Here is a 72,089-nt window from a genome sequence, read left to right as displayed (position 1 = left end):
ATTTCAACAAATGATATAGATATGTATATATTTTTTGTTTTTTGTATATATATATTTAAAGAGATAGCTGATTCATCAGTTAAGTGATGCATAATCTCTCAGGAATGTGGAGATCCAGGTGCACAATCCTTTCTTTGTGCCTTACCTTCATCAAATACATGTGCAAACAGAGGTGTATTCAGAAATACAGGTACAAAAGTGAGCAACAGAAATCTAGTATTATGTTTGTTATTAAGGCATTGCTTGCAAGTCTCTTATGAAGGATAGTCATTTTCAAGAACCATGGATGATCTAAAGATTTAAATTGCTGTCATATTAAAGGGTGGCATTTCCTTCCCTATCACCTCCTATCCTTTCAACTCATACCATTTACCAACACAGGAGGACTCCCATGCATTGATATTTCCATTTGTCACCATCTCTCTCCTCCTTGACAAGCCCTCTTCTTTCCTATCCAGTGTATATTCTGATCATTAATTATAATAACTCCCTTCTAATATCATCATGTCTCTTTCCCTGTCTCACATTGTTGTACTTGCTTGGCAAAATCTCAGTTTTAAATCCAATTCTTAGGCTACCCTGGCTCTGTACTCATGCAGCTAAGTATGAACACATAAAAACCACCCACACTCTTACTGTTCTCCTTTTAATTGCATTATTGTGAACTTCAAATGGACACTTAATATTACCTAGTCACCATATTCCATTTCTATATCTCATTATTTTATCTACTTTCCTTATAAACTCTTTTACTCTCATCTCTTTCAAAAACCTCCATCACATCTTCCTCTATTCTCACTTTCAAGAGACAACTTTGTTTCCTACTTAACTGAGAAGATTAAACAGAAGATGTCCAGACATGCCTACCTACTACCATTTCTACCCTCATTCTAACATCAATATTCCCACTGTTCAAAAGTGCTCTTCTCATATTCTCGAACATTTTAATTCATAGCGACTTCATGCTTGCAGTTGCTCAGGCTGAAATTCCTGGTATCACATAAGAGGGCCCTTTCTCATTCCCATCTTACAATTACATCTGTTTGTTGACTCTACCTTCAAAACATACACAGAGTCTGGCTACTGTTTACTACAGATTATTTACAGGTATTTGATGCTATTTTTCCTCTCTAGTAGTTTAGAGGTAGTTTAGATAGCTTCTATTTCTAGTAACTCATCATCTCAGCGTATTACTGAGATAACTTCCTAGTGTGTCTCCACATGTCTGTCCTTGTTCGATTTATTGTATTCTCAACATTGTCATAATAGACATTCTGACATAAACCTTCCTTGGATTTAATGAGTTAATTCAATTTCTTTCAAATAAATTCTTCCTATACTCATTCTTTGTTTCTTTTGTTACCTTTGAACAAGTTTATTTTACTTCCAAACAACTATCTTACCTGAATCTTTTAGTGTTTTGTCATGTGCTTTTAATTATTTTTCTTTCTCTATTTCTATTTCCACTGCATTCATTCCTTGAAAGAAGTATTTTGTTGTATGTTCACAACATCACATTTTTATCATTAACTCCTCATTAATTTTTTTCTTCATTAAATAATAATGGTGTTTCCAAAATAATAAATGTTGGAGAGGCTGCAGAGAGATTGGAACTCTTATACACTGCTCGTGGGAATGTAAAATGGTACAACCACTTTGGAAATCTATCTGGCGTTTTCTTAAACAGTTAGACATAGAACTACCATACAACCCAGAAATCCCACTCCTCGGAATATACCCTAGAGAAATAAGAGCCATCACACGAACAGATATATGCACACCCATGTTTATTGCAGCTCTGTTTACAACAGCAAAAAGCTGGAAGCAACCAAGGTGTCCATCAATGAATGAATGGTTAAATAAATTGTGATATATTCACACAACGGAATACTAACCATCGATAAAGAACAGTGACGAATCTGTGAAACATTTCATAACGTGGAGGAACCTGGAAGGCATTATGCTGAGTGAAATGAGTCAGAGGCAAAAGGACAAATATTGTATAAGACCACTATTATAAGATCTTGAGAAATAGTATAAACTGAGAAGAACACACACTTTTGTGGTTAGGAGATGGGGAGGGAGGGTGAGAGAGGGTTTTTTACTGATTAGTTAGTAGATAAGAACTGCTTTAGGTGAAGGGAAGGACAATACTCAATACATGGAAAGTCAGCTCAACTGGACTGGACCAAAAGCAAAGAAGTTTCCGGGATAAACTGAATGCTTCAAAGGTCAGCGGAGCAATGGCGGGGGTTTGGGGACCATGGTTTAAGGGGGCTTCTAAGTCAATTGGCAAAATAATTCTATTATGAAAACATTCTGCATCCCACTTTGAAATGTGGCGTCTGGGGTCTTAAATGCTAACAAGCGGCCATCTAAGATGCATCAATTGGTCTCAACCCACCTGGAGCAAAGGAGAATGAAGAACACCAAGGTCACACGATAACTAAGAGCCCAAGAGACAGAAAGGGCCACATGAAACAGAGACCTACATCATCCTGAGACCAGAAGAACTAGTTGGTGCCCGGCCACAACCAATGACTGCCCTGACAGGGAGCACAACAGAGAACCCCTGAGGGAGCAGGAGAACAGTGGGATGCAGACCCCAAATTGTCATAAAAAGACCATACTTAATGTTCTGACTGAGACTAGAGGAATCCTGGCGGTCATGGTCCTCAAACCTTCTGTTGGCCCAGGACAGGAACCATTCCCGAAGAGAACTCATCAGACATGAAAGGGACTGGACAGTGGGTAGGAGAGAGATGCTGATGAAGAGTGAGCTAATTATATCAGGTGGACACTTGAGACTCTGTTGGCATCTCCTGTCTGGAGGGGGGATGGGAGGATAGAGAGAGTTGGAAGCTGGCAAAATTGTCACGAAAGGAGAGACTGGAAGGGCTGACTCATTAGGGGGAGAGCAAGTGGGAGTACGGAGTAAGGTGTATATAAACTTATATGTGACAGTCTGACTTGATTTGTAAACGTTCACTTGAAGCTCAATAAAAGTTAATAAAAAATAATAGTAATAATAATGGTGTTTCATTTCCAATATCATGTAGAAATTGTATACAAATCAGAACCTCTTCTGGATATTAAATGTCATAAAATAAGACAAATATTTATTTTTTTAATTACTAAATTTTAACTGAATAGCTGGCATGTGCCAGTATTGTGCTACATGCCAGCAATATATTGGTTTTCAGATAGCTGTTCCTGATCTCAGAAAAGTTGTATGACAAAGACAGATATACTAATAGTTACAGAAAAGTATACATAATAAGCATTAAAATGCATGTATTTTAATGGAGGTAATAATGTAGCGCCCTGGTGGTACAGTGGTTAAGAGCTCTGCTGCTAACCAAGAGGTCAGCAGTTCTAATCCATCACCCACTCCTTGAAAACCCTATGTTGTTGTTAGGTGGCACCTAGTTGGTTCTGACTCATAGTGACCCCAAGTACAGCAGAAGGAAACATGCCTGGTCCTGCATCATCCTCACAATCGTTGTTATGCTTAAACCCATTGTTGTAGCCACTGTGTCAATCCATCTCATTGAGTGTCTTCCTCTTTTTCACTGACCTTTTTTTTTCTCTACTTTACTAAGATTGATGTCCGTCTTCTGGGACTGAGCCCTCCTGACAATATGTCCAAAGTATGTGAGATGCAGTCTCACCATCCTTGCTCTACTTCTTCCAAGACAGATTTGTTCTTTCTTTAGCAGTCCATGGTATACTCAATATTCCTCTCCAACACCACAATTCAGATGAGGCGTCAACTTTAATTCGGTCTTCCTTATTCAACGACCAGCTTTCACATGCATAGGAGGCGATTGAAAACACCATGGCTTGGATCGGGTGCACCTTAGTCTTCAAGGTAACATCTTTGCTTTTCAATGCTTTAAAGAGGTCTGTTGTAGCAGATTTTACAACGCAATGCATCTTTTGATTTCTCTACTGCTGCTACCATGGGTGTTGATTGTAGATCCAAGTAACATTGAAACCTTGACAACTTCAATCTTTTCCCCATTTATCACGATGTTGCTTATTGGTCCAGTTGTGAGGATTTTGTTTTCTTTATGTTGAGGTGTAATCCATACTGAAGGCTGTGGTCTTTGATCTTCATCAGTAAGTGCTTCAAGTTCTCTTTATTTTCAGCAAGCAAGGTTGTGTCACGTGCTAACACGGGTTGTTAATGAGTCTTGCTCCAATCTGGATGTCCTAGTCTTCATATAGTACAACTTCTCAGATTATTTGCTCAGCATACAGATTGCATCGGTATGGTGAAAGTATACAACCCTGAGGCACATGTTTCCTGACTTTAAACAACGCAGTATTCCCTTTTTCTGTTCGAATGACTGACTCTTGATCAACGTACAAGTTCCTCATAAGCCCAATTAAGTGACCTGGAATTCCCATTCTTTGCAATGTTATCTATTATATGTTATGATCCACACAGTCAGATGCCTTAGCAAAGTCAATAAGCACAGGTAAACATCTTTCTGGTATTCTCTGCTTTCAACCAGGATCCATCTGACATCAGCAATGATATCCCCGGTTCTGTGTCCTCTTCTGAATTGGGCTTGAGTTTCTGGCAGTTCCCTGTCTATACGCTGTAGCAGTTGAGTTTGAAAGATCTTCAGCAAAATTTTACCTGCATGTGATATAAATAATATTGTTTGGTCATTTCCACACTCGGTTGTATCACCTTTGTTGGGAATAGGCATAAATATGGGTCTCTTCCAGTTGGTTAGCTAGGTAGCTGTCTTCTAATTTTTTTGGCATAGACAAGTACTTCCAGTGCTGCATCCACCTGTTGAAACATCTCAATTGGTATTCCATCAATTCTTGAGCCTAGTTTTTTGCCAATGCCTTCAAAAATTTTTTTTTTTTTTTTTTCAGTGCAGCTTGGACTTCTTCCTTTAGTATCATTGGTTTCTGCTCATATGGTACCTCCTGCAATGCTTGACTGTCGACCAATTCTTTTTGGTATAGTGACTCTGTGTATTCTTTCCATCTTCTTTTGATGCTTTCTGAGTCATTTAATATTTTCCCCATAATCCTTCACTACTGCAACTCGAGGCTTGAATTTTTTTCTTCTTCAGTTTTTTCAGCTTGAGAAATGCAGAGCATGTTCTTCCTTTTTGACTTTCCATTTCCAGGTCTTTGCACATGTCATTATAATACTTTACTTTGTCTTCACAAGGCACCCTTTGAAATCTTGTATTCAACTCTTTTACTTCATCATTTCTTCTGTTTGCTTTAGCTACTCAACATTGAATAGCAACTTCCGGAGTCTTTTCTGACATCCATTTTTGTCTTTTCTTTGTTTCCTGCCTTTTAATGACCTCTTGTTTTCTTCATGTATGATGTCCTTGTTGTCATTCCACAACTTGCCTGGTCTTTGGTCATTAGTGTTCAATGTGTCCAATCTATTCTTGAGATGGTCTCTAAATTCAGGTGGGATATACTCAAGGTCATACTTTGGCTCTTGTCGACTTGTTCTAATTTTCTTCAGTTTTAATCTGAACTCACGTATGAGCAATTGATGGTCCGTTCCACAGTTGGCCCCTGACCGCATTCTGACTGATAATATTGAGCTTTTCCATTGTCTCTTTCCACAGATGTAGTCAATTTGATTCCCATGCATTCCATCTGGCAGGTCCACATATATATTCGCTGTTTATGTTGATGAAAAAGGTATTTGCAATGAAGAAGTCATTGATCTTGCAAAATTCTGTCATGCCATCTCTGACATTTTTTCTATCACCAAGGCCATATTTTCCGACTACTAATCCTTCTTCTTTGTTTCAAACTTTTGTATTCCAATCTCTAGTAATTATCAATGCATTCTGATTGCATGTTCTAGCAATTTCAAAACGTAGAATCTGTGAAAAATCTTCAATCTCTTCTTCTTTGGCCTTAGAGGTTGGTGCATAAATCTGAATAATAGTCATATTAACTGGTCTTCCTTTTACGTGTATGGATATTTTCCTATCACAGACAGTGTTGTACTTCAGAATAGATCTTAAAATGTTCTTTTCGATGACGAATGCAACTCCATTCCTCTTCAAGTTGTCATTCCCTACATAGTAGACTCTTTGATTATCAGAGTCAAAATGGCCTATACCAGTCCTTTTCAGCTCACTAATGCCTACGATATTGATGTTTATGCATTCCATTTCAGTTTTGATGATTTCCAATTTTCCTAGATTTATACTTTGTACCTTTCAGGTTCTGATTATTAATGAATGTTTGCAGCTGTTTCTTCTAATTTTGAGTCATGCCACATCAGGAAATGAAGGTCCCAAAACTTGACTCCATCCACGTCATTAATATAGACTCTATTTTGAGGAGGCAGCTCTTCCTCAGTCATCTTTAGAGGGCATTCCAACCTGAAGGGGTCATCTTCCAGCACTGTATCAAATAATGTTTCACTGCTATTCATAAGGTTTTCACTGGCTTAATCTTTTCAGAAGTAGTCTGCTGGGTGCTTCCTCCTAGTTTGTCTTAGTCTGGAAGCTCAGATGTTACCTGTCCACCATGGGAGACCCTGCTGGTGTTTGGATATTGGTGGCTTAGCTTCCAGCATTACAGCAACAAACAAGCCCCCACAGTAGGACAAACTGACAGACACGTGGGGGGAACTCTATAGGTCAGTTCTACTCTTTCCTATAGGGTGGCTATGAACTGGAATCAACTTGACTGCAACTAGTTTGGAATGAAGTAGAATGTTATGGAAATTTGTAAATAAAATGTCTTTTAAATTCCACTCTAAAAAATGAATAGAACATTGTTGGACAGATAGAGAAGAAGAGAAGGAAAGACATTGTGGACAGGCAACAAACAAATGATACTGGTTGGAGAGATGACACAAGGGGATGAGATGTAAGAGGAAGGCTATTCTAGCTCATATCTCTTCTCTAGCAGCCAACCGAGATGGAGTAGAATAATGAAAATTCTTCTTTCAGTGTTTCCTATCTAATTTCTTTGTTGTTTTCAGAGATAATAACCTGAATTTCTTCTCTGTGAACATTTTTTTGGTTATCTATTTTATGTTACATTCATTTCATATTGCAACTTTAATGTAGCAGTTTTCTGCATTCACAATGAAACGCATTGTCCTTCTCAGACTCTTTACTGCTAGTGCTCATAATGAGTCATTTTCTCCTTCATGCAATCACCAAATACTAGCATGTAATGACTGCAAAAGTAGTGCACACAAATAGTACAAACCAAAAGAAAAAAGTTGTACACCACAGCAATTTTTACTCATGAAAAGAGATCCAAGACAGCAATCCTTATTAGTAACTTTCATTCTTCACATATCATTGTATTCATTTATTATCATTCACTCAACAGATTAATAGCTACAGTTACATTTTATCATATCTGCATTACAGGATATTTTGTCATATCATGCTATACGAGCCTATAGGACAGGGTAGAACTGCCCTACAGGGTTTCCAAGGCTGTAATCTTTACAGAAGCAGACTGCCATGTCTCTCTCCCACAAAGCAGCTGGTGAGTTCCAAGCACCAACCTTTTGTTTAACAGTCTAGCACTCCTGGCATATCACCAAAACTAAACCAAACTCGCTGTCATTGAGTCAATTCCAAATCACAACAACCCTGTGGAACATAGTAGGACTGCCTCATAAGGTTTCCAAGGTTGTAAATCTTTATGGAAGCAGACTGCCACGTATTTCTCCTGCAAGGTGGCTGGTGGATTCCAATTGTCAACCTTTTGGTTAGCAGACAAGTGTTTAACCATTGCACCACCAGGGTTCTCTATTATCATAAAAAATCTCTACTTAGCATCTGAGAAAGTAAAACTACCGTTTCCTCCCATAAAATAAATCCCTAGAATGGACAATTGTATCAAATAATTTGTTTTTTCTGTTACATATCTCCTGAAATGTGAGCTTCATATAAATGTAATCTTCTTATAAAAATTGTACACCAAGAAAAGGAACAAGTGTTAATTGGAATCTTACCAAAATCTTAGATTCAATTCTCGGCTCCACCCCTGATTATATGTCTAATCTTTGACAAGTTGCTTAACATTTATAAATATGTTTTGAAACAGTAGAAAAATAATAATAACCTTTTACATTATTTTATGTAATCTACATTTAATTTGCGGCACCCATTATTTCCCCTCCAATTGTCTGGTCCATTTCTACTTTCATTTACTCATTCCTTTTTTCACCAAAACAATTTGATGGAATCTAGGTCAATCAGTCCAAATATACCAATTAAAATTTTCAAGGAAACTGGAATTTAAAAAAAAGTTGCTGTTGAGTCTATTCTGATTCATGACCATCCCACATTCTACAGAATAAAACTGGTGCATAGGGTTTTCTTAGCTGTAATATTTACAGGGAAACCCTGGTAGCGTAGTGACTAAGTGCTATGGCTACCAACCAAGAGGTTGGCAGTTCAAATCTGCCAGGTGTTTCTTGGAAATTCTATCAGACAGTTCTACTCTGTCCTATAGGGTCGCTATGAGTTGGAATCAACCCGACCACAGTGGGTAATGTTTACAGAATCAGATCACCAGGCTACCTTCTGTGGCACTGTGAGTGGGTTCAAATCATTTTTGCTACCCAAGGATATCAAATTCTGGATTAAAAAATAGAAAACTTGCTTTAGTGGCGTGGATCCCGATTCACAGGGGCCCTATAGGACAGATTAGAACTGCCCAATAGGGTTTCCAAGGAGCAGTTAGTGGATTCAAACTGCCAACCTTTTGGTTAGCAGCCGTAGCTCTTAACCATCACAGTAACATTTATTTATATCCAAAAATTTAATGTCAATTATTATTTCTCTAAGAAGACCTGGTGGCCCAGTGATTAAAGGGCTCGGCTGCTAACTGAATGGACGGCTGTTCAAACCTACCAGCCTTTCTCTAAGAAAGATGTGGCAGTCAGCTTAAAGATTTCCAGCCTTGGAAACCCTAAGTGGCCATTCTACTCCACCCTATAAGGTTGCTATGAGTCAGAATTGACTCTACAGCAGTGGGTTTGGTTTTTGGTTTTGGGTAATTTATCTTAGAGATAAATGAATATAATTGCATATTTTTCTTTGAACTATACATTCTGACATATATACTTTCTCATTCAGAACATCTATACCGATAAGATAACCTTTACCCCTCCCCCCCCCAAAAAAATTATCATCCAGTCCATTCCAGCTCATAATGATTATGTAGGACAGAATAGAACTGCCCCATTGGGCCTCCAAGGAGAGACTCGTAGATTTGAACTGCTGACATTTTGATTAACATCTGAGCTCTTAACCATGGTGTCACCAGGCTCTATTGATGGAGTAAATATCACCGTAATAAACTGTAGATTCTGACAAAGAAAAACGTATATTGGAAATAATAATTTGCTTGGAATTGTAAATCTAGTTATATGAAAGAAAAAAATTAAAGATTAACAAAAGAAAAAGACAATTTGATATTTAATTTGATTCATTTCATACAGAGTGTTATTTCTTAAGGTAAGTACTACATTTCTGATGAAATAATTTGATTATGGTAGCTAAGTAGTGCTTTTTTGTTTTTTTTTTTTGCATCTTACATAAAGAATAGTCCCTGCATCACACAAAGGGGAATGTACTTGAGCCAAAAGATGGGCCGTTACAACTCATCAGAGGCACCTTGGAAGACAGGTCTGGCAATCTGCTTCTGAAAGGTCAAAACCTAGAAAACCCTATGGAACGGTTCTCCTCTGCACACATGGGATCGCCACGAGTTGGAATGAACTCAACAACAACTAAGAACGATAATGTAAAGGACACTTTTGTTTATCATGTTACATATTCTCAGAATTTTGTCACACATCCTGCATGCCAAGAATCCTGTTTGTCTTAGTACAATCTAGAGTACGTTTGGTAATGTTTGTATTCCAGGGTTAATTTTTCTTTCACAGGAACCTGTGTTTAATGTATTCTGATTATGAATTATATTAAAAACTTGGCATACCACTGGAGTGATGAAAAACAGCATTAAGAAGTGACAAATGCAGCTTAGACACCTTTAAACACCACCTGTAAAAATAATTATTTCATTAGCTACATTAACTGATTAACATACTTAAAAGGAAATGTATGGAAAAAAGTAAGAAAAATATTAGAATATATATATAATTGACTCGTCAGTTTGAGTCATACAGAGCCCAATTTTACCTACACTTATAAACAAGGTAGGAAATTGTTATTAAAACTATTAGTTTGAGGCCCATTCAACTGCATAATTAACATTCCTCATCCTTTTCATCTTGTTTGCTGAAATAACATACTTCTGCTAATATTTGAAAGTATGTTTATTTAAAGTCCTGTTATATAATGTAAAACTGACAAAAAAATAAACAAATGAAAAGCAAAGTTTTCCTGTTGTATTACAAACTGTGGTAGGTGTCCCAAAGCATGACTACTTTTCACCTAATATTTTATAAAGTTTTAGTAAAATGATGCTTACTTAGTATTTTCTTTCCCAATGACTGGTCTTCCACCACATCGTTTTTAGGATTCCTACATAAATCCAGTAAGAAGTAGGCTTGAAATTGTACTTGACAGAGAAGTACCATTATAACCTTGCAATTGCTCTTCTCTCCTGGTAGTGCAGTGGTTAAGTGCTTGGCTGCTAACCAACAGGTCTGCAGTTTGAATCCACCAGACTCTCCTTGGAAACCCTATGGGGCAGTTTTACTCTGTTGTATGGGGCCGCTACGAATCGGCATCATCTTGAAGGCAACGGGGTTTTTTTGGTTTTTTTTGTTTTGTTTTGTTTTAGACAGCACTGAGTGTTCTCGAATCAGGCCAAATCAATCATGTTTGGCCCCGCTTTCCCTTGGTTTCAATCTTCAAAGGAGAGATTTCATCCCTCTTGCACATGAACATTAAGTGCACCCCATACGTTTTTTTTTTTTTTAATTAAACAGGTGTAAAAGCATCAGACTGTCAAATAGTTCTTGGATGAGACTACTAAAATAATATGATTAATGGTGTGGGAATGATTCTATGTATCTCTGCTATATCTCTTGATGCATGAATATTCACTCACGTCAATTTTTATGTATTTGTAAATGTAATCAGTATAAACATAACTAAATTGCATGCTTTTTAAAATCAATTGCACCTTAGATAAAACAGTTAAATTTGGAAATGATTCATATAATCCCTAGCTTGTAGATTGGTTGGCTCTTGATTTGAATGAAACCAACTTTAGTTATCAAATGTCATAGTTATCTGAATATTCATATTTTTATCAGACTTTTAAAATATTACTAACTTTTCACATAACTGAGACTAATCAGTTGTAATAAATTTTGTTTGAAAAGCACTGTATTTCCTACTTCTAAAAGAGAATGTAAATTGCTTACAATGTTATTTAGTACCATAAATTAATTGTATTGGTTTAAAAAAAATTAGAAAATTGTAATTAAAACATTAATATTAGACCATAAAATGATTCTTGCTGTTTATAATGAAGATTTTACTACCTTCCTAATTAATCTTTATTTTTAACACAGACATACAGTCTGAAGTGTAAAACAATTAATAACGAATACATTCTGGGACCTTTATCTCTTCTGCGGACTTTAAAAATGTATTGACTTTTCTCAAGGGATGATTAGAGATAATTTTCCATTAAGTTACCCTACAAGAATTAATTGAGAATCAAATTCTTGTTACAGGAAACATTTCCTCTGGAATTATCTAACTTCAAAGAACCCATCTCTATTTATATTTACAGAAAATACATTGGATTTTTATCAAATTTAAGAAAATAATTCAGCAGCAGTTAACTGAGTGACATAAGAAGGCATGAAGTAAAAATATGGCGCCTTTATTTTGTTGTACAATAAAATAAATAAATATGTAATTTTTATAAGTAGAATTATTTGTGTGCCAACTTGGAATTTATTTTCTTAAGAGTATACAGACAGGAGGGCGGAACCAAGATGGCGGAATAGACAGACGCTTCTGTCGAGCTCTCTTTACAACAAAGGCCCCCCAAAAAGTGAAACAAGTATATTTGTGACAAGGTGGGGGCCCTGAGCATCGAAGGCAAGCTTAGACAATGAACTGAGGGGCAGGGGAAGGAAGAGACCGTTCAGAAGCAGAGAGGAGTTGCCTGACCTGAATCGCGGGGAGCTCTCAGGCACCATTCCCAGAGCAGCTATGGCAGCAGCAGTGGCAGCGGAGGGCTGGTCCTAGCGCTCAGCTGCAGTTTCCTCAGGGAGAAGCAGCCAGCCACACAGCCCACTCATACCTCCAGGACCTGAGGAGAAGGGCGCTCTCAGCAAAAGCTAAGTACTTGTGTATATTTTACAGCGCCCCCACCCCACCCCCCAACCCAGCTCAGCAGCTGAATCCCTAGGCCTGAGGTAGACCCTGGTGAGCACCTGGAGTCGTCCTCCTGGACTTGGGGAAGGAAAAAAATTCCAACTGGGGGGAAAAGATAATTGGCTAGCTCCATTAACTGGGAGAGCTCAGGACAGAAGCGACTCCTGTCCAGGCATAAACTATCCATGGACCTTGAGCACCTTTCCCTTCTGCATGGACCTGTGTGGGCCTATTTCAGGAGAATAGGCCCTTGTTGGCAAACTCCAACCATTTCAGCAGTGCAGTGGAGAGGTGGGTGTTTGACTTTTGACATTGGTTTGCCTATTAAACAAGGTCCTCACCTACCCACAACAGGGATCTAAGGACTGGAGACTCCACTTGGGTCGCCCAGCCACCCTCGACAGGGGCCCAGGGATAACTGATACCTCCCAGTCCTTACAAAAAAATCTTTGGGTGTCCATGGTCCCTCTGCAGAGCCCACCCACCAGCACACTCTAGGGAACAGAGACACATTTTCCTCAGAGACACTTGGGGGCTGGTTCTCAGCCCCCTGCCTTGTTCAGAGTGTGACCCCCTGCTGCAATCAGATACGGGTATATATGCCAATCATCCCTGCGCCTCTAAGACTGTAGGACAGAGCCTGTACCACACACTTGATGATCAGCTACCTGGAAACTTGAGCTGAATTCATACAATAAAACTGAATGGACTCCTAGACTGATATACTTGATCACAGCTCTAGCCAGCTGGGGACAGGACACCAGAGCTCCTAAGGTTAAAATAATCAAGTTAGCTCACTCAAGCAACCCATAGGGGGATACCAAAACAAAACAAAGCAAGCAGCTACGACACAGTAAGCAAGCATAAACTAATACAATAACTTATAGATGGCTCGGAGACCGTAGTCAATATCAAGTCACATAAAGAAACAGGCCATGATCACTTCAACAGCCTCTTAAAACAAAGAATCCAGGGATCTTTTAGATGAAAGTGCATTCCTGGATTTACCAGATGCAGAATACAAAAGTTTAATATACAGAACCCTTCAAGACATCAGGAAGGAAATGAGGCAATATGCAGAACAAGCCAAGGAACACACAGATAAAGCAACTGAAGAACTCAGAAAGATTATTCAGGAACAAACTGAAAAGTTTAATAAGCTGGAAAAATCCATAGACAGACAACAATCAGAAATTTAGAAGATTAACAATAAAATTACAGAATTAGATAACTCAACAGAAAGTCAGAGGAGCAGAATTGAGCAAGTAGAAGCTAGAATTTCTGAACTCGAAGATAAATCATTTGGCACTAATACATTTGAAGAAAAATCAGATAAAAGAATTTAAAAAAATGAAGAAACCTTAAGAATCATGTGGGACTCTATCAAGAGAAATAACCTATGAGTGATTGGAGTACCAGAACAGGGAGGAATAACAGAAAATACACAGAAAATTGTTGAGGATTTGTTGGCAGAAAACTTCCCTGATATTGTGAAAGATGAGAAGATATCTATCCAAGATGCTCATTAACTCCATATAAGGTAGATCTTAAAAGAAAGTCACCAAGACATATTATAATCAAGCTTGCCAAAACCAAAGATAAGGAGACAATTATAAGAGCAGCAAGGGATAAAAGAAAAGTCACCTACAAGGGAGAGCTAATAAGAATAAACTCAGACTACTCGGCAGAAACCATGCAGGCAAGAAGGCAATGGGATGACATATTTAAAAAAATTGAAGGAAAAAAAATTGCCTGCCCAGAATCATATATCCATCAAAAGTGTCTCTTAAATATGAAGGTGAAATTAAGACATTTCCAGATAAACGCAAGTTGAGGGAATTTGTAAAAACCAAACCAAAACTACAAGAAATACTAAAGGGAGTTCTTTGGTTAGAAAATCAATAATATCAGGTATCGACCCAAGACTAGAACACTGGGCAGAGCAACCAGAAGTCAAACCAGACAGGGAAATCCAAAAAAAAAAAAAAACAAAGCAAGATTAAAAAAAAAAAAAAGTCCAAAACAGGGTAACGGTGATGTTATTATATAAAAGACGACAACATTAAAATAATAAAGAGGGACTAAGAAGTGTAATCATACACCTTCCATATGGAGAGGAAGATATGGCAATACAAAGAAATAAAAGTAAGTTATAAATTTAGAAAAATAAGGGTAAATAACAAGGTAACCACAAAGGAGACAGACTATCCTGCTCATCAAAATAAAATACAAGGGAAAAATAGACTCAGCAGAAAAAAAATCGACAACAACAAATATGAGGAAAGGACAATATGTAAAGAAAATCTACTCGTCACATAAAATCAAGTGGGAAAAAGAAGCTGTCAACACACAAAAAAAGACATCAAAATGATAGCACTAAATTCATAAAAAAAAAAAAAATACCTACCCGTAATTACCCTGAATGTAAATGGACTAAAAGCACCAATAAAGAGAAAGAGAGTGGCAGAATGGATTAAAAAACAAGATCCGTCTATATGCTGCCTACAAGAGACACACCTAAGACTTAGAGACACAAACAATCTAAAACTCAAAGAATGGAAAATAATATATCAAGCAAACAACAATCAAAAAAGAGCAGGAGTGGCAATATTAATTTCTAACAAAATAGACTTTAAAGTTAAATCCATCAGAAAGGATAAGGAAGGACACTATATAATGATTAAAGGAACAATACACCAAGAAGATATAACCATATTAAATATTTATGCACCCAATGATAGGGCTGCAAGATACATAAAACAAACTCTATCAGCATTGAAAAGTGAAATAGACAGCTCCACAATAATAGTAGGAGACTTCAACACACCACTTTCGGTGAAGGACAGGACATCCAGAAAGAAGCTCAAAAAAGACACAGAAGATCTAAATGCCACAATCAACCAACCTGACCTCGTAGACATATACAGAACACTCCAGGCAACAGCAACCAAGTATACTTTCTTTTCTAGTGCACATGGAACATTCTCTAAAATAGACCACATATTAGGTCATAAAGCAAGCCTTAGCAGAATCCAAAACATTGAAATATTACAAGCATCTTCTCTGATCATAAGGCCAAAGAAGTGGAATCAATAACAGGAAAAGCAGGGAAAAGAAATCAAACACTTGGAAACTGAACAATACCCTTCTCAAAAAAGGCTGGATTATAGAAGACATTAAGGATAGAATAAAGAAATTCATAGAATCCAATGAGAATGAAAACACTTTCTATCAGAACCTTTAGGACACAGCAAAAGCAGTGCTCAGAGGCCAATTTATATCGGTAAATGCACACATCCAAAAAGAAGAAAGGGCCAAAATCAAAGAATTATCCCTATAACTTGAACAAATAGAGAGCAAAAAAAGAAACCCACAGGCACCAGAAGAAAACAAATAATGAAAATTAGAGCTGAACTAAATGAAATAGAAAACAGAAAAACAATTGAAAATTAACAAGACCAAAAGCTGGTTTTTTGAAAAAATCAACAAAATTGATAAACTGTTGGCCAAACTGACAAAAGAAAAGCAGGAGAGGAAACAAATAACCCGAATAAGAAATGAGATGGGAGATATTACAACAGACCCAACTGAAATTAAAAGAGTCATATCAGATTACTAGGAAATAGTATACTCAAACAAATTTGAAAACCTAGAAGAAATGGGTGATTTCCTAGAAACACACTACCTACTTAAACTAACACAAACAGAGGTAGAAAAACTAAATAGACCCACAACAAAAGAAGAGATTGAAAAGGTAATCAAAAAACTCCCAACAAAAAAAGCCCTGATCCGGATGGCTTCACTGCAGAGTTCTACCAAATCTTCAGAGAAGAGTTAACACCACTACTACTAAAGGTATTTCAGAGCATAGAAAAGGATGGAATACTACCAAATTCATTCTATGAAGCTATCATATCCCTGATTCCAAAACCAGGTAAAGACACCACAGGAAAAGAAAATTATAGACCTATATCCCTCATGAATGTAGATGCGAAAATCCTCAACAAAATTCTAGCCAGTAGAATTCAACAACGTATCAAAAAAATAATTCACCATGACCAAGTGGGATTCATACCAGGTAAGCAGGGATGGTTCAACATTAGAAAAACAATTAACATAATTCACCACATAAATAAAACAAAAGACAAGCATCACATGATTTTATCAATTGATGCAGAAAAGGCATTTGAGAAAGTTCAACACTCATTCATGATAAAAACTCTCAGCAAAATAGGAATAGAAGGAAAATTTCTCAACATAATAAAGGGCATTTATACAGAGCCAACAGCCAACATCACCCTAAATGGAGAGAGCCTGAAAACATTCCCACTGAGATCGGGAACCAGACAAGGATGCCCTCTATCACCACTATTATTCAACATTGTGCTGGGAGTCCTAGCCAGAGCAATTACGCTAGATAAAGAAATAAAGGGCATCCAGTTTGGCAAGAAAGAAGTCAAAGTATCTCTATTTGCAGATGACATGATCTTATACACAGAAAACCCTAGGGAATCCTCCAGAAAACTACTGAAACTAATAGAAGAGTTCGGCAGAGTATCGGGATGCAAGATAAACATACAAAAATCAGTTGGATTCCTCTACACCGACAAAAAGAACATCGAAGAGGAAATCATCAAATCAATGCCATTTACATTAGCCCCCAAAAAGATAAAATACTTAGGAATAAATCTTACCAGAGCTGTAAAAGACTTAAACAGAGAAAACTACAGTACACTTTTGTAAGAAACCAAAAGACACATACTTAAGTGGAAGAACATACCTTGCTCATGGATAGAAAGGTTTAACATTATAAAAATGTCTATTCTACCAAAAGCGATCTATACATTTAACGCAATTCCGATCCAAATCCCAACGCCCTTCTACAATGAGATAGAGAAATAAATCACCAATTCCATATGGAAGGGACAGAGGCCCCGGATAAATAAGGCATTACTGAAAAAGAAGAACAAAGTAGGAGGCCTTACTTTACCTGATTTTAGAACCTATTATACCGCCACAGTAGTCAAAATAGCCTGGTAATGGTACAACAACAGATACATAGACCAGTGGAACAGAATTGAGAATCCAGACATAAATCCATCCACATATGAAAGTAATGGAATTGACAAAGGCCCCAAAACAGTTAAATGGGGAAAAGAAAGTCTTTTTAACAAATGGTGCTGGCATAACTAGATATCCATCTGCAAAAAAATGAAACAAGACCCGTACCTCACTCCATGCACAAAAACTAACTCACAATGGATCAAAGACCTAAATATAAAATCTAAAATGATAAAGATCATGGAAGAAAAAATAGGGAGAACATTAGGAGCTCTAATACATGGCATAAACAGTATAGAAAACATTATAAAGAATATAGAAGAAAACTAGATAACTGGGAGCTCCTAAAAATCAAACACTTATGCTCATCCACAGACTTCACCAAAAGAGTAAAAAGACTACCTACTGACTGGGAAAAAGTTTTTAGCTATGACATTTCTTATCAGCGCCTGATCTGTAAAATCTACATAATACTGCAAAAACTCAACTGCAAAAAGAGAAATAACCCAATTAAAAAATGTGCAAAAGATATGAATAGACACTTCACTAAAGAAGACATTCAGACAGCTAACAGATATATGAGGAAATGTTCACGATCATTAGCCATTAGAGAAATGCAAATTAAAACTACGATGAGATTCCATATCACTCCAACAAGGCTGGCATTAACCCAAAAAACACAAAATAATAAATGTTGGAGAGGCTGTGGAGAGATTGGAACACTTCTACACTGCTGGTGGGAATGTCAAGTGTTACAACCACTTTGGAAATCGATTTGGCGCTTCCTTAAAAAGCTAGAAATAGAACTACCACATGATCCAGCAATCCTACTCCTTGGAATATATCCTAGAGAAATAAGAGCCTTTACACGAACAGATAATGCACACCCTTGTTTATTGCAGCACTGTTTACAATAGCAAAAAGATGGAAGCAACCAAGGTGCCCATCAACAGATGAATGGATAAATTATGGTATATTCACACAATGGAATACTACGCATCGATAAAGAACAGTGAGGAATCCGTGAAACATTTCATAACATGGAGGATCCTGGAAGACATTATGCTGAGTGAAATTAGTCAGTTGCAAAAGGACAAATATTGTATACAAATATTGTATAAGACCACTATTATAAAAACTTGAGAAATAGTTTACACTGAGAAGAAAATATTCTTTTGTGGTTACAAGAGGGGGGAGGGAGGGGAGGTGGGAGAGGGGTATTCACTAATTAGATAGTAGATAAGAACTACTTTAGGTGAAGGGAAGGATAGCACACAGTACAGGGGAGGTCAGCACAACTGGACTAAACCAAAAGCAAAGAAGTTTTCTGAATAAACTGAATGCTTAGACGGCCAGCATAGCCGGGGCAGGGGTCTGGGGGCCATGGATTCTGGGGACATCTAAGTCAATTGGCATAATAAAATCTATTAACAAAACATTCTGCATCCCACTTTGAAGAGTGGCATCTGGGGTCTTAAACGCTAGAAAGCAGCCATCTAAGGGGCATCAATTGGTCTCAACCCACCTGGAGCAAAGGAGAATGAAGAACTCCAAGGACACAAGGTGATTACAAGCCCAAGAGACAGAAAGGGCCACATGAACCAGAGACTACATCATCCTGAGACCAGAAGAACTAGATGGTGCCCAGCTACAACCCATGACTGCCCTGACAGGGAACACAACAGAGAATCCCAGAGGGAGCACGAGATCAGTGGGTTGCAGACCCCAAATTCTCATAAGACCGGACTTAATGGTTTGACTGAGACTGGAAGGACCCCGGTGGTCATGGCCCCCAGACCTTCTGTTGGCCCAGGACGGGAACCATTCCCGAAGTCAACTCTTCAGACATGGATTGGACTGGACAATGGGTTGGAGAGGGATGCTGGTGAGGAGTGAGCTTCTTGGATCAGGTGGACACTTGAGACTGTGCTGGCATCTCCTGCCTGGAGGGGAGATGAGAGGGTGGAGGGGGTTAAAAGCTGACGAAGAGGACTTGAAAAGAGTGGAGGGAGAGAGCAGGCTGCCTCATTAGGGGGAGAGTATTTGGGAGTGTGTAGCAAGGTGTATGTGGGTTTTTGTGTGAGAGACTGACTTGATTTGTAAACTTTCACTTAAAGCACAATAAAAATTATTTTAAAAAAAGAGTATACAATGTAATATATAGTATTACCTAGTTTTTTTTTTACCAATATCCTACCTAATAACACTATTGTTAGTAAAACTTTTACATGAACTGATGAGCTATATATTAACTTGAAATATAAAGCATAATATTGAAGATGACAACTGAGAATAGGAAAACAATTTCAAAAAACAATGTTCAAAATATAAATTTAAATATATCCCTGCTGAGAATGAAATATCAAAAATAAAGCATATGGTTAATGTATTATCTATACTTTTATACTTTCAATAATTTTGCTAAGAAATGGTATAAATATGCAATTCTAACGAAATCAATTTGCTGAAAGAAGCAAGTAAAATAGTTTTTTTTTAAATATCCTTTTGTTAATTCGTGCACTCCTTCATTCATCAAACATGTATTAGCAGCTACTTTGTGCCAGAAATGGCAAATTGATAAAATCTGATGAGACTATCCCCAATATTCTAAGTAGATTACTATATGCTACTTTTTAAAATTTACCAGTTCAGCTAACTTTTTCTTAGGAAGAATTTCTCGACCCACCATGAGTTCTCACATGATCCTCAGCCTTTCCTCTCCTAGTATTGAGAATCTGGACACTGTCTTTAAAGTTTTTAAGAGGGAGGAATACCAAGAGATCATGTAGTTCATTGGGCAAGTAATTGTATGTCTTCTCTCAACCTCGTGTCACTAGAGAATTTGTTTTTTGTGTGTTTGACAACCTTATCTGTATTTGTTTTTAAGGATAGGGATTACTTTTAAACATATTGGAAATAGTTTATGAGGCTCCTTTCTTCAAAATAAAACTTTATGTTGTGATAACGAAGTATGTGCACAAGCTTCTACATTTGCTGTAAGTTGATTATCTTTAGTAATTGTGTTTCCCACCTCATTTCCTTCTAGGCTCATTAAACTTCGTGTGTTTTACTTAATATATTACTTTCCATAGTTTAGCTAATCATTTGTTCAATAAGTTTGTGAGTGCCTACTCCAAACTCTAACTGACTAACCAGCATAGACTATTCCCTTCAGCTGAGACCTAGAATTAAAATGCGTGCTGAATAATAAAAGCATTAACATTTTAATAGAATTACTAGAATATGAAAGAAGAAAAAACACTCATATTTGAAAAATAACTCAAAGTGCCTAGCAGTGTACATAAAAAAATGTTTTTGAATATAATTCTACTTCTCAGTAGAAGTTTTATATACTGTTTCTATTTAATAAATTCAATTTTATAAATGTTTTTGAATATAATTCCACTTCTCAGTAGAAGTTTTATATAGTTTCTATTTAATAAATTCAAAAACTTAAAAAAAAAAATTGAAGGCCATTTATTTATATATTATTTAAAATGCCTTCTATGTGCCGGGCACTCAGAACTCCATATATATTTGTGAAAAAAAGCAAAACATCTTGCTTCCTGGAGATTAAATTTTAGCAGTAGTAGACAGATAATAGATATTAAGTGTAATAAATAAAGTACGTCCTATATCAGAAGTTAATGAATGCCATGGACAAGAATATAAAGTAGTTTTTAAGGTAAGGACACACTGGAAAGAAAGTTTCAATACAGTGAAAGATAAAAATCAAGTATATGTATGAGCATTCTAGGCATCAGTGTGAAATGGTTTGTTTTTACAGCCTTAGCAAACTGATTTTTTCTTTATTCTTTATGTATAAGCCTACAGAAAATGATTTTCCCCACTGAAACACTTTATTTGGACCTATATAATCCAGCAAGCATGTATGAGTAACTTTTCCCACCTTATAGCCCTTAGCAGTTTAGCTCACTCTCATCTCATTTTTCACTAAAATTTAAGAATCATAAAAATAATTTGTAACTGAACTCTAAGTGAATGGCTCCCATTTATTTTTTTTCTTCGCCATTTTTTTCTAGTGCATTCTTTTCCCATCTTTTAGCTTGTTCACACTGTTGTTGTCTTATGCTGTGGAATTGGTTTGAATTCATGGTGACCCTCTCTGTTTCAGAGTAGAACTGTTTCGTAAGGTTTTGTTGACCTTATGCAATCTTTACAAAAGCAGATCCCCAGCTCTTGTCTTCTGCAGTGCTGCCGAGTGAGTTTGAACCACTTAATAAAAACCCCACTCTTGCTAAAACTGTATTCCTCTGATATCTTTTCTCCCCTAGTAAAACTCTAACCTAATCATTGCCATTGAGTCGATTCCAACTCATAGCGACCCTATAGGAGAGAGTAGAACTGGCCCAAAGGTTTCCAAAGAGCAGCTGGTGGATTCGAACTGTCAAGCTTTAGGTTAGCAGCCATTTCTTAACCACTGAGCCACCAGGGCCCCCTAGTAGAGCTCCACAGTAGAATTAGTGGGTTCCAAATCCCAAAGTTACCTTTCTACCTAACAAATTTTATTATATGCTGCTCGTTCACATTAAAATAAACAAACACTCTGGTGAAACTAATTTAGACTAACATATAAATCATGCTCTTTTTTTCTTTTTCTTCCTTTTTTTTTACTCTACTGGTTACTTACCACCTAACAAATAAAACTTTGATTTCCGATTTTGTGATAAAATAGGCAATTCTGATGGAGTTAATTTGCTAAAACAAGCAAATAAAACAGTTTTGAATATCCCTTTATTTATTTATGTGCCATTCATTCATCAAACATCTATTATCAGTCACTCTGTGCCAGAAAATGCAAATTGATAATATAAATTTGGTAAAAATGGTTTGTGGGAAATGGGGAAGCTATTTTTCTTTTTCTGTTATTGTACTTTAGATGAAGGTTTACAGAAGAAACTATCGTCTCATTAAACAATTAGTCCAATATTGTTTTATGACATTGGTCACCAACCCCAAGACATGTCAACGCTCTCCCTTCTCTACCTTGGGTTCCCTATTACCAACTTCCCTGTCCCCTCCTGCCTTCTAGTCCTTGCCCTTGGGCTAGTGTACCAATTTATTCTCCTTTTGTTTTATGGGCCTGTCTAATCTTTAGCTGAAGGGTGAATCTCAGGTGTGACTTTATTACTGAGCTAAAATTTTTTTTTTTTTTTTTAAAGGGTGACTGGAGTCCATACTCTCAGGGTTTCTGCAGTCTCTGTCAGACCAGTAAATCTGTTTTCTTTCGTTTGTTTGTTTTTTGTGAGTTAGAATTTTGTCTTATATTTTTCCCCAGCTCTGATCCCTATCAGAGCAGTCAGGGGTGGTAGCCGGGCACCACTTCGTTGTGCAGGACTCAGTCTGGTGGAAGCTGTGGTGTTGTGGTCCAGTAGTCCTTTGGACTAATCTTGGGGAAGCTGTATTAAAACCATTTATTTAAGCTATTTTATATATTAGGGCATGTAATTACATTTTTTTTTTATCCCCAGTGCCATGATATTGAAATTGACAAAAAAAAGAAAAAAAGCTAATATCTAAGATTTCATTAAAAAATACCACCTCTTATTAATGACTGAAACAATTTAGGATTATGTCTGATATACAAGGGGTTATTGGGAATATATTCTCCACTGCCGACTTCCACCTAATAAAGGAGAATAAAATGAAAATCAGAGACTTCATTGTTTCCTTCAGTTTTTATTTGTTTTATAGTAACTGAGGTATAGACCTGCAGCTGAGTTGATGATAATTGGTTAAAGGGTCCAATTAAAACAGCCCCAACAATTTACTGATCTACACTGTAGATCTCCTAAAAACTTAGGGAAGAGTCAAAGCTTCCAGGTGGTAAAATTTTGGCTATCTGAGGTTACTAGTTATAGATTTGTAGAATGGAAATGAAGTTTTTCCAGGAAATCTTTTTGTATCATTCTGCTCACCTTTTATCTTCAACAAGCTGTACTAATAAATGCTATATTTGGTTGCAGCAAAATAATAATAATACTTATACTTAATTACATGAATAAATCAAAATTTATGATATTATTTTAAAAATAATGATACTAATAACCCATGTTTGTTAAGAACTCCTTACTGATTATTATACTAAACATTTTACATTGATTAATCTAATTATCAAACACCTTTGATTTGACTATATAACTTTTCCATTTTTCAGATGAAGGAACTGAGCTTTAGAAAAATCAAAGAAACCTACCCAATTTATCTAGGTAGTAAATATCTGACTCTAAAATGCTGTTCATAAAATATCCCATCATTCAATACAACAATTATACACATTACTATATATGTTAATTACATTAGGCTTGGTTTTCAAGCTAAAGCCTTAAGTTGGTATTCTATCCTCTATGTTCAATAACAGTAGCTAGCTTCACTCTGTCTCTATCCAAAGTATAACACTAAAATAGTGTAAACATTCAATTTAACAGAAACCTCTGAAAGCATCCAAAGATAAAAATTTTCAGTAATAAAAATAATTAACAATTTCAATAAAATAAATAAAAAGTCCTGTAAAGAATATCCTATAACTATAGTATGAGAAGATAGACTTAAAACATACATATATATATATATATATATGAACTCTATATGATCCACCCTCTGCAAAAAACAACATATATATTAACAAGACAGGTCAGAAACTATAATGAGTACAGATTCCCTTAGAATTTCCTACTACCTTCCTAGTTTAGAGACTGGGCTGACAGTAACTAAAATGAGAACCCAAAAATTCATGAAGCAAAGTTCTAGGAGAATGGGAGCAAGAGAATGTCTAACATATGCAAACCCATGTTCATTTCAGCATGGTTCACAAAAGCAAAACAATGGAAACAATCTAGATCCCCATCAACAGATGAATGGATGAAAAAACTATGATACATACACAAAATGGAGTATTATGCAACAATAAAGAACAATGATGAATCGTTGAAGCATCTCATAACATGGATGAATCTGGAGGGCATTATGCTGAGTGAAATAAGTCAGTCACGAAAGGAAAAGTATTGTGTGAGACCACTACTGTAAAAAACTCATGAAAAGGTTTATACACAAAAAAGAAACAAACTTTGATAGTTATGAGGGAGGGAGGAGGTGGGGATGGAAAAATACTAAATAGACAATAGATAAGTGGTAACTGTGATGAAGGGTAAGACAGTACACAATACTGGAGAAGCTAGCACAACTTGTACTAGGCAAGCTCTTGAAAGCTCCAGAGACACATCCAAACTCCCTGAGGAACCAAATTGCTGGCTGAGGGCTGTGGGGACCATGGTCTCGGGGAATATCTAGCTCAATTGGAATAACATAATTTATAAAGAAAATATTCTACATTCTATTTTGGTGATCAGCATCTGGGGTCTTAAAAGCCCGTGAGCAGCCATCTGAGATAATCCACTGGTCTCACCATTCAGGAGCAAGAGAGAATGAAGAAAACTAAAGATACAAGGGAAAGATTAGTCCAAAGAACTAATGAACCACAACTACCGTGGCCTCCACCAGACTGAGTCCAGTACAACTAGATGGTGCATAGCTGCCACCACCACTGACTGCTCTGACAGGGATCACAATAGAGGGTTCCAGGCAGAGCTAGAGAAAAGTGTAGAACAATATTGTAACTCATAAAAAAAGACCAGAATTACTGGCCTGACAGAGACTGGAGAAACCCCAAGAGTATGGCTCCCAGACACCATTTTAGCTCAGTACTGAAGTCACTCCTGAGGTTTACCCTTCATCCAAAGATTAGACAGTACCATAAAATAAAACTAGACTAAAGGGGCCCACCAGCCCAGGAGCCAGGGCTAGAAGGCAGAAGGGGACAGAAAAGCTAGTAAAAGGAAACCCAAGATAAAGAAAGGAGAGAGTTGACATGCCATGAGATTGTTAACCAATGTCATAAAACAATATGTGTACCTACCGTTTAATGATAAGATAGTTTGTTCTGTAAACATTCATCTAAAGTACAACTTAAAAAAAAAGAGAGAATGTCTAAGATTCCGACCCTCCCATCTGAGCACCAAGAAAAATACCTAGAAATCTATAATCTCAACTCTGTAATAACTCTGAATAGTAAGCAGAGGATTGCAACAGAAAGTGCAGGCTGAAATGTTTTAAAAAATGAGGTTTAAACAATAGGAAAACTTTTTTTTTCCCCTACTCTTTCTGCCCCTCTCCTCCCAGCACCGTGGCATGATGGTGGCAGCAGTGGAGGTAGACCATTGTTTGTGCTTTCAGAGAGGAGACCCAACCTCTGGCTCTGGAGTGAGCAGGACAGGCTTTGCTGGCAGAGGGTCCAGTGTGTCTGGTCCCTCTAGGAGCTATCTGAAAGACGGATGTCTCATTTTGGCCTGAATTGGAACTCACAAAGGGTGAGGGACGAATTGAAAAACAAAAACTGAAGACTGTGACCTCCTGAGATCTCTTGTGTAAATTAACACTTTTGAAAGTATCGTGTATACAGGGGAATTGAGAAATCCACATGTATGCTCAGAGATAACACATTATAATATTCTAATATATCAGCTTCAACAAAAATACGCAAGGCATACAAAAAAGCTGAAATGATATTCATTCAAAAGAACAAGATGAAGGGGGAGAAATCATTTCTATGGAAGTCCAAATAATGAACAGACTAGAAGGATTTAAAACAAAAGAATTAATCATGCTCTAAGAATTAAAGAAACACACGGACAAAAAACAAAATGAAATTAAAAAGAAAACATAAATAAAATGAGAATATATTTAAAGGGATGTTGTTAGGTGCGGTGGACCTGCTTTCAACTCATAGTGACATTATGGAACAGAGTAGAACTTACTCAGGATCTTCTAGGCTGTAATTTTTATGGGAGAAGATTAACAGGTCTTCCTTACATGGAGCCTCTGTTGAGTTCAAACTGCCAATCTTTCAGTTAGAAGCTGAGAACTTAACTATTGTACCACCAGGGATCCTTAATAAAGACATAACCACTATGAGAAAGAACCAAACAGAATTAATGGAGCTGAGATGAAGCAACAACTGGAATAAAAAAATTCATCGAAGGTAGGCAACAGCATATCTGAGCACAGAGAATAAAGAAAAAATGAACTAAAGGGTATGGTAATCAAAATTTTTGAGCCTGAAGAGCAAAAAGAAAAGAAAAAACAGGGAGGGGGATGAATAAAACTGAGTAAAACCTAAAGGAATTGTGGGACATCATGTAAACCAGCATAAGTATAATGAAGACCCCAGAAGGAGATTAGAGATAGAGAAGGACAGAAAGAATATTTGAAGAAATAATGACAGAAAACTTATGAAATTTGATGAAGGGCATGCATCTAAATATTCAAGAAGATCAGCAAACTCCACGTAGGATAAACGGAGATTCACTTTGAGAATCATTGTGATCCAACTCATAAAAACTTAAGATAACGAAAGAATCCTGAAAGCAGCAAGAGAGAAGCAAATTGTCATATACAGGAGATCCTCAATAAGATTAACCACTGTTTTCCCCCCAGAAATCTTTGAGACCAGACAGCAATAGAATGATAATATTAAAATGACTGAAAACTTTGTCGACTAAAAATCCTATATCTGACAAAACTGTCTTTCAAGAATGAGGGTGAAATTAAGACATTCCCAGAAAACTAAAAGCTGAGGGAATTCACAACTAGACCTGCTCTACAAGAAATGCTAAAGGGAGTCCTTCAGATAGAAAGGAAAAGACACTCCCCAATAACCACATCCCAAACTCACAATCGAATATAAATTAGCCATAAAGGGAAATAAAATACTGATACATGCTACAACATGGATGAGCCTGGAAAGTATTATGCTAAGTAAAATAAGTCAAACATAAAAGAACAAATATTATATGATCTTATTTGTATGAAATATCTAGACAAAGCACATGCATGGAGACAAAAGTTTATTACTTGTTACCAGGGGTAGGTGGTAGGGGAGAATAGAATATTATTTAAATGGCACTGAAATTCTGTTAAGGTTAGTGAAAAAAATTTGGAAATGGGTAGTGGCTATAGTTGGACAACATGGTGAGTGTAATAAATGTCAGTGAATTGTACACATAAAAATGGTTAAAATGGCAAATATTTTGTTTTCTATATTTTACCATGATATAATTAAAAAAGTAATAAAAATATAGAAAAGCTTAAAGAGATGCTATTTCACATCTACTGACAATTTGGAATGTTAAGAAGAATGTGGAGCAACTGGAGATCTGATACACTGCTGATGTGAAGCGTTAACTGATAAACAATTTTGGAAATAAAAAAAAGTCTTGATGATTTTCTGACAAAATTTTAAGACTTTTCTTATTATCCTACATCATCTATTTTCAGCAGCAATTCATGCATGCAAATTTCCAAATTTAGCAAGGACAAGGACAGGGAAAAATATGATGTGATTCATTATAGATACTTTGTGTAATTTCCTCATAGAAAGTGCTGTATTGTATGCAAAACAATGAAGACCACCATAATTAGTGTATACCAAGGATGATAGATTTTAATGCATCACCAAAGGCCAAAGAAATCTGCAATACATGCAGAATATTTACTCTATTTTATGTAGAGGAATCAGGTTGATTACAGGAAAAAAGCCATCTCAAATTAGTCAAGTAAAGCCACAATAGATGAATAGTGGCTAGGAAATTGACATGATTGAAGAGACAGGCCACATCAACCCAATTCTTCCTTGGGCTGTAAGAAGAAAAATCCAGCAGCTAACAATAAAGTGGGAATTTGGCTGAGGTCATTTCATGTGCCCTTAGCTGTCCTGACATCAATAAATCCCCAACATCCTAAAATCAAGAAAAAAAAAAAACAAAAACAAGATGGCATAAAAAATAATTTGTGGCCCTATTAAAATTTTTCAATCAACAGAAGAGAAAAAAGAAAGAACATTCTTCCAAAAGTTATTATGTATACAAAAAAGGCACATATTAGAAAAGATGTGCTTTGTGTTAATGTAGCAAAAGTGAGCACTAAGAGAATACAGGGTATCATAAAGAAACACAAAGTTCAAATAACCTGCCTGTCATTAAGGAGGGAAAAGGCTATAAATAGAACTTATTTTCTCCTAGTTTACAGATTCAGGCCTGAGACAAGGAAGAAAGTTGGTGAGGGGGAAAACAAATCAATGTAAACAGTTAGATGATAGATACATAGATAGCTAGATGAATGATAGATCCATAGATCACTGGATCAATAGATAATAGATGATGATAGATTAGATAGATAGATAGACAGATGATATATAGATGACAGATAGATAGATGATAGATAGATGGATAGATGATAGATGACAGATGGATGACAGATTAGATGATAGACAGACAGACGGATGATTGATAGACTGACGGACAGACGGACGGGCTGGTGGGCAGGCAGGCGGGCGGACGGATGGATGGATGGATAGACGGATAGGTAGATAGATAGATGGATAGGTAGATAGATAGACGGATAAGTAGATAGATGGATAGGTAGATAGATGATAGATAGATGGTTTTTGCTAAAGAAAATTAAGCCAAAGGAACAATTTTAAAATAGAGTTTTAGGGGATTTCAGTGAAAATTCTATAAGGTTAATCAGGTTCTTTGAGTATCTACCAGATATCTTTGTGCACATGATAGCCATTTCTTCTCAGATTTTTTTTTTCTACTAAAGGATAAAGAATTAGAAATGTATATTATATAAAAAATGTATAATCATATAAGCAGGAAAATAATCATACTCTATTCAAAGAGGTTATGTTTCACTTTAAAAATCATAATATACCTTCCAATCTATCTCCATATTTAAGGTTGGTAACCACACATGGATAATTTGGCTATTATCATCTTGTATATAATAATATCCATTTAAGTAACTAGAAAATTCTAGTCAGCTATAGAGAGTTTACAGTTTTCACAGGTATTGATGCAACTGTGACATTATTAGTGTTCAACAAGTTGAGGAAAATGTTTGTGAATATGCAAAAATTATTGTGGTGACAGTTTTTAAAGTTTTTGACTATGTTGTATATAAAATGATCTTTATTTTGAGTACCATTAGACTATTTTGAGTACATTGAGTAACATTACACTATTATTTATCTCTTAAAATTTAAAACTGTAACATTCCTCTCTAAAGAAATCTGAAATAGAATTTGGAAACATTATTTCCCAAACATACATGACTTTGGTTGTGAAGCCACAGATAAGCTCTCCTGAAAGTAATGTTTTTTATATTTTGCTCATATTGCCTATGGCCAGGGCTTCACTATGCAACCGTACCATTCTGTTCTTGAAAAAGAAATCAGCAGTCTTTTTTTTTTTTTTTTTTAAAGTATGCTCATTTTTATTTGACTCTATTTAGTAGCTTAAAAATATCCCTTGTATATATATATATATATATATATATATATATATCTCCAAACGAAACCCATTGCCATCAAGTTGATTCTGACTCATAGTGACCCCATAGGGTTTCCAAGGCTGTAAACCTCTATGGAAGCAGACTTCCACTTCTTTCACCTGCAAAGCCACTGGTGATTTTGAACCACTGACCTTTTGGTTAGCAATTGTTTTAACCACCAGGGTTCTGTATATATAAATACACAGTGAAAGCTGGGAGAGCCTGAACTCAACAGGACTGACTTGTTTTTCAAAAATATATCTGTATTTGGCTATTCCACCTTAAAATATTACTTAAAAATTAAAAAAAAATAATGTTTTATCTAAATCAAAAGAAATGTATGTAAAATATACAACAAATGGAAAAGCTCAATCAAATATAGAGGATTTATAACAAGGAAATGAAAAGGTGTATATGAAATGATTCATATTCATATAAATTGCAAATTAATTTCTATAAAGGTTATTTCAAAGACCATTATAGTTCAAGTTGTAGTGTTGATTGAATAGTATTGAATAAATTAAGCAATATACTACCATATTCTTTTTTTTTTTAATATTTCCCAGCAGGGAAATTTTTCAAAAAAAAATATATGGGTATAGGAAATATCACATGACTGTGGATGTTCATTTAAGAAATGGTTAAAAAAATCATGATAGAACTAATATACTTTGTACGATAGAGTCAAAATGTTTCTGTAAAATGTTCTGAATTATGAGAAAAATATAAACAAAATATGGAAAAATCATGGTGCCTTTGGAAATCTAAAAATTGCTCTAAGAATTTTATTAATAATTACAGTTGCTGTTAACTCAGCAGAGGTCCTTTTCTCCAAACTGATGAAATCGAAAACTACAAACTGAAATGATTCAAGAGTACTTGTCTAATAAAGTATACTGTCGACAGATGACAATTTATGAGATTTGATTGCTCAACCCAAACATTGATGGTCTGTTAGCAGAACATCTAAACGTGTGTGATGATACTTGCATTTCACTGTTTTTATATTTAACTGACTTTCAATATTACAAAAGTCATAGATATGCAAATTTCGCTGTTGTTGTTACCAGAAAGGTATACTTTTCAAGTTAGGATCATAACACCTATGTTATTTAATAGTTACCACTACATATAACTTTTAAATAATTAGATATATTGGATACGGCCCTCTTTTTGTACTCTTGTTTCAGACCCTATAAATTTTTAAAGTATATTTATGCCATTTCAGGTAGTAGCAAACATTTCTGACCAACAGCATTTTAAAACTGCTGTGATTGCCTCAACTATAATGTTTCTGATTTTTCCAGTTTATGAATGACAGCATTTATTGAAATATTCCTATTCTTTTTTTTATTTTTGAATATTGAGTTGGACAAGAAGCACAAACAACTTATTAGGTTATAAAAGCTGAATTTCAAGCAGCAATATTCATATGCAAGTGAGATGACTATGCTTTGTGGGCTATCTCAGACCTCCAGAAATACCACAGATGCATGGCTTTAACAAACAGAAATTCATTTTCTCACAGTTTAGGAGGCTAGAAGTCCAAATTTAGTGTGCTGGCTCTAGGGGAAGGCTTTCTCTTTCTGTCAACTCTGGAGAAAGATTCCTGTCTCTTCTGAGCTTTTGCTCCTGGGCAATCTTCATGTGGCTCGGCATCTCTCTTCTCCCTTCTTTGCTTGCCCACTTGCTTTTTAAATCTCTTTTATATCTCAAAAGAGATTGATTTAAAACACACCCTACACTAATACTGTCTCAATAGCATAACGGAGGCAACGTTGGTGGCATAATGGCTAAGAGCTACAGCTGCTAACCAAAAGGTCAGCAGTTTGAATTCACCAGGCACTCCTTGGAAACTCTATGGGGCAGTTCTACTCTGTTCTATAGGGTCTCTCTAAGTCACAATTGACTCAGGTTTGGTTTTTGGTTTAACATAATGGAAAATCCATTCTCAAATGGGATTATAATCACAGGTATAACCACAAAAACAAGCAAAGAAACCTGTTGCCATCAAGTCGATTCCGACTCAGAGGCCCTATAAGACAGAGTAGAAGTGACCCACACAGTTTCCAAGGAGTGTCTGGTGAATTTGAACTGCTGACCTTTTTTGGTTAGCAGCCTAGCTCTTAACCACTATGCCACCAGGGTTTCCAATCACAGGTATAGGAATTAGGATATAAAACACATAATTTGGGGGCATGCGATTCAAACCATAACAGTGTTAAAATTTAAAGTGACATGGGATGTGCCAAAAATTGATAAAGGTTCCCTATTATCAATTCTCTAATTCTTTCTGTTAGTAATTCCTGGGCTTTCAGCATGCTCAGGAGTACCCAGCTACAGTCTACATCCCCAAGCCTTATTTCATTACATATTTAGTACACTATTGCCCTAGATTCTCTCTTTCTCTGTTCCCAACTACAGATAGGTATTTGATGATTTTCTGAGGAATGCCAACTTCTGGAGAAATCACAAAAGCCTTGTGTTGAGCATGGCTGAAATATTCTGCCAGTTTACCTCCAGATCAGGAGTCATCATGCTAAACCCTGGGTTTGCAGTACAGTCTATTGCTTGTTTTTGTAATTAAAGTTTAATTGGAATACAGCCATGCTTGTTCATTTATTTTTCACCTGCTGCTACTTTTGTGCTACAACAGCAGAGTTGGGTGTTTATAACAGAGATCGTATGGCCCTTTACAGAAAATATTTGCTGCCCTCTGCTCTAGATTATGAAATAAAAGAGAAATATATTTTGACTTGTGCAAACCATTGTATTCATGGCCTGTTTGTTATAACGGAAACCCTGGTGGTGTAATGGTTAAGAGCTATGGCTGCTAACCAAAAGATTGGCAGTTTGAATCCACCAGGAGCTCCTTGGAAACTCTATGGGGCAGTTCTCTATCCTATAGCATTGCTATGAGTTGGAATTGGCTTCACAGCAACTGGTTTGGTGTGTTTTTTTTTGGTTTGTTATAACAGATTAGCACTTATTCAAGTTAATACAGTCATTGCAAATGAAAATAAATGTCATAACTGAAGATTATCTAAAGATTTTCAAAAAAACAAAATACAAAAATGAGAGATAATTTACTTCAAGTTTTAAACTACTCCGTCAATGCTAGAACTAAGAGTGCAATAGGTGCCAATTGTTGCAAGAAAAATGCCACTGTTTAATAGTTGTTTAATGCTGGATACTAGCAGTGTAAGTAAGAAATGTCCTCATGCAATTTAAATGTATCCCATTCTAAGTGAATGAAATGAAAGCGAAAGTGAATTTAACCTTTGAAGTACTCCAAGAGTGGAATATTACCTTATGTAGAAGTTAAATCAGAGCAGAAGAATTAAACCCAGCAGTAGGAACAAAGTATGATCAGCAAAGAGTGTGTTAGAGTTCTAGGAATATGCTACACGTATTCACAAAACTATATTCAATTAACCATTTAAAGATAAAGAACTTGCTGTAGAGTAGTGCTTAAGGAAATTTCTGCTCAATGGTTCAAGTGGAGCATATGTCACAAGGAGATACCTCTCACCAAAGTTGTTTTTATGTACAATTTTCCAGTTTCTACTCTTTGGCTTGCCTGATGTAAAATCCTTTAGAACTGCTTAATTCTCTATCGTCCCATCCCGCATAGAACTATTCTGGATAATGCACTCACTCTCATCTAAATAAATGCAAATAGATATTAATTTAACAAGATTTAATTTATTTCTAGAAAGATATGTTTGTTAAAATAATTGTGATCTATAAACATATATGCCTCTTTTAATACTTGTGTCCGCCAGAAGAAAAATATCTTGAAGTTTTTTATTCTTTTTTAGGGTGGGAGGGAAGGTGTTGGTGATGGTATTTAAACCACACCAGCAAGGGTGGGAAAAGTGGTGGGCACTTTTAGGTGGGTCTTCAAGAGGAGCAGTGCTCTGGCTGTATAGGGCAGGACAACATTACCATCATGCATATGAAGCGCATAGAGACAGTTGTCCTGGCACTGGAGACTGACCAGTGCCCACAGGAATTTAATTAATTTGTTTTCAAATTTCAATTCATTTTCCAAGGGGTGAAGGGGAAAAGGGTGCAGATTCAAAAAGCACCACAAGCAAGCTATTCCAAATGTAGTACCTGACAGGAAAATGTTACCTCCATGAACCTGTTAATACAATTTGAAAGACACACGTGGAGAGCAGTGTTCCTCAGCAGCCAGATAGGGAGAGAAGTGTTCACTTATAGGTAGGCCCTCATGGCCCAAAAGAAGACGGAGCTGCTTGTCCAATTGCAGAAAGATGGCACCAGTCAAAAATTCAAGAACTCCTGCAGAGCAATTCTAAAGTAAGTGGCTTATCTGAATCCTAAAGATGGCTCATGTACCCTAAAGGATTATGTTTTTAAAGAGATTCACATGAACTGGCCTAGATACAATGAAATACAGAGATAGTCATTGGAATTTCTACTCTTTAGAACACTAAATCTGTCTCAGAATCATGCTGGCAGCAGCCATTCAGGAGTCTCCATATGTTCAAGTAGAGCTTCACTGTCTTCTCCTCAAAAATGACTTTTGGATCAAGATTTCATTGATTCTCTAATGAATAAAAAAGCTAAAATATCTCCCCTGACAGATGGAGTACAGCTAAAATTAAATGATCCATTGAATTCCACCAGTGAATAATTAGTTATAGGACTCTCTCTGCCCCCTGAAGCTGCTCCATCCTCATCCCACTGCCACCTGCCTTCAACCCATTTGCCTGCTTAAATTTTCCTAAGATTGTAAATTGTAACTACAGTTCCCTTTGCACTCAAAAATGTCAGGGGACTCATGACCTACCTGTGGACAGTTTTAACCCAAATGGATCATCTGTGAAGACCATCAAGACAAATTGACCTTTAGGAATTCCAGGGAAACCTTACCCCCTGATTCAGTTTTGCTAAAATATCCAAAGCCTTTACAAGGAAACCATTCAATTCTTCACATAACTCCCAAGAAGAAATCTAAAACCACAGGGAAACATGATTTTAGACTATGAGGAAAAGGAAGAAGACTTTAACCTTTTTGTGAACAAATTATTTTCTGCTTTGAAATTTTTTGTTAATACCATGTGTTTTTATTAAAGAAAGCATATTGAATGAGTGTGTCTGAATTTTTGGTAGATAGTATGGCTAATTTTCTTTGCCCTCTCCCACAAACCTACCTTAAGTGTTTAGTGGTACATATGACGTGCAACTAATTATACTCCAGAGTCCCCACTGGGGTCTATTTCTATTGGTACATATGTGAAAAAAAAATTTTTTTCAAAATCTCTATTTTTCCTACCAAAAATTAAGACACTTCATATAATACCCTGTAAAAACAGTAATTTGAGGCACACATCCATTTCTTTGGTTTCAAAGAGTCATAAAGGCCCCTGCCTTATGCCAGCACATACTGTTAGTAGTGCAGCAGCTTCCCAATAAACCTTCAAAGGCAGAAAAAGTACTTAGTCCCTAGAGATGTCTATGAACATGAAAGAGTAAAAAGAGAAGGGAAAATTGTCAAGCTAAATAATTCCAGTCTAAACTCCAAGGAAGAAGTTAAAGAAGGTTGTATTGCTTTCACACAGACTTCATCAAAAATTGAACTTTGATATTTGTTATTTGATGAAATATATTGCTGTTTTCTCCCATAAGCAACAGCAGAAATATGAGTGTGACTTCAATGCTGAGTATTGTAAGTATAGGACCTTGGATGCCAGAATGGAGACTGTAGTAAGAAGATTTACTAAATTGGATGCACACTTGAAGCAACTTACTTCAGCTCAAAAGAGTGTCAAGATATTCATAAAGCAGACTGATAAGAATATCAGAAAATCAAGCAGCCTAGTTAGAATGAGAAAAAACACAAGTATCTTTACAACAACCTGGCACACATTAAACGACGATGAGGTGAAATCAACCAAACATCACGCAGGATAATGGCAATAAAATTCTTCTTGTATCAGGAGATGTAATTTTAAGCTTATTTACTTAAAATTAAACGCAAACAAAATTAAACATATGACCATCATGTGTTTCAAAGTATTCTTTTGTAAATGTGTTGCAAGAATTGTTTTTGTATGTTTTAATAAATTTTAAAATGAAATCAATTGATTTTAGTTTTATAGCTGAAAAGTTGAGAATAAGCCATTTCAGAAATAATTTATATAAAATAAAAAATAATAAGCTACATTGAGATAAACATTTTAGAAATAATTCAAAGGTATCAGACAAAAATGATTCTACTAGGAAAATAGTTCAATTGAAAATGGCATGTTCCTTCTCCACAAAACATGAACTCTTCACTAGCAAGAATGAATACCTAATTTATGTTGGGTAGGAATATATCAATATAAATTTATAAATAGGTATGCATACAACTTTTCATACTTTCACTTTTAGGGTAGTCATAAAATGATTGACAATATCCTATCAGAAATACGATAATAACTGGATTAGTTGAGAGAAATTGAAATAACTGTTAATACCTCTCCTGACAATAATCTAAGAACCTTGTTCCTCCTATCATAGCCTTTGTAATACATACATGCATGTATACATATAAACATATATTTAACATATACGTGTATGTATACCAAAAAAACCCAAATCCGTTGCCGTTGAGTTGATTCCAACTCATAGTGACCCTATAGGTCTGAACAGAACTGTCTCATAGTTTTTCCAAGGAGTAAATGGTGGATTTGAACTGCCAACATTTTGGTTAGCAACCAAGCTCTTAACCACTATGCCATTAGGGCTCTAATACATATGCATATATGTATTTGTAATCTGCTGGGACTACTCTTTGCCTGCCTCATTCCAAAAATGCTATCACTAATGGATATTTGTTCATCATATCTCCTAATGTCTTTAGGTTAAATTTGTCCGCATTACCTAGTCTTTTTATAACTTGTTCTCTTCAGCCATAACACCTAGAGCTCTTTGTTTCTGTTACAGCTTCTTCATAAGACAAGGTTCTCACTGAGGGACAAATATGCCTAGTGCATGCATTATTTTTTAATCCAAGCCTAGGAGTGTGTAATCAGACTCAGTGACGCATTCTTGTGGAGGGCCCGAATGAAAGTAGTAATACTTTGCATTTTATAGTTATAAAAATTTTAATGGTATATAAATATTAAGCAGTAATTTGCATTGGACTGTCATTAAGATTAATTTTGATAGAAATTACCTTGTAGCAACATTCAAGCTATTCTCAGATTTGCATTAACATTGTTATTATAACTTTCATTATAAATATTCAAATTATATAATATCACAATTCAGATCCACATATATTTGTATAATTTCTTTAAATAGAATAACTGGTTTTTAGAGTTTTATTCCTCAAACATCTAAAGTGTATTTTATGTACTGGAAAATGAATAATAGTACAAAATTTTTATTGTATTCACTAAAAATATTCATGAAATTAGAAAAAATGAAAACAATCTTTTGAGATGTTATGAATGAAAATTATTTATCTGTTTTCATGAAAAAGAGTTTGATATCCATTTAGTACAGAAATAACAGTATATTCAATTTAGAACTTTTAAAATGTATAATAATATACAATGATACTAAATAATTATATACATAATTTTAAAAATCATTTCACAAGGAATGAAAAAAAAATACATAAGCTATTATTACATGACACCAAAAGGCGTTATTCTGTGTGTACTGTTGTAAGATTTCTATTGTTCCTGAAGTACATTGTAAAGTCTCGCATTGTTCTGGCAAGATTTATTCCCCATTCTCCTGCTTTGGAAATCTATAAAAACGATTGATCCATTATTTCTGTAAAGGGAGCTTTGGAATACAGAGATATTTTCATAGGAAAATGACCTTTCTTACACTTAGAACACTTTAACAAACTTTGGGAGCATAACAAAAGTTTTTTCTGTAAATATGAAAAGAGAAAGAGAGAGAAAGAAATATTAATGCAAAAAGTTCATGCAGGTTATTTCTGTACATTGCTGCATGTTAACATAAGACAGTTCAGATAGCTAAGCAAAGCCCTAAAGGATTTCTAAATGCCATGCTACTCCATGAAAACAGTTGAAAGTACAGGAATTTTTAAAAAATGTAAAGTTAATATAGATCAGAACAAAGATGTTTGGTATACATGATATAGCTGCATTCTATGCATAGCAAGATATTCTTGGGTGAAAATAAATCCTAGAATTTTTTTTCGGAGCTTATGAGAAAAAATACTGAGAGTCATAAAAAAAGTGTCATATATAATTTGAAAAATTCAGCCTTCTAAAAGTCTGGATTTTAATTTTGAAGTAGTCTTCGTCTTTTTTCTGGGAAGGATTAAAAAACAGATGGTGGGTGTCTTAGCTATCCATAGCTGCTATCACAGAAATAACACGAGTATGGCTTTAACAAACAGAAGTTTATTCTCTCACAGTCTAGGAGGCTAGAAGCGCAAATTCAGGGTGTCAGTCCCAGGGGAAGCCTTTCTCTCTCTGTTTGCTCTGGTGGAAGGTCCTTGTCATCAATCTTCCCCTGGTCTAGGAACTTAGCACAGGGATCCTGGGTCCAAAGGACATGCCCCATTTCTGGCTCTTTTTGTCTGGTGGTAATGAGGCCCCTTTCCTCTCTTCTTGATTCTCTCTTTTATATCGCAAAAGAGATTGTCTCAATATATAACCTAATCCTGTAGATTGCATCCTGCTTCGTTAACATAACTGCCTCTAATCGTGCCTCATTAACATCATAGAAGTTAGGATTTAGAACACATAGGATAATAATATCAGATTACAAAATGGATGACAATCACACAATACTGGGAATGATGACCTACCTAAATTGACACACATTTTGGGGAACAAAATTCTATCCATAATAGTGGGCCATTACTAATATATAAATGAACAACAACAACAATCTTTGTTAATAAATGTTTGCCTCAAAAAGTTAAATTTTTCTTCATAACAATATAAATGATTGTAATGAATATGGTCAGGGTTCCATCTTAACAAGTTGTATTTCTAAATACATATTTGAAAATAGGAATAAAAATAAGATTTTACCAGTGCCTTTTTTTTTTTTCTCTTTTATTTCAGAATTGACCCAGATTTTTTTGCAAACACAAAGCACAGACCCCTGGAGATTGAAGTAAGATGTGAAGTTTCTCTTTCACTTTGTACTGAAGAATAAACTGAAAAAGAACTGAAGTAAGCTGCAGTTATAAGAAAAGTTAACATGCATGGCCTGCCAAGCCAGTTATACCAACCAGTTGTTATTGACTCAGTTCCGACTGACTCATGGCAACCTCATGTGTTTCAGGGTTTTCAATGGCCGTGACCTTTCAGATGTATATCTCTAGGCCTTTCTTCCCAGGAACCACTGGGTGGATCCAGAGGTGGGTGCTATTTAAAATGAAGTTATCTAGACCTTGGGACAAACTGACATTGCTCTTATGGTATTCTTGTGTCTTTAAAGGAGTCCTGGTGGCACAGTGGTTAAGAGCTCGGCTGCTAATGGAAAGGCACACGATTCAAACCCACAAGATCCTCTGCGGGAGAAAGATGTGGCAGCCTACTTTCGCTAAGACTTACAGCTTTGGAAACCCTATGGAGCAGTTCTACTCTGCCTATGAATAGCTATGAATCAAAATCGATTCCACAGCAAAGGGTTTGGATTGGTTTGGTTTGGGTTTTGTGTTTTGAAGGCAGAAAGGGAAAAGCCCATCTTTCAGAAATGAAGGAAAGATCTATCTTATGCTGGGAATGGGATAGAAAATGATAGAACACTTTTGTCTACCATAAAGTCAGAGTGAGGCACATATAAGCAAAAGATGGCCTTTTGTAGCTCAAGAGAGTTATCAATACCAGAGACAGAAGCAGGGTGTCAGGATGAGAACGTCAGAGCACAAGAACTTTATGTTGCTATTTCAAGCAAACATCAGCTAAACCCAGTTTAATTCTCTTAAATACCAGAGAAAAAATTTGTTGTTGTTGTTGGTAGTTGCTGTTGGGTCGACTTCAGCTCATGGAAACCCTATGTGTTCAGGGTAGAACTGCTCCACAGGCTTTTCAAGGCTGTGACCTTTAAGAAGATCCCTAAGTCTGTCTTCCAAGATGCCTTTGACTGGGTTAGAACTGCCAAACTTTTGGCTAGTAGTTGAGTGCTTGATCATTTGTACCATCCAGGGACTTTGAGGAACGTATAGAAAATGATAATTTTTTCTATAGTCAAAGTGGTGTGTCCTTGAACATTCAGAATTTGAAAAATGCATTGCAATATGATCTTAGTTTAGCCACCAGGCTAGTAACTAAGACATTTACAGTCCTGTTTCCCACACCTTGCTGCATCTAACCAGTACCCCTTTCCAATATCTAGTTTTACCATGTTTTTTCACCTGTGTGCCAGGAGATTTTTAGAAATTGAGGTCACTATTCCTGACTGAAATTGAAACAGCTATGAGTAGCATAATGGCATAGGAAAATCTATAAAAATTAGGGATGCAAGATCAAATGCAGTATGCCCAGTTAAATTTGAAAGTCTCGTTAACAACAAATAAAATTTTGATATTAATATGTCTCAAATATTTCATGGGACATACTATATTGATACAAAATAAAAATATTTATTGTTTATCTGAAATGAAATTTTAATTGGTGCATCTTCTTTTTTTATTTGCTAAATTTGGGAACTCATTAACAATGACTAAGAAATACATTCCAGTTATTGTTGTGTAGTGTGTTCATTTTAACTAATCTCATAACTGGGTCTTTCCTGTTGGCTGGTGAATATGGTCAAGTTCTGTCCCTCAAAAGGAAAATACAAAGAAACAAACAACGAAGAACACCCTTTTTTCATTTCACATTCCACACTGGATACTTTATTTCTCATTTCCTGTATAATTATGTATCTCAAATGGTTACTCACATTCAACTCATTCTTCAATTTACTCAAATCTCACTTTTGCCCCTGTGACACTAGCAATTTTCATTCAAACCAAGGTAATGAATAATCTCTAAGTTTCTAAATCACTTCTAGCTTTACCTCCTATCTGGACTCTAATTTTTGGTCTCTTCCAATGACTGTACATTCTGTATACCCTCTTCCCTTCTTTTTTTATGACACATCACCCTCCTTTTTTTTCTCACCATCCTCTATAAGCTTAAATGCATATTTTCCATTTATTAAATGATGGGAATTTCTCAAGCTTCTACCCAAGGAATTCTTTTCTTTTCACCCTATAGATTCTCTCTAGGAAAACTCAAATTAGATTCAAATTGTAGCCATTCAAGAGCAACTCAGAAATTTACATTTCCAATCAAAACATTTCCATGACCTTCAGACTCATCCCATTGATTACCAGACATCTTCTTTTAGACTTTAACATATACCAGAGTTAACTCTAAATTCTAAATCTTGGATTTTAAGTATTGTTCAAAATTCACTGAGGCCATTATTAATATATTCAGATGTAAAACTTAGCTGTCATCCTTGACATTGTCTTCTTCCTCACTGCTACAAATACGAGTGAAAAACCAAACCCTTTGCCGTTGAGTCAATTCTGACTCATAGTGACGCATAATGACGTTACTTGCAATATGAACACAGCAACCACTTGGGTCACATTAAATGCCCAATGTTTAAGGACATGTTGAACTGATATTGCTTTTAGAACACATTTTTAGCTATAAAATATATAATTATATGTCTTTGAGATACACATTTCTCTTGCATCCAATGAGCTAAACCAGGTGTTCATCAAGACAGGCTTGTCATCGTCTAAATCAGATGACTACGCATGCAGTGATCTGATCTATTCTAATACAAACACATCTGCCTTGGCTGTTGGTAGGTCTATAGTTTGAGCATCAGCAGGCTCTGTTTGACATTTTTCATCAATGTTGGGAAATCTGTGGTAAGATAGTAACACCAGATTCCAAGCTGAAACTCCAAACTCATGTACAAATCCAAAAAGGTTAAATAATGAAGGACATAGAAATCCCAGATAATTAACTACCCAGCAGCTCAATTAGTTCATATGAGACTTGTGCCCATAGCATTGAGAGAGGTCAGTAAATATTCAGGATGTAGAACACTGTGGCTAATTGCTTTTCTTAAGATCATAGTTAGTTATTCTCCATGTCATTAGTATTCTTCTTAAAGATATAAACTTAAGGCTGAAGCAATACAAATAGTATCTGTCGTGATCGTTAATTTTATGCCTCAACTTGGTTGGGTTGTGGTTGCCAGTGGTTTTGCCAAACACTAAAGTAGTTGTTGTTCCATAAAGTAATCTAATATAATCATAGCCCATAATGTAGTCTAATGCAATGCAATCAAGCAGTTGAAAGAGAGTTCCTTAAGCCTTGACACTATAAATAGATATTTTGGCAGGACTCTATTTCTTGACTTTGTACCCTTCATGTTGTCTCAACAGTGGATCTTGGGACTCAAGCCTATGAAAGTCTCTAGCCTGCCACCTGACCTACAGATTTTAGACTTGCCAGGCCCAAAGAATCCCATGAGCCAGCAGAAGCCCCACCCCCAGCCCACTGCCTGACCTTCAATTTTTAGAGTTTTCAGCCCTCACAATTACATAAACCAATGCCTTGAATTATCTCTTTATTTCTCTTTCAATATATACACACATACATACATACATACATATACACACACACATACAGATATACACACATATGTACAAACATATACATATATATGTATATGTGTATATTTTGTGTTGTTATTAGGTGCAATCAAGTACCTTCTGACTCAAAGCAACACTATGTACAACAGAACGAAGCACTGTCCGGCCCTGCACCATTCTCATGATTGTTGTTATGTATAAGCCCATTTCAGGCATAACAACAATTGTAAGGATGGCTCAGGACCGGGCAGCATTTAGTTCTGTTGTGCATGGGTTTGCTACGAGTCAGAACTGACTCAACGGCACCTAGTAACAACAACAACAATAAGCCCATTGTTGCAGTCATTGTGTCAGTCTACCTCGTTGAGGGTCTTCCTCTTTTTTGCTGACTATCTATTTTACCAAGCATGATGTCCTTCTCCAGGGACTGGTCCTCCTGATGGCATATGTCCAAAGTATGTGAGATGCAGTCTCTACATCCTTGCTTCTAAGGAGCTTTCTGGCTGCACTTCACCCAAGACAGATTTGTTCATTCTTTTGACAGTCCATGGTCTATTCAGTATTCTTCACCAACACCATGATTCAAAGGCATCAATTCTCCAGTATTCCTTATTCATTGTCCGTCTTTCACATCCACATGAGGTGATTGAAAACACCATGGCTTCTGTCAGGCCCTCCTTAGTTTTCAAGGTGACATCTATGCTTTTTAACACTTTGAAAATGTTTTTTGCAGCAGATTTGCCCAATCCAATGTGTCGTTTTATTTCTTGACCGCTGCTTCCATGGGTGTTGATTATGAATCCAAGTAAAATTAAATCCTCGACAACGTTAATCTTTTCTCCGTTTATCATGATGTTGCTTATTGGTTCAGTTGTGAGAATTTTTGTTTTCTTCATGTTGAGGTGTAATCTATACTGAAGGCTTGGGTCTTCAATCTTCATTAGTAAGTGCTTCAGGACCTCTTTACTTTCGGCAAGCAAGGTTGTGTCATTTGCATAACACAGGTTGTTAATGCGTCTTCCTCCAATTCTAATGTCCCATTCTTCTTCAGAGAGTCCAATTTCTTGGGCTATTTGCCCAGCATGTGGATTGAATAGGCATGGTGAAAGGATAAAATCCTGACACACACCTTTCCTGACTTTAAAACACGCAGTATCTCACTGTTCTATTCAGATGACTGCCTCTTGTTCTATGTATAGGTTTCTCATGAGCACAATTAAGTGTTCTGGAATTCCCATTCTTTGTGATGTTATCTATAGGTTGTTATGATCCACACAGTCAAATGCCTTTGCATAGTCCATAAAACATAAACATGTTTCTTGTACTCTTTGGTTTCAGCCAGGATCCATGTGACATCAGCAATGATATCCCTTGTTCCACATCCTATTCTGAATCCGGCTTGAATTTCTGGCAGTTCCCTGTTAATATACTGTTGCAACTGCTTTCGAGTCGACTTCAGCAAAATTTTACTTTCATGTGATATTAATGATATTGTTCTATAATTTTCACATTCAGTTGGATCATCTTTCTTTGGAATAGACAAAAATACTGATCTCTTCCAGTCCGTTGGCCAGGTAGCTGTCTTTCAAATTTCTTGGCATAGATGAGTGAGTGCTTCCAGTGCTGCATCCATTTGTTGAAATATCTCATTTGGTATTTTGTGAGCTCCTGAAGCCTTGTTTTTCACCAATGCCTTCAGTGCAGCTTGGCTTCTTCCATCAGTACCATCAGTTCCTGATCATACGTTACCTCCTGAAAAGGATGAATGTCAACCAATTCTTTTTGGTATGGTGATGCTGTGCGTTCTTTCCTTTTTTTGATGCTTTCTGCTTCATTTAATATTTTCCCTGTAGATTCTTCAGTATTAGAACTTGAGGCTTGAATCTTTTCTTCAGTTCTTTCAGCTTAAAAAATGCCAAGCATGTCCTTCCCTTTCGGTTTTCTATCTCCAGCTATTTGTACATGTCATTATAACATTTTACTTTGTCTTTTGGAGATGCCCTTTGAATCTTCTGTTCAGCTCTTTTATTTCATCATTTCTTCTCTTTGCTTTAGATATTCAACATTCAAGAGCAATTTTCAGAATCTCTTCTGACATCTATTTTGGTCTTTTCTATCTTTTTAACGACCACCTGCTTTCTTCATATACGATGCCCTTGTCATTCCACAACTTCTCTGGTCTTCAGTCATTAGTGTTCAACGCACCAAATCTATTTTTAAGATGTTCTCTAATTTCAGCTGGGACATACTCAAGGTCATACTTTAGCTCTCGGGAGCTTGTTCTAATTTTCTTCAGCTTCAACTTGAACTTGTATGTGAGCAATTGATGGTCTCTTCTTCAGTCAGCCCCTGGCCTTGTTCTGATAATATTGAGATTTTCCACAGATGTAGTCCATTTGATTCTCATGTGTTCCATCTGGCAAAGTCCACGTGTATAGTTGCCGTTTGTGATGTTTAAAAAAATGTATTTGCAATGAAGAAGTTGTTGGTCTTGCAAAATTCTATCATGCCATCTCCAGCATCATTTCTATTGCCAAGGCCATATTTTCCAACTACCTATCCTTCTTTATTTCCAGCCTTCACATTCTAATCACCAGTAATTACCAGTGCATCCTGATTGCATGTTTGATCAATTTCAGACTGCAAAAGTTCGCAAAAATCTTCATTTTTTAATCTTTTGCCTCAGTGGTTGGTCAGTAAGTTTGGATAATAGTGGTATTAACTGGTATTCCTGGTATGTGAATGGATATTTTCCTATCACTGACAGCATTGTACTTCAGGGTAGATCTCGCAAAGATCTTTTTGACAATGAATGCAACGCCATTCTTCTTCAAGTTTTCATTCCTGACATAGTAGACTATATGATTGTCTGATTCAAAATGGCCAATAACAGTCTATTTCAGCTCACTAATGCCTAGGATATCGATCTTTGTGTGTTCCATTTCGTTTTTGACGACTTCCAATTTTCCTAGATTCATACTTTGTATGTACCACATTCCAATTATTAATGAATGTTTGGAGCTGTTTCTTCTCATTTTGAGTCATGTCACATAAGCAAATGAAGGTCCCGAAAGCTTGACTTCATCCACCTCATTAAGGTTGACTCCACTTTGAGGAGGCAGCTCTTTCCCAGTCTTATTTTGAGTGACTTCCAACCTGAGGGCCTTATCTTCTGGCACTAACTCAGATAGTGTTCCACTGCTATTCACAGTGTTTTCAGTGGCTAATTCTTTTCAGAAGTAGACTGCCGAGTACTTCTTCCTAGTCTGTCTTTGTCTGGAAGCTCAGCTGAAACCTGTCCACCATGGGTGACCCTGCTGGCATTTGAAAATGGTGGCATAGCTTCCAGTATCGCAGCAACAGACAAGCTCCTACGGTATGAAAAACCGACAAACTCATGGGGGGTGTATATATATATATACACACACACACACACATACATACATACACACACATATGCATATATATATAATATATGCATATATGTTGAATATATATGTGTATATTATCTCCAAAATATATGGCTCATTGATTCTGTTTCTCTAGAGAACCCTAACACAGCTGTCCACACATGTTTTTCCATTTCTGTTACAGATTAAATTGTGTCCCCCAAGAATGTGTGTCAACTTGGCTAGCCCATGATGCCCAGTATTGTGTGATTGTTCACCATTTTGTCATCAGATGTGATTTTCCTGTGTGTTGTAAATCTTACCTATATGATGTTAATGAGACAAGATCAGAGGCAGTTATATTAATGAGACAGGACTCAGTCTACAAGATTAGGCTGTCTTTAGTCAATGTCATATGAGATATAAATGAGAGAAGCATGCAGAGAGACAGGGGCAACTCTTGCCATCAGGAATGAAAAACCATGAGGGTAGCATGTCCTTTCGACCTAAGGTTCCTACACTAAGAAGTTCCTAGGCCAGGGGAAGACTGATGACAAGGACCTTCCCACATACCCAACAGAGAGAGAAAGCCTTCCCCTGGAGCTGGCACCCTTAATTACAGCTTCTAGCCTCCAGACTGGGAGGGAATAAATTTCTCTTTTTTAAAGCCATCAGCTTGTGATATTTCTGTTATAGCTGCACTAGATAACTAAGACAATTGCCTATATAAAACTTCAAATTTAATAAAATATATTTTAGGTTTCTCCTGACACATTAGAAAATGCCAATAAATTGACAAATATTTTATCAATGTATTTGAAAGTTTGACTAATTTATTTATTGTTTTATGTGTATAATATTCTGAAAAGAAACACTTCTTTCAATTAAAATTTTCAGGATTGTATAAAACTAGACGATCATGGATAATATTAAAAAGGTCAGATTTTAAGAAATCAAGCCAACATTTAGTCTTTTTCTGACTGTTTTGTCTAGTTATATGCCTAGATCCCAACCCTGTCAGTGAAGGTGAGGTTTACGGAGGTTAAAATGAATTCTCTTTCCATAAATCCTCCTTAAAAATACTTTTGTATGTAATAGCATACCAAGATTATGTTTATTGTGGCTGGGAGGGGAAAGAAGGAAAAAGAGTCTCTTCTCTTTGGGGAAAAGAAAGAAGCTTGCCCTAGTCTCTAAGCAGTAAGGGAGCACGACCATGTTTTGGTCACAAGGGAGAACTGCCTTTGGCTATTTAGAATAAAGCTGGGAATAAAGCAAGAAACTAATCTAGTAATATTATATTTGACCCTGTCTTGTACTTATCTTCATTATCTTTGGACCTGTGAAAAATGGAAGCTCTAATTGAGGCAAAACTAATTAATTATTATTCAGAAATAATATGAGAGCCATATAACTTTTACAAAAGATTGTGGTATGACAGAGAAGAAGGTTTAAATAACATATGAAAGCAAAAGGACCTTATTAAATCCCTAATAGATGCTTTCTCTTAAAAACTCTTCTTTAGCCACTAATCACCAGTTGCACCTCTCTGAACTGGTATTTCTCCATGTAGCATCTACATCTTTCCTGGCTCCTTTTTGTTAGCAGTAAGATCTATTTCCATCTCTTTTGCACTGTCTGTATATTTGTCACTCCTTTCAGCAAACAAAGGGCCTTTACCAAGAGACATATTTTCGGCTTAGAACATGAGCCTATAAATATTGTTTTAGTGATTGTTTTTCAAACACATTTTCATTTCTTTAGAAGATTGTTACTGATGTGAGGAAATGCTCTGTGTCTATTTCTTTTTATCCTGATAGCCCTTTGTACATAGGAGGAAGTCAATACACAGTTCTTAAGTAAATGAAATAATCAGCAAGTGTAAAACTACAAATCATTAAAAATGTAAAGAGAAAAACCAATACAGAAAACTGTTTGAGTAAAGGTAAACTGAATATGTTAACTGTCAGAAAGTTTTACTTTTCTTCTGATTGTTCTAATACTGTTACATACTTGTTACCTGCACGAAGAAGGCTGGGAAAGGCTATTTGTTCAGATAAATTAAATTTAGTGATTCTATTTTTCTTATGCCCAATGCCATCAAGTCGACTCTGACTCATAGTGACCCTGTAGGACAGAGCAGAACTGCCCAATAGAGTTTCCAAGGAGTGCCTGGTGGATTCAAATTGCCAACCTTTTGGTTAGCAGCATTAGCACTTATCCACTATGCCACCAGGAGTCGGAATTGACTTGACAGCACTGGGTTTGGTTGGTTTTTGGTTATCTTTCTTACTGGAATATTTGTACACTGCAATCAATTGTCTTTTTTAGAAGATAACAACTAACAGGTTGAACGAAGTATTCAAAATAAAACAGATTTAATTTCAGGAATATCAAGGACTTCAGAACTAGCATAAGGTCACAATATTATTGCAGAGCTGAGGACCATCTGATATTTTCTATAGCTCAGGTTAGTCCTGTCATAGTGAATGCTCAAATCCCTCTGGTTCCTCACTGGTAGACTTCATGCGCATCCATACAAAGTATTATATAATTATTCCCTAGTTCTTTACTAGTTTTTATTTGTTTTTTAATTACCCAGAAAAGACTTTTCCATTTGGGGTTCTGGATACGATATGGGCATGCATGCCTAACATGTGATCCCCAATTGTCACGTAATAAGATGTATTCCATCTCTTTAGGATATGGTGCAAATGGTTAAGTGCTAGACTACCAGCTGAAAGGGTAGTGGTTCAAACCCACCCAGAGGCACCTCGGAAGAAAGGCCTAGACTTCTACTTCTGAAATGTCGCAGCCTTGAAAACCCTATGGAGCAGTTCTACTCAGTACACATGGGGTTGTCATGAGTCAGAATCAACTGGATGGCGACTAACAACAACATTACAAATAACAGGGTACCAAAAATCTGAATCTGTTGACATTAAGTCAATTCCAACTCATGGTGATCCCATGTGTTTCACGATAGAATTGTGCTCCATAGGGTTTTCAAAGGCTTTGACCTTTCAGAAGTAGATCACCAGTCCTTTCTTCTGAAGTGCCTCTGGGTGGGTTCGAATCACCAAGCTTTAATTAGTTGCTGAGCACTTAACTGGTTGTGCCAACCAGGGACTCAAACTAACAGGATAAGATAGCGTTATATACAAATCTTTCCCTAAATCTGTTTTTACCCTCTAGATTAAGTTTCTAAAGCAGATTCACTTCAGAGTGCATTCGTGTGCTAGATTATCTCTTAAAAAAGTAAAAGAAAAGAATAAAATACCACCCTGCAGTAGAGCTTATTTCCCATGTCCTCAGAAACACTGGGTACTATCTTTTATTTTCCTTTATATTTTAAAGTCTATAGCATAGCAAAATGCTGTCATATGGTTTTAACATGACTTTATTTTATTAATAGTGATGTCATTTTTTTGAAGGTTGTACTTTTCTATTGTCAAATTCCTCTGTCATGTGCTGGATTACTAACCCCTATTCCTTGGGATATAATTCTGTTTGGAAATAGGGTTTTTTATGTTAATTAAATCATACACAAGTAGGATTGTTCTAAATTTATCCACTTGGAAATTACATCAGAAACGTAGACTAGACACAGAGACATAAACACAAGAGGTGAAACGTATACCATGCGAGGATACTCTATAAGCCAAGGAAACTTGAACACCCAGGGCTACTGATAAGGAAGGAATTGACATGGCTGACACCCTGATTTGGACTTTTAGCCTCCAGAACTGAGAGAAAATAAAATTCTGTTCTTTAAAGCCACTCAGTTGTGATACTTCTGTTACAGAAGCACTAAGATACTAAGACATCCTCTATATGCCACAGGCACTGTTCCAGCCCTTGTCTTAGGCAAGATAGAATTGTATAATGACAAGACACTCATGCTGGTCTAAGAGACAGTCAAAGAACCGAAGTGTAACAGGGAGTCACTATTACCACACCCTGTTCTGGGGGAGTAAAGGAGAGTGTGATTATCAAAACCTGAGAGACAGAGAGAGTTTTGTATAGGGTGTCATTGTTGTTCGGTGCCATCTAGTCGGCTCCAACTCATAACTACCCTATGTACAACAGAAACAAATGCTGCGTGGTCCTGCATTATCCTCACAATTGTTGCTACGCTTAAGCCCATTGTTATCTTTGAGTCAATTCCAACTCATGGTGACCCCGTGTGTGTCAGAGTAGAATTGTGCTCTACAGGGTTTTTAATGACTGATTTTTCAGAAGTAGATCATCAGGTCATTCTTCTGAGGCACCTCTGGGTGGATGGTGTTGGGACTCTAACTTTTGGCTAGCATCTGAGTGCTTAACCACACCACTCAAGGGTCCTGTCACTAGAGATTCTATTTTAAATTGATATGCTTTATTTATTTCACTTCTGTGGAAACAACAAAATAGCATTTGAAATCAATACCTAATATTCTAGGTAAGAGAAAAAGCGCAAGCAAAATTAAGCAGACTTTTGAATGAGATAACCCTCAGTAACTGAGAAAATATTTTGTGTTTATTCCTCCCTACTCTAGTCCGCAAATCACTGAACCACTCAACACCCAGAATTCAGTGAGATCTCCAACGACCAATAAAGAAACAGATTTCTTAATCATATATAGATGAACTATAATAAGCTAGTAAAGAATAAATAAGAAAATGAGATAAGTTAGCAAATAAAAAGGATCGAGACAGTGTGTAAGTAAAAGACTGAAATAAAAAAAAAACAATAAAATGTTACAAATACACAAATATACTAAACCAGAAAATACATGGATAAAATTCAAATATAAAAAGGAAGTCCTCTAAACCAAAGACGTAGGTTATAATATAGATTAAAAAATAAAAAGAAGGTGAAAATATAAAAGAATAGCTTAGAGGAGAAGAGGGTTTTTTAAAAATGAAAATATGTACACTGTAAAAATTGGTGAGATATTTAATACAAAGAATTAATTAAGGATATTCAATCTTTGAAAAAAGACAAGGGAAAAATTGCCAATAGAAGATTATTGATTTTAGTCTGATGAGATGCCCTTTGATATTATGGGTATCTGCAAACTGATTAAAGGTATGATTTTGGGGAAAATATGATTTTTTTTCTCTTGATACCATGAAAAGAAGGAGCCCTGGTGGCACAGTGGTTAAGGCTCTCTGCTGCTAACCAAAAGGTTGGCAGTTTGAACCCTCCAGCCACTGTGTGGGAAAAATATATAGCAGTCAGCTTCTGTAAAAAATTATAGCCTTGGATACCCTAGAGGGCAGTTATACTCTGTCCTATAGGGTCCCCGAATGTTGGAATTGACTCCATGGCAATGAGTTTGGATTTTGGTTCTATCATGAGTAGTCAGATTAATTATAACTTCAGTGTATGCACATATAGAAAATAAAGAAAAACATTAAGATGGTGAGGACACATATGTCAAACGTGCACAATTGAGGAGTTCACCTGGTCTGTGTCCCACGCCTGTTTGAGATCATCTGGCAATGTCAAAGTATAAGGATTAAAAAAATGAGGAGCAAATTCAAGAGTAATAAAAGATAGGACGAATAATAAAATATCTTCAAAAGTTCAAAATTCCATTACAAACTCAGATGTCTTCCTGGAGTCTATAAAATAAAACTCACCTCTGTGCTCACTGTATAGTTAAAGAGCATTGGAATCAAACTTTCATGGTGCTGGAGGGAGGTAAAACTGGAGACACTTTTAAACACCTAAGTTAAACCAAAAGATTGACTTTTGTGACAAAGCACATGTAAAACTGACAGGGATATATATTTTCCAGCAGGTTCATCGTACTGCTCCTTGCTTTCAACTTGCAGCAACAGGAAACTTCACTATTTTTTTTTTTTAATTACTGTATGTTTGCAAGTGCAAAATTGGAATACAATTTAAAATCAAATTACTATTATAGTACAAATAGTTAATCAATAATTAACAAAATTAAATATTAGCATCACTGTCTTTTATAGTGATCTGCCTCTCTATTAGCTTTCTTTTCTTTTTTTTTTTTTTTCTCTTGCCTTTGACTAGTTTCCAACTCGTGGTGACCCCACATGGGTCAGAGTAGAAATGCGCGTGGTGTTCTCCATAGGGTTTTCACCGGTTGGTTTTGGGGAAGTGACCCCATGTGGGTCAGAATAGAAATGCCCATGGTGTTCTCCATAGGGTTTTCAACGGTTGGTTTTTGGGAACTAGAATACCAGGACTTTCTTTAAAGACACTTTTGGGTAGACTTGATGCCCCAAACTTTTGGTTGGCAGCCGAGCGCATTAACCGTTAGTACCGTGCAGGAATGCCAGTTTTTTATTACTGCCTGACAGGTTACCACAAATGTAATGACTTAAAACAGCACTGTTTTATTATGTCATAGTTTCTGTGGATAAAGAGCCTGGTCTTGGCTTAGTTGGGTCCTCTGGTGAGGGTCTCGTAAGGCTGCAAGTAAGGTGCTGGCTGTGTTTTTCTTAAGTCACTTGGAGAAAAAAAAAAATCACTTTTACGCTTTTAGACCTTAACTAAATACAGAAAATCCCTTCTGTTTGACCATATACTGTTTGCTTGAAACAAATGACAAATTGCACCCACACTCAAGAAGAATGGATTATACAGGGTGTGAACACCAGGGGGCAGAAATCTTGGACACCTCCATTGTCTCTATTTGCCACAATCTTCAAAATACTTTTTGTGTAAACAATTTTCATAGATAAACTTTGTATTTTGATATACTTATAGATTCACATAAATTTGAAAGAAATAGTCTACAGAAATTCCATGTACACATTACTGGTTTTTACTCAATGGTATTACCTTGCAAAACTGTAGCACAATATTACAAACAGAATATACATACAGTATGTAGCCTTTTTAGATGAGCTATTTTTCCAATTTTTTTCAGCATTATTCTCTTGAAATTCACCAATTTGCTCATAGATCAAAAGTCTGTTCCTTTTCATTGCTGAGTAATATTCCATGGTATAGATGTACCATAGTTTGGTATACTCTGCATACCAAACATGATGCACCACTGTTTGTTCCACGTGTATGTGAATGTACTACGGTGTGTTTGACCATATACCTATGAAGAACATCTCTGTTGATTACAGTTTGGGGCTATTAGGAATAAAGCTACAATGAGCTTTCAAGTACCGGTTTTTATAAGCTTTTATAACCAAAATGTCGGCAGTTTGAATCCAACAGCCCCTCCTTGGAAACCATATAGGACAGGTCTACTATGTCCTATAGGGTCGCTATGAGTCAGAACCACTGATTGGCAACAGGTTTGTTTTCTTGATTTAGGATGAATGTGAACTATCGTTTCAAAGAAAATTGAATTTCCAGAGTCTTTGCTCTGTTAGTTTGATCATTTTGACCCTGCTGGTGCTTCTGGCAGGCAGCTTCCTGTTGCCTATTGGTGGGAAAAGGAAGCCTGTAGCCGGCCATGACAAAGAGTGCCTTCTGGGAGGGCAGTTTTTGTAGCAAGATCTCCCTTTTCAGTGTCGCTAGATCACCTGGTGTCTCTAGTTGGGGAAAGGATTCTCTAGCTCATGGGCATGAAGAGCTTTCCAGGTCAGCTGGGGGCACTTGTTCTGGTGTAATACTCTTGCTGGTGCCACCCAGATACCCAGTGTCTCTAGGTAGAAAAGTGCATGCTGGGCAGCCAGTCAGCATCATCAAAGGAGATCCAGCCGCAGGTGCCCAACCTGGAATATGCTCTGCTTCCCTGCAAATCCTGAGAATCCCTTCCCCACTCAGGGATATCAGGTGGTCTTAGACACCAGCAAGAGACATCTCACTACAGGGAGCACCCAGCTCAGCAATCCTCTTGGTTGCTCTGAATCTAAGGCTACCCTGCTCCCACCAAGAGACACACACATATAGTGGGTGCATGAGGGGGGAGGGGTAGTGTGTGTGTGAGAGTTTATTTTCTAGTAATTTTGTTTCATTTCTTTTACAAATATGCCAGCCATTTACTCATCTGATCAACACTCACCTTTAATTTTTGAAACATATTTGTTAATTCATATTCTCTGTGTGTTAATTCTAATATCTCTAGTTTTTGTTTATCTGATTCTACCAGTTGTATTATCCTGCTGTCTCTCATTCATGTTGCCTAGATTTCTTGAATGTTTAGTGATTGACTGGAAGCTTCTTATTTTCTTTAAAGTGATATCTGTATATCAGTTATATGGAATTTCCTTGGGGCTAGAGATTGAGGACTGAGATGGTGTTAACCAGTTGCTGTCTAGCCAGTTCCAACTCATAGCCACCCCATGTGCATCAAAGAAGGTCTGTGCTCCACAGACTTTTCCATGACTGATGTTTCCAAAACAGATCACCAGGACTTTCTCCAGAGGTGCTGCTGGGTAGACTCAAACCTCTAAACTTTCAGTTACCACCTAAGTGCCTTAACCATTTGTACCCCCCAGGGACCCTGAGACGTCGCTGTTGTTAGTTGCTGTTGAGTCTATTCCGAGTCATATCTATGCTGTAGGACAGAAAAGAACTGCCACATAGAGTGGCTGGTGGATTGGAACTCTTGGACTTTTAGTTAGCAGTTCAGCACTTCACCATTGCACTCCTCAAAACTGGATTTGCAGGCAAAAACTGGGTCAAGTAACGTCAGACAGCACTGAGTATGGTTTTTGGTTGTTTGTTTTTGTCTTCGGTTTTTAAATACTTGGAGCCCTTGTGGCATAGTGGTTAAGAGTTCAGCTGCTAAACAAAGAGTCGGCAGTTCGAATCCACCAGCCACTCCTTGGAAACAGTATGGGGCAGTTCTATTCTGTCTTATAGTGTCTCTGTGACTTGGAGTTCACTCAATAGCAGCAAGTTTGCTTTTTTGTTTTTGTTTTAAATACTTAGACATTATGAATTTGAGGTGAAAACTCACGTGGGTGTTAATTTGGTTCCACAATTTCAGAGAAGATTATTTGCCTTCTAAGAATCTTCAAGGTTTGAAATAGATTTTTTTTTTTTTTTTTTTTTACTGTTTTCTCTTTGGGAGAGCATGGATTTTTTTCTAGTTAAACTTTAACCTCCTGATTCCTCTTTTGGGATCCCAGCTATATGGTAGGCTTTTCTATTACATACCACACTTTCGGCAGGTCCTTCATTTTGTCTTCCAGCTCTCAAGACAGTTCACCTTGAACACTGAAGTGAAATTCAGTAGGTTCTTCAAATGCCTTCAAGGCTAAAATACAATTTAATATTCAGTATAGCTTCCTAGGTTGCCATACTCACTTAAGTGTTCCTTTCTTGCCAACTTGTGGCTGCATTTAAGATAATTTATTTATTTATTTTAAACTAGCAGTTTTACAAGTTTAAGGGAATTGTATTGCAAGAAATAGAAGTCAACTTGTTCCTTTTCTAAAGATTTATATCATGTTACTCACTCTCTCAGAAAAAAATTAAAGCTTTTTTTTGTTTCAATAATTCCTGAGGGTTTTTTTGTTGTTTTTTCCTTATAATAACCTCCCAGGAGCTTTGTTGGCACAATAGGCTGCTAATCAAATGGCTGGCAGTTTGGCTCCACCAGCTGCTCCGTGGGAACTCTGTGGGGCTGTTCTACAGGGTGGCTAAGAGTTGAAACCGACTCTACAGCACATAACAACAGCAACATCATCCTCCCACCCCAAAATCTGGCTTTCTATTTATATAAAAACCTAGTGCCGTTGAGTCGATTCCAAATAAATGAAATTTAATTTTCAATTATTCCTCAACATGAGCTCTCTGTAATTTATCTTGAAAAATCCTCCGGTGGTTTCCATGCTTACCATCTAAGTGACCTTGAATAATTCATTTAAACTTTTTTGCTAAAATTTTCTCATCAGTTAAACGGGCAAAACAATAGAGCCTATCTTTTTTTTTTATAGGCTATTTCAAATATTAAATGATGTAGTACCTTAAAAAAACTTAAAAAAAAAAAAAGTTGCCTAGCATGTAATAAACACTTGATTAATTGTACTAAATTAGGAAATTACTCAGGCAAGAAAGCAGTGGAATGACTTATATAAAAAATAGAAGGAAAAAAGTTGCCAGCCAAGAAACACATATCCAGCAAAACCGTCTCTTAAATATCAAAGTGAAATTAAGACATTTCCAGATAAATGCAAGTTTAAGGAATTAGTAAAAACGAAACCAAAACTACAAGAAATACTAAAGGGAGCTCTTCGGTTAGAAAATCAATAATGTCAGGTATCAACCCAAGACTAGAACACTGGGCAGGGCAGTCAGAAGTCAGTCCAGACAAGGAAATCACAAAAATAAAGATAAAGTCTTTTTTGATTTTGAAAAAATCAAGATAAAAAAACACTCAAAACAGAGAAACAGCGATGTTGTCACATAAAAGAAGACAATATGAAAACAACGAAGAGGGACTAAGAAATGTAGCCATAGATCTTCCGTATGGAGAGGAAGACAAGATGATATAAAGAGATAAAAATTAGATTTAAATTCAGAAAAATAGGGTAAAATAATAAGGTAACCACAAAGGAGGCAAACTATCTTGCACATCAAAACAAAATACGAGAAAAAAATAGAGACTCAGCAGAAACAAAATCAACAACAACGAATGTGAGGAAAGGACAACATATAAAGATTATCTACTCAGCACATAAAACTAAGTGGGCAAAAGAAACTGTCAACAACACACACACACAAAAAGACATCAAAATGATAGCAATAAATGCATATCTATCCATAATTACCCCGAAAGTAAATGGACTAAATGCACCAATAAAGAGACACAGAGCGGCAGAATGGATTAAAAAACACGATCTGTCTATATGCTGCCTACAAGAGACACACCTTAGACTTAGAGACACAAATAAACAAAAACTCAAAGGATGGAAAAAAAAATATATCAAGCAAACTGGGGACAATATACCAAGAAGATATAACCATATTAAATATTTATGCACCCAATGACAGGGCTGCAAGATATATGAAACAAACTCTATCAGCATTGAAAAGTGAGATAGATAAAATAATAGTAGGAGACTTCAACACACCACTTTTGGTGAAGGACAGGACATCCAGAAAGAAGCTCAGTAAAGACACGGAAGATCTAAATGCCACAATCAACCAACTTGATTTCATGGACGTATACAGAACACTCCACCCAGCGGCAGCCAAGTATATTTTTTTTCTAGTGCACATGGAACATTCTCCAGAATAGACCACATATTAGGTCATAAAGCAAGCCTAAGCAGAATCCAAAACTTTGAAATATTACAAAGCATTTTCTCTGGCAATAGGGCCTTAAAAGTAGATTTCAATAAGAGAAAAAGCAGGTACAAGAAATCAAACACTTGGAACTGAAAAATACCCTGCTCAAAAAAGACTGGATTATAGAAGACCCTTTGGGACACAGCGAAAGCAGTGCTCAGAGGTCAATTTATATCAATAAATGCACACATACCAAAAGAAGGGCCAAAATAAAAGAATTATCCCTACAACTTGAACACATAGAAAGAGAGCAACAAAAGAAACCATCAGGTACCAGAAGAAAACAAATAATAAAAATTAGAGCAGAACGAAATGAAATAGAAAGCAGAAAAACAATTGAAAGAATTAACAAGACCGAAAGCCGGTTCTTTGAAAAATTTAACAAAATTGGTAAACCATTGGCCAATGTGACCAAAGAAAAAGAGGAGAGGAAGCCAAAAACCTGAATAAGAAATGAGATGGGAGATATTACAACAGATACAACTGAAATTAAAAGAATCATATCAGATTACTATGAAAAATTATACCTTAAAAAATTTGAAAACCTAGAAGAAATGGATGAATTCCTTGAAATACTGTATCTACCTAAACTAACACAAGCAGAGGTGGAACAACTAAATAGACCCATAACAAAAGAAGAGATTGAAAAGGTAATCAAAAAACTCCCAACAACAACAACAAAAACCCTGGAACTGAAGGCTTCACCGCAGAGTTCTACCAAACTTTCAGAGAAAAGTTAACACCATTACTACTAAAGGTATTTCAGAGCATAGAAAAGGATGGAATACTCCCAAACTCATTCTATGAAGCCACCATATCCCTGATACCAAAACCAAGTAAAGACACCCCTCAAAAAAAATTATGCACCTGTATCCCTCATGAACTTAGATGCAAAAATTCTTAACAAAATTCTAGCCAATAGAAATCAACAACATATCAAAAATGTAATTCACCAATCCCACCAAGTGGGATTCATACCAGGTATGCAGGGATGGTTCAACATTAGAAAAACCATTAATGTAATCCATCATATAAATAAAACAAAAGACAAGAATCATATGATTTTATCAATTGATTTAGAAAAGGGATTTGACAAAGTTCAACACCCATTCATGATAAAAACTCTCAGCAAAGTAGGAACAGAAGGAAAATTCCTCAACATAATAAAGGACATTTATACAAAGCCAATAGCTAACATCATCCTAAATGGAGAAAACCTGAAAGCATTCCCCTTGAGATCCAGAACCAGACAAGGATGCCTTTTATCACCACTCCTATTCAACATTGGGCTGGAGGTCCTAGCCGGAGCAATTAGGCTAGATAAAAAAATAAAGGGCATCCAGTTTGGCAAGGAAGAAGTAAAAGTATATCTATTTGCAGATGACATGATCTTATACAGAGAACACCCTAAAGAATCCTCCAGAAAACTACTGAAACTAATAGAAGAGTTCAGCAGAGAATCAGGATACAAGATAAACATACAAAAATCAGTAGGATTTTCTACACCAACAAAAAGAACATTGAAGAGGAAGTCACCAAATCATTACCATTTACAGTAGTCCCCAAGAAGATATAATACTTAGGAATAAATCTTACCAGACTTAAAAGACTTATACAAAGAATGCTCCAAAACACTTCTGCAAGACATCAAAAGAGATCTACATAAGTGGAAAAACATACCTTGCTGGTGGATAGGAAGACTTAAAATTATTAAAATGTCTATTCTACCAAAAGCGCAAATTCCGATCCAAATCCCAACGACATTCTTTAATGAGATGGAGAAACAAATCACCAACTTCATATGGAAGGGAAAGAGGCCCCTGGATAAATAAGGCATTACTGAAAAAGAAGAACGAAATAGGAGGCCTTACTTTACCTGATTTTAGAGCCTATTATACGGCCACAGTAGTCAAAACACCCTGGTACTGGAACAACAACAGATACATAGACCAATGGAACAGAATTGAGAATCCAGACATAAATCCATCCACATATGAGCAACTGATATTTGACCAAGGCCCAAAGTCAGTTAAATCAGGAAAAGGCAGTCTCTTTAACAAATGGTGCTGGCTTAACTGGATATCCATCTGCAAAAAAAATAAAAGAAGACCCATACCTCACACCATGCACAAAAATGAACTTAAAATGGATCAAAGACCTAAATATAAAATCTAAAATGATAAAAATCATAGAAGAAAAAATAATGACAACACTAGGAGGCTTAATACCTGGCATAAACAGTATACAAAACATTACTAACAATGCAGAAGAGAAACTAGATAACTGGGAGTTCCAAAAAACCAAACACCTATGCTCATCCAAAGTCTTCAACAAAAGAGTAAAAAGATTACCTACAGACTGGGAAAAAGTGCTATGACATTTCTGATCAGCACCTGATCTCTAAAATCTACATGATACTGCAAAAACTCAACTACAAAAAGACAAATAACGCAATTAAAAAATGGGCAAAGGATATGAACAAGCACTTCACTAAAGAAGACATTCAGGTGGCTAACAGATACATGAGGAAATGCTCACAATTATTAACCATTAAAGGAATGCAAATCAAAACTACAAAGAGATTCCATCTCACTCTCCAAAAAAAAAAAAAAAACACAATATAATAAATGTTGGAGAGATTGTGGAGAGACCGGAACACTTATACACTGCTGGTGGGAATGTAAAATGGTACAACCACTTTGGAAATCGATTTAGTGCTTCCTTAAAAAGCTAGAAATAGAACTATCATAGGATCCAGTAATCTCACTCACTGGAATATATCCTAGAGAAATTAGAGACTTTACATGAACAGATACATGCACAACCATATTCCTTGCAGCACTGTTTACAATAGCAAAAAAAGATGGAAGCAACCAAGGTGCCCATCAACAGATGAGTGGATAAATAAATTGTGGTATATTAACACAATGTAATACTATGCAACGATAAACAACAATGATGAATCTGTGGAACATATCATAACATGGAGGAATCTGGAAGGCATTATGCTGAGTGAAATCAGTCAGCTGCAAAAGGGCAAATATTGTATAAGATCACTATTATAAGAACTTGAGAAATAGTTGAAACGGGAAGGGGGCAGGGTGGGAGAGGGGTTTTCACTAATTAGGTAGTAGATAAAACTACTTTAGGTGAAGGGAAAGACAACACACGATACAGGCGAGGCCAGCACAACTGGAATATACCAAAAGCAAAAAAGTTTCCTGGATAAACTCAATGCTTCGAAGTCCAGAACAGCAGGGGCAAGGGTTTGGGGACCATGGCTTCAGGGGACATCTAAGTCAGTTGGCTTAATAAAACCTATTAAGAAAACATTCTGCACCCCATTTTGGAGAGTGGCATTTGGGGTCTTAAACTCTATCAAGCCGCCATCTAAGATGCATGGATTAGTCTCAACCCGCCTGGATCAAAGGAGAATGAAGAACACCAAGGATACAAGGTAATTACAAGCCCAAGAGACAGAAAGGGCCACATAAACCAGAGACTACATCAGCCTGAGACCAGAACAACTAGATGGTGTCCAGCTCCAACAGATGACTGCCCTGGTAGAGAACACAACAGAGAACCCCTGAGGGAGCAGGATATCAGTGGGACGCAGACCCCAAATTCTCATGAGACCAGACTTAATGGTCTGACTGAGACTAGAAGGACCCCAGTGGTCATGGCCCCCAGACCTTCTGTTGGCCCAGGACAGGAACCATTCCCAAGGCCAAGTCTTCAGACAGGGATTGGACTGGACAACGGGATGGGGAGGGATGCTGGTGAGGAGTGAGCTTCTTGGATAAGGTGGACACTTGAGACTATGTTGGCACCTCCTGCCTGGAGGGGAGATGAGAGGGTGGAGGGGGTTAGAAGCTGGCAAAATGGACAGGAAAAGGGAAATTGTGGAGGGAGGGAGCAGGTTGTCTTATTAGGGGGAGAGCAATTGGGAGTATTGTGTGAGAGACTAACTTGATTTGTAAACTTTCACTTAAAGCACAATAAAAATTATAAAAAAAAATTACTTAATTAAATGAAAGTTTTTGGTTACTGCACACTTTAATACTTGGTATTATCCTTATTTTAAATTTAGCTATTTTGTTAAATATGTGGTAGTATCTCATCACCATTTTAATTTTCATTTCCCTGGTGATTAATGAGTTTGAGTAACTTTTCCTGTGTTTTTAATCAGTTGGATATCCTAATCTGTGAAATTTCCTTTACATCTCTTTCCTATTTCTTCTATCAATTTATCTTTTAATTTTCTTTTTTTTTAAATATATTCTGGTAATTGAGCCCTCTATACATATGGGGGCTCTGTTACTCTATTTACTGTGTTTAAGGTGCCTTCTGATGAACATGATTTCTTATTTTTATGTAATTTAATTTAGGAGTCTTTGACTTTATGACTAGTGCTTTTAGTGACCTGTTTACACAATATTTTTCTATACAAATGCCATGAATATTTCCTATATTGCCATTTCATAGGTTTTAGCTTTCACATTTAGATCTACAGTCTACCAGAGCTGATCCCCCCCCAACCCCCCTCCTTTGGTGTAAGGCATAAGCAACATTTCCTCATTTCTTTTCTGTATGGACATCCAGTTGTCCTAGCAAGTCTCAAATGAAAAGACTATTCTTTTCTTTTAGCTCAGAAGCATCATCTTTGTTATAAACTGATCACATGTGACTTGGTCTGATTCTGTACTCTCTATTCCATTCATTTTCCTTATCTGCTTGTCTTTCATCAATTTCACATTGTTTGAACTTTATAAGAAGTCTTTAAATTCTCTCGTTAAGATACAATTCTCTACTGCTTGATATTTAAAACTTTATGCTTTTATCTGCCTTTTCAACCTCATCTCTTATTACTCCAATTTACCCATTCTATTCTTCAACATGCTACGTGCTGTTTCCAATACATATTAAATACAGTGACCCCTAAGTGGAGGCTCTTATTTTATTCAGCCATTTATGCATGCACACAATAAATATTTCCAATGTTATCAAGCATGTGCCAGACACAGATTTAGACATTGGTGCTTTAGCAATAAAAAAAAAAAAAAAAAAACTAAATTCCTGGAATTATGGAGCTTACAGTCTAGTTAGGAAGAGACAGCAAGTATATAAACCCTGCTGGCAAACAATTAAACAAATGCTTATGCTCAATAACGCAGCAAAGAGGTTAAGTGTCTGAGTAAGGCCTTTGGTAATATTGCCTTCCTTGAATTTGGGGAACAGAAGTTTAAAATGAATAACGTGGTAACCCTCTAGAAGCCCTGTGAGATCCTGTTATGAATTTTGTCCCCCGAATATATGTGTTGAAATCCCAGCCCTCGTGGCACAGTGGTTAAGTGCTCAGCTGCTAACTAACCGTGAAAAGTCGATGGTTCGAACCCACTAGCTGCTCCACTGGAGAAAGATGTGGCAGTCTGCTTTCATAAAGATTTACAGCCTTGGAAACCCTATGGGGCACTTCTCTCTGTCTTATAAGGTCACTATGAGTCAGAATCGACTGAACAGCAACAGGTTTTGGTTTTACACCTATCCCAATTGGAAAAAGAGCCTTGCTGACGCAAAGGTTAAGTGCTCTGATGATAACCAAAGTTTGGCGATTCAAGACTACCCAGCAACTTTGCCGGAGAAAAGACCAGACGATCAGCTCCCTTAAGGATTAAAAATCAAGCATATTGCCATCGAGTCAATTCCAACTCATAGTGACCCTACAGGACAAAGCAGATCTACCCTGTAGGGTTTCCAAGGTTGTAAACCTTTGTAGACTAGACAGTCCCATCTTTCTCCTGCTGAATAGCTGGGTTTGAACTGCCAAACTTTGAGTTAGCAGCCCAGCACTTAACCACCACACTACCCAGGCTCCAAGTTAAATATTACAGCCTAGGAAACCCTCTGGGGCAGTTCTACCCTGTCACAAGGTTGAAAATAGGCTTGAGAACACATAACAACAAGATACCTACCCTTCTGGAATAGGGCTTTCTTTGTTATGTTAGCGAGTGTAGGGTGTGTCTTGAACCTAATCACTTTTGAGATAGAAAAATAACAAGTTAGGTACAGAAGCAAGCAAGTGCAAATGGGGGCAAGATAGAAGGCACGTGGAGATCGTGAAGGAACCAAGAAAACCAGGGGCTAGAGAAGCTGAGACAAGGATGCTTCCCCCGAGCCCACAGTGAGAGAGCCATCCCCTATAGCTGGCATCTTGAATTAGAATTTCTAGCCTCCTTAAGTGTGAGAAAATAAATTTCTGTTTGTTTAAGCTATGAGCTTGTGACATTTCTGCTATAGCAGCATTAGATAACTAAGACAAATCCTCTTCCTGAAAATGTCTTTCCCTACTTTTGTATATTTATGCTTAATAATTAAAAAACAGAGAATAGTCAATATTATCTAGGGATTACTATATGCAAGCACAATGGTACAACTCATTTATATGTTTTCTCACTTCATTTTCACAATACCATATGGTTGTCTTTAAGTATCTTCAGTGAAAAATTTCCCAATCATTTCAAACAGATTTAAATGATTTTCTTCTCTCCTCTCTTCTAAAAATTAATCCAAGCTTATACAGTTTATAAGGAATCCTGGTTGTGTAGTGGTTAAGCCAAAATGTTGGCAGTTCAAACCCACCAGCAGCTTCTCAGGAGAAAGACATGGCACTCTGCTTCAATAAATTTTACAGCCTCGGAAACACTGTTGGGCCATTCTATTCTGTTCTATAGGGTCTCTGTGAATCAGAATTGACTACATAGCAAAAGGTTTGGTTTTTGGTTGGTACAGATATTTAGTACAGACATGCCAATGTTATAAAAACTGTTCTAATCAGTGTTACAATGATTTTATTGGTGGGATATATGGCTTTATTCCCACTTACCAATTTTCTATAGTAAATTTCACTTATTTTGCAATCTATACTTGAAATTTATAAATATTTCCAACAAAATCAATAATTTTAAATACAACTATTAGTGTCTACTCCCAAGTGTCTGTCAGTTTGTCATACTGTGGGGGCTTGCATGTTCTGTGATGCTGGAAGCTATGCCACTGGTATTCAGACACCAGCAGGGTCACCCATGGAGGAGGACACATTTCAGCTGAGCTTCCAGACTAAGGCAAACTAGGAAGAAGGAACCGGCAGTCTACTTCTGAAAAGCATTAGCCAGTGAAAACCTTATGAATAGCAGCGGAACGTTGTCCGATATAGTGCCAGAAGATGAGCCCCTCAGGTTGGAAGGCACTCAAAGATGCCTCAGGAAGAGCTACCTCTTCAAAGTAGAGTCGACCTTAATGATGTGGATGGAGTAAAGCTTTTGGGACCTTCATTTGCTGATGTACCACCACTCAAAATGAGAAGAAACAGCTCCAAACCTCCATTAATAATCGGAACCTGGAATGTATGAAGTATAAAAAAATGAAGTATGAACCTAGGAAAATTGGAACTCATCAAAAATGAAATGGACCACATAAACATCAATATCCTAGGCATTAGTGAGCTGAAGTGGACTGGTATTGGCCATTTTGAATCAGATAATCATATATGCTGAGAATGACAACTTGAAGAGGAATGGTGTTGCATTCATCGTCAAAAAGAACATTTCAAGATCTATCCCGTAGTACAACACTGTCAGTGATAAGATAATATCCATACTCCTACAAGGAAGACCAGTTAATACGACTTTTATTCAAATTTACACACCAACCACTAAGGCCAAAGATGAAGAAATAAAAGATTTCTATCAGCTGCTGTAGTCTGAAATTTATCAAACATGCAATCAGAATGCATTGATAATTACTGGTGATTGGAATGTGAAAGTTGGAAACAAAGAAGGATTGGTAGTTGGAAAATATGGCCTTGGTGATAGAAACAATGTCAGAGATTGAATGATAGAATTTTGCAAGACCAACAACTTCTTCGTTGCATATACCTTCTTTCACCAACATAAATGGCAACTATACACATGGACCTCACCAGATGGAACACACAGAAATCAAACTGACTACGTCTGTGCAAAGAGATGATGGAAAAGCTCAATACCATCAGTCAGAACAAGGCCAGTGGCTGACTGTGGAACAAACCATCAATTGCTCCTATGCAAGTTCAAGCTGAAACTGAAGAAAATCAGAGCAAGTCCACGAGAGCCAAAATAGGACCTTGAGTATATCCCACCTGAATTTAGAGACCATTTGAAGAAAAGATTTGAGGCATTGAACACTAGTGACCCCAGATGAGGCGAGTTGTAGAACGACATCAAGAACATCATATGAAGAAAGCAAGAGGTCACTGAAAAGACAGGAAAGAAAGAAAAGACCAAGATGGATGTCAGAGGAGACTCTGAAATTTGCTCATGAAAGTTGAGCAGCTAAAGCAAAAGGAAGAAACGATAAAGTAAAAGAACTGAAGATTTCAAAGGGCAGAGGCAGCTCAAGAAGACAAAGCATAGTATTATAATGACACGTGCAAAGAGCCTGAGCTAGAAAACCAAAAGGGAAGAACACGTTCAGCGTTTCTCAGGCTGAAAGAACTGAAGAAAAAATTCAAGCCTCTAGTTGCAATAGTGAAGGATTCTATGGGGAAAATATTAAATGACGCAGGAAGCATCAAAAGAAGATGCAAGGGATACACAGTCATTACACCAAAAAGAATTAGTCAATGTTCAACAATTTCAAGAGGTAGCATATGATCAGGAACCGATGGTACTAAAGGAAGAAGTTCAAGCTGCTCCGAAGGCATTGGCGAAAAATAAGGCTCCAGGAATTGATGGAACATCAACTGATATGTTTCAACAAACGGATGCAATGCTGGAGGTGTTCACTCATCTATGTGAAGAAATATGGAAGACAACTTCCTGGCCAACTGACTGTAAAAGATCCATATTTATGCCCATTCCCAAGAAAGATGATCCAACCAAATGCAGAAATTAAAGAACAATATTATCAATATCACACGCAAGCAAAATTTTGCTGAAGATCATTCAAAAACGGCTGCAGCAGTATATCAAGAGGGAACTGCCAGAAATTCAGGCTGGTTTCAGAAGAGAATGTTGGACCAGGGATATCATTGCTGACATCAGATGGATCCTGGCTGAAAGCAGAGACTACCAGAAGGATGTTTACCTGTGTTTTATTGACTATGCAAAGGCATTTGACTGTGTGGATGATAACAAATTATGGATAACATCGTGAAGAATGGCAATTCCAGAACACTTAATTGTGCTCAAAAGGAACATTTACATAGATCAAGAGGCAGTTGTTCAGACAGAACAAGGGGATACTGATTGGTTTAAAGTCAGGAAAGATGTACACCAGGGTTGTATCCTTTCACCATACCTATTTAATCTGTATGCTGAGCAAATAATATGAGAAGCTGGACTATATAAAGAAGAAAGGAGTATCGGGATTGGAAGAAGACTTATTAACAGCCTGCGTTATGCAGATGACACAACCTTGCTCGCTGAAAGTGAAGAGGACTTGAAGCACTTACTAATGAAGATCCAAGACCACAGCCTTCAGTATGGATTGCACATCAACATAAAGAAAACAAAAATCCTCACAACTGGACCAGTGAGCAACATCATGAAAAACAGAGATAAGATTGAAGTTTCATGGATTTCATTTTACTTGGATCCACAAACAACAGCCATGGAGGCAGCAGTCAAGAAATCAAATGACTCATTGCATTGGGTAAATCTGCTGCAAAGGACCTCTTTAAAGTGTAGAAAAGCAAAGATGTCACCTTGAAGACTAAAGTGCGCCTGATCCAAGCCACGGTATTTTCAATCGCATCATACTCATGTGAAAGCTGGGCAGTAAGTAAGGGAGACCAGAGAAGAACTGACACCTTTGAATTGTGATGTTGGCGACGAATGTTGAATATACCATGGACTGCTAAAAGAACGAACAAATCTGTCTTGTAGGAAGTACAATGAGAATGCTCCTTAAAAGCAAGGATGGCAAGACTGCTTCTTACATCCTTTGGACATGTTGTCAGGAGGGATCAGTCCCTGGAGAAGGACATCATGCTTGGTAAAGTACAGAGTCAAAGAAAAAGAAGAAGACCCTCAACGAGGTGGATTGACACAGTGTCTTCAACAATGAGCTCAAGCATAAAAACGATTGTAAGGATGGCGCAGGACTGGGCAGTGTTTCGTTCTGTTGAGCATGGGGTCGCTATGATTTAGAACTGAATCGAAGGCACCTAACAACAACAACAACAACAAAAGTGTCTATTTCTTAAAGAAATGAAAAATGACACCAAATATTATTTCTTATGCGATAAATTAGTAGTGAGAGTTTTTTTGTTTTTGGTAGAGAATAGAGGAACCTCCAAAGTTTAGACTAAATCTCTACTTTTAAATTAGAAACCTTTCTATAACCTCACAAGTTAGGGTGGGTACTTCCTTAAGTTAGCAACACTTTCATCCATAAAACAAATGGCAAAAACATTCAGCTAAGCATTGCAGAAGTTCAGTAATGTTTTACTAAAAAAAGAAAGTCCATTTAAATCTCACACAATCCTAATTAAAAAGGCCTTGAGTTAATATAACTTATAGTGAGAAAGAGTTTATACAATTCGGTACCAAAATAGAAAGTAGCAAAAGTATACTTAACTTAAGCAAAAGGAAATATTACCTAAATTATCATAAATAACACTGAGCTTGAGCAAATTTTTTTCTCCAGATTTAAGGTTAATTAGGAAAAGTTTCTGAAAGTGAATATAAAGTAGTATTAACTTTTAATGACTAACTGCCGTTAAAAAAAAATTAGATGAATAAAAGTGGACAATTAAAATATATTGTAGAAATTTACAAATGGAGAGTAAAATCACTTTTATCATGACTTACACTTTAGTTTTTCTTTAAAGATTGGATATGTAAAAAGTGTTAAGCATTTGAACTGAAAAGTTGCTATCATAAGGCCGAGAGAAAATAATTTTCAGTCTTTCGGAAAAATATGAGAAAGAACAAATTAGTAAGAATTGGTTCATTCCTTTAACAAATATTAAGTTTACATAAATGATGTGCCAGGAACTGTGCTCTGCAATTGATAATGCAGTGACAATGACCAGGAAAATGACTGTAAGAAACGCTTTAATTAGAATAGTCGTAAGGATATTATCTAAAGAAGGTGTAGATAATACTAGGAGACCATGTACCTATGACACTGATCTGATTTTTATGAGAGATATGGAATGAATCCAAATATTATTCTCTGAGTAAGTGCCATTTGAGCTAATAATTAACAGCAGAGATTGTTTCAGAGATTATTTTCTTTTAAATCATTATTTTTCTGTGAAAATCTTTACCACTAGATTATAGTGTTTTCATATTATATGATAAGTTTGAATTGGTTTTTCCCATCTCTTTTTCACAAGCGAGCCACTAAACCATCACCTCATGAGCCCCACATAAGCAGAACTCTGAAATGGAGAGAGATATGGCGAGTAGAGGCATCTTTGGGTGGTGCAAATGGTTAATGAAGTCAGTTGCTAACCTTTCTGTTAACTGAAAGGTTGGCACTTCCAGTCCGCTCAAAGGCACCTTGGAAGCAAGGTCTGGTAATTTACTTCCAAAAAAATCAGCTATTCACAACCCCATAAAGCATAGTTCTACCCTGACACACGTGGGGCTGCCACGAGTCAGAATCTACACCGCAATAACTCATTTTGGTAATTGCATGATGAATAGCAGGAGAAATGGTTTGTTGTTGTTCGGTGCCGTTAAGTTGGTTTCAACTCATAGCGTTCTGTGTACAACAGAACGAAACACCGCCTGGTCCTGAGACGTCCTCACAATTATTGCTGTCTGAGTCCACTGTTGCAGCAACTGTGTCAATCCTTCTTGTTGAGGTTTTTCTTCTTTTTTGCTGACCCTCTACTTTTCCAAGCATGATGTCCTTATCCAGGTCTGGTCCCCCCGATAACATGTCCAAAATATGTGCAATGAAGTCTCGCCATACTTGCTTCTAAGGAGCATTCTGGCTGTACTTCTTCCAAGACAGATTTGTTCGTTCTTATGGCAGTCCATAATATTCTTCACAAACACCATAATTCAAAGGCATCAATTCTTCTTCAGTCTTCCTTATTCATTGTCCTGTTTTCACACGTATATGAAATGATTGAAAATACCATGGTTTAAGTCAGTAGCACCTTAATCTTTAAAGTGACATCTTTGCTTTTTAAAACTTCAAAGAGATCTTTGGCAGTAGAAACCCCCAGTGCATAGGTCATTCAGGAGAAATGGAGAAGAGGAGTAATCATATTTCCTCTTTAGCCTCTATAAATATTAGCTAAAAAGTGAAAAATCATGAGATAAAATGCCCTTATGTCACTCTATGAATAAGTACCACAAAGTCAGAGTGTCTTCTAGAGTTCTGGTGGAAAGGTATTAAGGAGAAGTCAAGAAAGTAACAGAACCAGGAGGGAGGTGTATTATTTAATATAGGGGACAAACATAGGCAAACCCAATATTAAATAAATAATAATTAGCTTTTACTATTGTAGAGGAATAATCCTTCTACACTGTAGAAATTATAGAAGACCTTTTATAAGACTGACAAGTTTTTTCCATGAACTTTGGTTCTGTAGACATTCCTCGCAACCCGTATTACCCAAATAAGGTCTAGTAAGTGGAAGGGCTGGTCCCTTTTCTTCTCAGAACTCTTTGATGAAGTATTCTGAAACTAGCTGAACTGTGTCAGACGCCTCTTACTCTATAAAAACCCTGTACGTCTGCATAACCTCTTTGGAGCCTTCTCATTTGATGGCATTCTGAAGGGTGGCATATAGTTAATGGTGTGATGGTTGGTCTTTTTTTTTTTTTTTTCTTTTGAGCCAGGACTCAGATCAGGGCCGGCCCTTCTGCTGCTCAAGTTAGGACACTTCACTGAGAATAGAGGCCACTAGCACCTTCATTCTTATCTCATAATTGTGGTGGTAAAAACTTTTCATTAGACTTTTTTTCATTATCCAAGGCTTTCATGGATGAAAGAGTTAGGGGTGTAGTGTTGAAATTATTGCCCATCAATATTTGTCCATTCAGATAAGAGCAATCGATAGTCATTCAATGAACCTTCAAGTCAATGTCTGTCTTCTTACATATACAAGTATTATGGTGCCAATAACACCAATTTTTTTGTATTTCTGGCAGAATTTTACCCAACACAACTTAAAAGTTCACTGGACCCCCTGGAAACTTGAGTACAAATCAAGTAATTCATTACCTGTTCTTTATAATAAAATAAATCAAAGGCACTCAATCCAAAGTCCATTTTCAAGTATTTTATCCTGAAAAATAAAACAAAACAAACAAAAAACATATTCGAAAAGGACACCTTTTTCACTCTACCCACGTGATCTCTGATAGCACCAAGGTAGGTGCTTGATCTGCTCAGAGACAGTGAAACAGGACTCTCAAATATGCTACATGCTAGAGCCACTATGATAAACTACTTAAAACCACCCTAACTAATCATTGGTGGAGAAACTTCAAGAATATTCAGAGGTTATCAGTGGTTCATGTTCCATCTGCCAAAACTAAAATCACTGAAAAATTATACAGCTGTAGCATGTACATATTCCAAAACCTGAAGGCTCTTCCCAATATCTACAAATGGATGCTGTTTAACTACCCTAGTTTGGCTATAAATATGTATTTACTACTGTCTTTCTCCTTTCTGAATGGCCATAAAGCAACACTTCTGACAGAAAGCAACTTTTAACTTTGTGGTTTCCATTTGGGAATATCCACCTATTTGTCTTATGCTGAGGACACCATTTCACTGCAACTCTGTAGGGCTCTGCTGTGACCTAGAATTTCCACAATCCTTACCACCCTTGAGTACTCAAGCAAAACAGAAAAATGTACTGTACGTTAAAACTAAAAGTGCTTCACTTTTAGCTCTCATAGCCATTAGGTCCACTCCCTCAGAACCTCACAGAGTCTTCAACTTGAGCTGGTCACCAGACATTCATCTGGGGCTTGACACCTCATTACCAACTCTGCTTTTTTACAGTCACATATGGTCAAGTATCATGGAAATTTATTGTAGTATCTCCAAGCTTATCATAAACAGGTTATGAAAGGGTAGTAGTAGTAATCATAGGGCTGGAATCTGTCTAACTTTAGGGGAGGTAATGAGAATCACCATCAGCAGAAAACTGATTCCTGTGAGGTAGAGATCAGACATACCTCTACCCTCTAACCTTTTTACCAATTCTAACACCAGCCGTCCCTTCCATGGCACTCTCTACTTCTTCTGAGTTCCATAACCCATTGCAATGGCCACACAGAACTCATAAACTGTACTTAGAATTAAGTGGTTTATTAAGGAATGAGGGTACAACTCAGAATCAGGATCAACAGTTTACAATGCTGGATCAGGAAGTATGTAGGCAAAGTCTCCCTTTTTCAGTGCAGGACAACTCTCTCAGATCCTCTCTACTGTGCAAGTCTCCTCTCTGGCCCCTCAGGAGAGTCCTCCTCTCGGCCCTCTGAGGACAGGTCCCTCTCAGACCTCTCCTGACAGGCTCTTCTCAGCCCCTTCAGGACAGGCTCCTCTTGGCCCTGTTGTCTGTCACCACTGACTCTGCCACTGGGCCCCTTCCTGGTCTCTTGCGGTCTTCAGTGTTACAGCCTTTTACCCATGTTACAGCTCTTAGGAGGTTCCTTGCCTCCTCCCTCTCTCTGATTCTTCTTTCTTTTTTCATGCTTCTGCTTCTTCCTGCTGCTTCTCTTCTTGTTTCTTTCTGTATGAAAAACCTCTGCAGTTGACTGCTTATATACACAACTCCTTGTCAGTTTCTAGGCATGGTCTCTCCCAGCAGGGGCCACAAACTGACAAGTACCATCTCCATAGGCCACAGACACTTCACTTGTTTGGTAGACTATAGTCACATTATTTGCATAGTCTATTGATCCCTCCCTACAAAGGTGCATACCAATCACCTGTTGCAGCCCAGGTCAAGACAAAAAGTATCAAACAAGTTGTTTACACCTTACTCAGGAAATGTCAATCAACCTGGCAAAAGT

General features: G+C 36.7%; 1 pseudogene; it reads left to right on the top strand.

Annotated features, from left to right (window-relative positions):
- The first annotated feature begins 32,310 nt into the window (after positions 1–32,310).
- Positions 32,311–34,837, top strand: LOC126058084 (RNA polymerase II elongation factor ELL2-like; annotated as a pseudogene).
- Positions 34,838–72,089: the final 37,252 nt, after the last annotated feature.

The sequence above is a fragment of the Elephas maximus genome, chromosome 14, assembly GCF_024166365.1.
Source record: "Elephas maximus indicus isolate mEleMax1 chromosome 14, mEleMax1 primary haplotype, whole genome shotgun sequence".
NCBI lineage: Eukaryota > Metazoa > Chordata > Mammalia > Proboscidea > Elephantidae > Elephas > Elephas maximus.
The sequence above is the reverse complement of the archived record's forward strand: the minus strand, read 5'-3'. Positions and strand labels throughout refer to the sequence as shown.